This window comes from Oncorhynchus keta, chromosome 11 (assembly GCF_023373465.1).
Source record: "Oncorhynchus keta strain PuntledgeMale-10-30-2019 chromosome 11, Oket_V2, whole genome shotgun sequence".
NCBI lineage: Eukaryota > Metazoa > Chordata > Actinopteri > Salmoniformes > Salmonidae > Oncorhynchus > Oncorhynchus keta.
In genome coordinates this window covers 44537148-44609236 of record NC_068431.1, presented here as the reverse complement: position 1 = coordinate 44609236, position 72089 = coordinate 44537148, and the positions used below count along the sequence as shown (strand labels likewise).

The 72089-nt window shown below is 43.0% G+C and overlaps 3 protein-coding genes and 1 non-coding gene across 8 annotated transcripts; 1 reads left to right on the top strand and 3 right to left on the bottom strand.

The window, feature by feature from the left end:
• Window positions 1–2768: 2768 nt before the first annotated feature.
• On the top strand, window positions 2769–11569 carry LOC118390305 (T-cell leukemia homeobox protein 3-like). Its single transcript, XM_035780747.2, has 3 exons — window positions 2769–3471; window positions 5756–5993; window positions 10067–11569. The coding sequence occupies exons 1-3, from the start codon at window positions 3030–3032 to the stop codon at window positions 10278–10280; spliced, it is 894 nt and encodes a 297-aa protein (XP_035636640.1). The 5' UTR covers window positions 2769–3029; the 3' UTR covers window positions 10281–11569.
• A 1696-nt stretch (window positions 11570–13265) lies between these two features.
• LOC118390306 (nucleophosmin-like) lies at window positions 13266–17981 on the bottom strand. The gene is made up of 11 exons (XM_035780748.2): window positions 17811–17981; window positions 16290–16369; window positions 16050–16169; window positions 15841–15934; window positions 15529–15635; window positions 15206–15249; window positions 15072–15123; window positions 14904–14984; window positions 14568–14699; window positions 14320–14394; window positions 13266–14060 (listed from the first exon to the last, which is right to left on the bottom strand). Exons 1-11 carry the CDS (start codon window positions 17857–17859, stop codon window positions 14010–14012), a joined length of 885 nt encoding a protein of 294 aa, XP_035636641.1. The 5' UTR covers window positions 17860–17981; the 3' UTR covers window positions 13266–14009.
• On the bottom strand, window positions 14140–14210 carry LOC118390808 (small nucleolar RNA SNORD61). The gene has a single exon (XR_004827009.1). It is a non-coding gene; the product is annotated as a small nucleolar RNA SNORD61 (small nucleolar RNA).
• Window positions 17982–24143: 6162 nt separating the features above from the next.
• LOC118390304 (Kv channel-interacting protein 1-like) lies at window positions 24144–61186 on the bottom strand. Of its 5 annotated transcripts, none has more exons than XM_035780745.2 (9): window positions 60689–61186; window positions 60305–60401; window positions 60002–60163; window positions 27943–28067; window positions 26985–27245; window positions 26739–26846; window positions 26543–26647; window positions 26311–26373; window positions 24144–26081 (listed from the first exon to the last, which is right to left on the bottom strand). In XM_035780745.2, the coding sequence occupies exons 3-9, from the start codon at window positions 60087–60089 to the stop codon at window positions 26034–26036; spliced, it is 798 nt and encodes a 265-aa protein (XP_035636638.1). In that variant the 5' UTR covers window positions 60090–60163; window positions 60305–60401; window positions 60689–61186; the 3' UTR covers window positions 24144–26033. The 5 variants fall into 5 exon arrangements, with proteins under 5 accessions (XP_035636638.1, XP_035636637.1, XP_035636636.2 ...); XM_035780744.2 differs by having other exon boundaries at window positions 60796–61186; XM_035780743.2 differs by lacking the exons at window positions 60002–60163; window positions 60305–60401; window positions 60689–61186 and adding an exon at window positions 40167–40479 and having other exon boundaries at window positions 26985–27055; window positions 27176–27245.
• Between the last annotated feature and the right edge of the window lie 10903 nt (window positions 61187–72089).

Sequence of the window (72089 nt, the reverse complement as noted above, 5' to 3'; positions counted from 1 at the left end):
TGCTTTTTCCTAGTCCTTCAGTTTTCTTCATGTCTTCTGGTCGTTGTCAATGCCCCAATAGTAAGCATAGGTCTAATGGGGATGGTGATGAGGATGGCGAATGAGTGCAGTATTTTACGTTTTTTAATAAATACAATTAAAATAATTGGGGGTTATGCAATATGCATTGGACACAATAGATGAAAATGCTTTAAACATGCACATTAAGCAAGGGTCAGAGAGGGCTCTGGGCTGGCGGTGAAGGGTTATGCATGTTCACCACTAAACGCCATGGGATGACGTAAGTGTCCTCAGCCACTGGCTGAGCGCAGGTCTCAGTGGAATGGTGCTTCCTAGCATCAGCACTCACTAATGGTCTATTAAAATATCAACTACTTCAAAGTAAACGGATTTTTCCTCGGTCAGCTTGAATCCCCTGAAGCTAATCAAACGCGGTGGCCAGGCCCTAGGAGCATAATCGCTTTTACGCGGCAGATTACAAGGAACCACTTAGATCCCATGTCAGCAGATCCGGTGTCCTGGCGCTCCCCGTTCAGTTCGTGCGTTGAGAGGAAACTGTTTTCCTCCGGTATAAATACACGGTGTCCCCGTGCCACTCTTGACCGTTAGCACAAAGTAACCCCAGAAAATCTTTAAAAACTGAATTTCAGCCCTGTTTAACATGAATTCGTATAACGAACTAATAGGCCTAATAATGGCAATATTTTCAATTCATCAAATTGAACAAATACCAGGTCTAATTTTAGCTTATATCCTAACCTGAAACATTGGCATAATAAACCGTTGCGATGCGTGTGATTTTTAATAAGATAGTTGTTTTCACTGAATCTGAAAAACATGCCTTTTGAAAACAAAAATAAATCATGGCTTTTATGCACACAGAATAGTAAATAGGCCCGTGCCCTTCAGGCTAATATTTAGCATTGAAACGACCAGCTACTTCGTTGGAGTGCATGGAGTTTAAAATTTAGAAGCAGCTGATCTACTATTAGGCTATAGATCAAAGCTCAAATTCACGACTGATATGAATCGACAGTTTAAGTGAATTAAACATATACATACATATATATATATATTTTTTTACAAAATAGGCCTATGATATCCCATCTTCAGATCAACCGTATAAGGCACGTGAAAACCATCTCATCTCTTCATCGAATCAATATTCTACGCTATGTATATAATTAATAACAGCCTAATAGGATGCTAATAATAGTAATAATAATAGCAATAATACTAATAATAATAATAGAGCTTCATGTTTTATAGTAAATCAAATCAGTTCATTTTCGTTGTATGAAAACCATCGAACTTCCACTCTGAATAGAATCAAGTTGACCTCAGCCCCGGTGAAAAGTCGACGGTTGTGTCCAATCAACAAATGAGTGGCTGTTGATGAGGAGTTCTGCAAGTCTCATTTCCCTCATTTCCACTGCGCAAAAACGGGTTAAATCAACGTTGTTTCCACTTCAGTTTAACCAAAAAAATGCAATGTGATGACATGGAATCAACGTTGTTTCCAGGTCAGTTTAACAAAAAAATGCAATAATGACATTGAATCGGGGGCGGCAGGGTAGCCTAGTGGTTGGAGTGTTGGACTAGTAACCGGAAGGTTGCAAGTTCAAACCCCCGAGCTGACATGGTACAAATCTGTCGTTCTTCCCCTGAACAGGCAGTTAACCCACTGTTCCTAGGCCGTCATTGAAAATAAGAATTAGTTCTTAACTGACTTGCCTGGTTAAAGTAAAATAAATGTTTAAAAAATCAACATTGTTTCTACGTCAGTTCAGCAAAAAAAAATGCAATATGATGACATTAAATCAACGTGGAAAACTGATTGGATTTGAGAAAGTCATCCATTTAATGCTGCAATGTTTAACTTTTTGAATTAACCAACCTAATTCGCATAGACTGTGTGATCTGTCATTCTCGTCGAAAGCACGTCTAAAATGTGGTAGATATGTTCTATGTACACTTTTGGTGTTGTATACCAGCTTCAAACAGCTGAAAATACAATATTTTTGTTTATGGAAAATATATTTGTAAGTCGCTCTGGATAAGAGCGTCTGCTAAATGACTTAAATGTAAATGTAAATGTATATTTCACAGTGGTTTAGATGGTACAATTATTCTCTACACTACACTTGCTTGTTTTGTCACATAAACTGAAATTAAGCGAAGTATTAGAATTGTAGCAACAAGGAAATGGTGGAGCGATTTCTGCTTAGTCATCTTTAAAGACATTTAGTATATTTTTCACCCAACTTTTGTCCTGAATCCAATGACATGCTGACGTATTTTGTTGATTTCACTTTGAATTCATGTTTAGTTGACAACTCAACCAAATGTAAATCAAAACTAGAAGTTGAAATGTTGTCTGTGCCCATTGGGTTGCCACTGATGTAGAAATACGCTAAATTGGAATATGCATGCTAATCATTAAGCCTATCAAAGCATTGTCATTAAATCTCTGAAAGCATTCCCTTTTTTCATAAACCGTGGTTATGATGGACTATAACAACACACCATTGGTGGTAGACAATAGGCCTACAGCCAACAAAATAATGAATCCGCCGCAATGAGCGCTTTTTAAGAAATGATGTCACTTTGGAATGTTCCCTCAGCTCCCATTCAATTCAGCAAATTAAAGTTAAAACTTCAACCAATAAGGTGCAGGTAAGCTACTCTAACCAATCGGAAGAGGGACAGAGGAAACACTATTGCGTTCGGGGGGTGTAGTGGGCGAAATAGAATTGATCCGAACTGCGATTGCCCTGCGAAGACAGTGTGCCAAACATCAGCAAAATCGCAAATGGACGGATCCGTCAGAGCCGCGAAGGATGGTGGAAAACTCGCTGCCATAGAAAGCCATAGAACTCAAACTATCCAAAACGAGATTTAATCGGGAAAGAGCTGGATGCTTAACTCAAGATAACACATTTTTACTCGTAGGCTACATCACAACCTTATGCAACATCGGCTCTGTCCGAGGACTGCGTAAAGGTACTGGAAAGGTTTTGGGAGAGAGAATGGAGCGGGCGCCAAGCTCAAGCCCCAGCGGCGTAAATCAGCCCTCACAACCTCCCCATCATGAACCTATTAGTTTCGGCATTGACCAGATTCTCAGTGGTACCGAGCAGGACGGTTCACAGAACACCACCCGGAGTGGTTCGGATACTGGGAACTTCACAAGTGGAGGAAGTTACCACCTCGTTAGTCCAAGTGGAGCCAGTGCAGCGCCCTTCACTTCGCTTTCCGGTTCTTTCCATGGAATCGCATCATCATACGAGGAATCAAGTGCATACGGAGTGAACTTGACTTTCACCCCAGGAGGGGTGATACGAGTCCCGGCGCACAGGCCGCTGGCCGCCGCAGTGCCTCCTCCTATAGCCAGCGCGGTACCAGGGCTAGGCAGCATCAGCTTCCCCTGGATGGAGAGCAGCCAAAGATTCGCAAAGGAAAGATTCGCAGGTAAACTATCTCCATTCAATGTGTAGGGTATTTTAGTCCAGGGGCGGCTTAATCTGGGACTGGGGAACCGGCCCTACAATCACATAGTTGGGATGTACTGCAGCAGACCTGATCATCACCAGGCTGTGGTCATTTCCATTTCAACTCGGTAAATTCAGTGTTTTCATAAGTTTTAGCCTATTATTTTTCAAAGGGGAATTTTCGTTTCACTCGTGGAGTTTACATGGATTTACCCAGTTCCACAAATAAATTATACAGGACTAGTCGAATCAGGTCACCAGATTAACTTGAATTGTAGCCCAATTCTGAAAGCTTTCTATTGAGGGAAAACACGGATATAAATAAATTCAACAAGAACATAGCATGCAAAGAAAATGCAAACATATCCAAATAAGGGAACACTGAATTATTCATTATACTATATTATTTCATATTTCAAAGTACGGTTTAGCCTAACTCAAAGGCGAAAGACTAACATGAAAACAACTTTAAAACATGCGGTAGAAATACTACCCGAGTTAGGTTCGTTCTCTCAAAGCGATGCGTTGGGCACAACGATACTTTGCAAGTTGCAACATTAAAACTATGTCAATATAACAATAAGCACACTTTTCATGCAGGTTTTACCACACAATTGAACAAGAAAATATGAACTGATCACAAATATAAAAATGCAACCCGTGTTATTCTAATAAATAAACACAGGCCTATTTCACCGGAAGACCAAAAATGTATACTCGCATTAAACTATAACTCATTTACATTTTCATCAATTTAGAACCGTTTATGAAAATAAACACATTTTATCCAAATGTGAAATTGATATTTCGATTTAGATCAATAGGAGGGGTGTGCTGTTATCGAAAGTGCTCAGATACGTTGCACAAGTGTTTCGGACTTCTTCGTAGGGTATTAGCTACATCACTTGTCTTTAGCAACTCGACCTAATTTTGTTACTACTGAAGGAACAGTTTTTGTTTAGATTTTGAATCCTGTGTGTGTGTGTGTCTTGCTAAACGGGACATATTATAATGCTAAGTGTATTATGATGATGATTATTGTTATTATTACATAAATGTGGCCTTTAATTATTAATAATAATAATAATAATTATTATTTCCACAGAACATATACTGTTATTGCAGTATTTTAAAACATAATTTGGGGTACTAGAAGGGGTAAAGCCTTTCTGTTTCTATTTATTCAAACTAAATGTTTACATGGAACATCTAAATGAATTAACAGTAGAAAATACTTGAAAGTTACTAAGCTATTCCTACATTGACAGAAATGAGATAATTGGCCAATACTTATGGTAGGCCTACTGTTTGGCATTGTCACGTTGTAATAAAATAATTGTAAATCGGACACTTCAGGAAAAAAAAGTAAAATAGGAAACCTCTCCATCTGTAACGTAAATCATTTTTCTCAGTCTGTCTCAGTGGATGTCCTATAACATGTATCAGAACCTTTGTTTATCTTCCGGGGGGCACTATGTAAAGTGTCATTAATATTGCAGAAGGGTTATAGATGATTGCCTGTCAGTGTTTTGTGACAAAAGGAAGAAACTCTCCACATCAGAATTGAATGGGGAAAACCACTCAACCTCTTTTCATCGACATCATCAGCATTATTGACTGTCAACACATCTTATTTTCCTGACTATTACAGCAATGTCTGCTACTACTAGGCAATAACCCACTGTGTCAGAGGAAATATAATACAACGATCTTTTGAGCAGTACTTTTATCAACTAACCATGGTCTAACACTGAATTGATCATTTTGCCATGTTTCAAAATAAATAAGAATAATTTAAACATATGCTCAACTTGGATTTTGCGTTGATTATAATTAGATTAGAATTACTCAATGAAAAAAAATGGCCTCTAAAGACCCATAAAACAGCTATAAAACATATTCAGCTGTACTCCAACATTCCACCTCTATGAGAGAGAGGGAAGGGTGGTATATAGGTCAAACCAATGAGCTTGTACATTTCTTTTGATTATAGTATCAATTTAGAGATCCTCATGCGGACTACAATGTCCTTCAACAAATTGAACACAACATAAGATCTTGTGAACCTGTTCATGACCTGCTTTCTTTGATTGTCCAATGTCTCACACACACACACACACACACACACACACACACACACACACACACACACACACACACACACACACACACACACACACACGCACACACGCACACACACACACACACACACACACACACACACACACACACACACACACACACACACACACACACACACACAGCTGCACTGACGCCTTTCACAGTGACCCGGCGGATTGGTCACCCCTATCAGAACCGCACCCCTCCGAAGAGGAAGAAGCCGCGGACATCTTTCTCCCGGGTGCAGATCTGTGAGCTGGAGAAACGCTTTCATAGACAGAAGTACCTGGCCAGCGCTGAACGGGCCGCTCTCGCCAAGACCCTCAAGATGACCGACGCACAGGTCAAGACCTGGTTCCAGAATCGCAGGACCAAGTGGAGGTGAGACACTGGGCTGGAGAGGGGTAGGAGGGGAAAGATGAGTTGTTTTCTGAGTGCTTTCTCTGGAGAAAGATGAGGATCTAGTCTACATTTACTCTAGAGTGGTCAGCAGAGAAACATATAATCAGTTACTACTTTCTGATGTTAATTTTCAATTTTAGAAATGATATCTTGAATACAATATCCGCAGTAACTTTGACTTCTAATACATGTTATAGAGGTGGGTTAGGTCCCGAGCTAATTGTGCATCAATGCTAATGGGTACCCAATAACTCAGGTGCGCAAATCCTAACAGGCATATTCACTCCGCTTTATGTTACTGGACAGCTCACAAACACAACCATGACCCTCGACAGCAGGGCTGGGCAAACCTTTGGGCTCAAGGGCCACATTGAGATTTCGAAATTCAACAGAGGACCGCACTGTTTGTCAAAATCAAATTGCGTGCCAGAAAAAGGGCAGTCATTAGAATGTATAAAAGTCCGTTATAATTTCTCCATGCTTTCTATTTAGTTTTAGACGTTGAAGAATGGCCGGGAGTGTTTTTCTAACCCAACATGGCATATTTTCTTTACTCAAACCTCGAGCGGGCCGGATTGAATGAGCTTGTGGGCCGGATCTGGCCCACGGACCATAGTTTGCCCACTCCGCTCTGCAGTCAGGACACAAGTCTAGGGACAGTTCATGGATTATGGTTTTCCTAACACCGTTCACTCAGCTCTATAGAGTATCAGTAATATTGGACAGTGTTTGGATCAAAGATCTTGTGACATATGTAAAACATGGCTTGACAGTTTTGGAGATAAAACATTCAGATGTAATAGCTTAACCTATAAAGTATTAAGTGGATCACTTGCACACCCACACAATCAAATGTAATGTAGGGACACAAAAGAAATTGTGATGTTATATCACGAAGGAGCATTCTTGGAGCAATAAGCCTGAGTACAATAAACAGTGTTAAGAGAGTTAGTTTGAAAGAGCTAGCTTTATGAGTATTGCACAGGCATCGCTCTGGTGTCATATGTGTTGGATTGGGTCAGTATTAAGATGTGCCTACTGAAGTAGGCTTATCATTTGACTCATAACAAAAATGAATTAGCCTATTATTATGTAGGACTTGGCTAAATCTATGTGAGCTATGTTGACACAAATATCTGCATTTATTTGACGAAGAAAACCATAGGTTAAATAGCCAAAAAGTGTACAACTAGCCTACAACTTTGGTAATATCAGCTGTGTACTGGCAGTTACCGCAAGGTCTGAGAGAAGGGAGGGACAGCTAACTTTCCAATATTCTACACACTTTGCTAAGGGGCAAACAGAAATATTTGTTTTATAGCTGATCTCATGTTATTTTACACATTTTGCCATGACACTGAGAGAAAAGGCTGCAGTTTTTCAATAATTTCCTGCAATTCCACATGTTGCCATTTTTATATATTTCATCTTTATTTAACCTGGAAGGGCTCATTGAGATTTGAAATGTCTTTTTCAAGAGCGTCCTGGCCAATTGCTATGCTTTATCTTGGCCAGGTCGCAGTTGCAAATGAGAACTTGTTCTCAACTAGCTTACCTGGTTAAATTAAGGTGAAATAAATAAATACAAATAAAAAAAGATAGGCAGCACCAAGTCATTACACAATTACAAACAGACAACAACTACAGGAAATCAGGTAATCTAGTAGTACCTGTAGAAAAACTACAGGTAATATTGTAAAAAATAAATAAAAAATCACAAGAGTATAACAAAATCATAAAGCAGCTAATTAAAAACATTGACAGGTCAGGGAATCAGCCTCAAAATCCTTCATCAATGATTTAAAAACACTAATCGAGGCAAGTTCCTCCAGTTTGAAAGTATTTTTTAACTTTTCGAAGTCTATGGCGCAGAGTACATAAAAGCCCTTTTACCAAATTCAGTTCGGACATTTCGAACACTTAGCAGGATAAAGTCCTGCGAACAAAGAGAGTACCCACCACATTTCTGAACAATAAAAATGCCCAAATAAAATGGTAGTAAACCCAAAATGGCTTTGTAAAAGTATTCCAGTGACTGAGCCTATGATTGACTAAAGAAGGCCAGCCAATTGTTGTATATAAAGTGCAGTGGTGCGTAAGGGTTTTGCAGTTTAAAATAAATCTCAATGCTCCATGGTAAACGGTGTCAATTGATCTCAAACACTGAGTGGAAGCATTCATATATAAAATATCCCCATAGTCTAGTAAAGGCATAAATGTAGCTGACACTAACCTCTTTCTGGCTTCAAAAGAACAACAGGCCTCATTCCTAAAATAAAATCCCAACTTCAGCTTAAATTTTTTTGTAATTTGTTGAATATGCAATTTAAAAGAGAGGCAGTCATCAATTAAAATTCCAAGATATTTATATGAGGTTACAGTCTCAATCTCATTGCCCTGACAGGTAGTAATAGGTGAAAGGTTCAGAGGTTTATTCTTGCTTGAGAAAACACAGTTAGTTTAGTTTTGTCGGTATTGAGGATAAGCTTCAATTGAGGTATGTTGAACAGTATAAAAAGCAGTTTGCAAGTTCTGTAAAGCTTTTGTGAGAGACGAGGCACAACAATAAATAACAGTATCATCAGTATAAAAGTGAAGTTGCGCATTTTGCAAATTTTTGTCTAAATTATTTATATAAATAGTGAATAAGAGGGGACCAAGTACAGAGCCATGGGCACACCATTACAGACAGACAATTTAACAGACTTGAACCCATCAAATTGAGTGAACTGAGTTCTGTCAGACAGATAGTTAGCAAACCATGCAACTGACCTACGCTCGACAATCTCTGCCTCAGTATAGCATGATCAACTGTATCAAAAGCCTTCGAGAGATCAATAAAAAGTGAGACACAGTGCTGTTTTTTGTCAATGGCTTCAGTGATATCATTTAAAACCTTCATGGCTGCTGTAATTGTGCTATGCTTCTTCCTGAAGCTGAATTGGTACTTTGATAAAATAGAGTTAGTGTATAAAAATGATTTTAGCTGCTCACTAACAAGGGTTTCAGGTATTTTCGCCAGGGGTGGCAGATTTGACATTAGCCTATAATTATTTAAAGAGTTGGATCTCCCCCTTTTATAAGTGGTAGGACAAATGATGATTTCCAGATCTTTGGAATTTCATTACATTCAAGTATCATTCGGAGCAGAGAGATAAATGTGCAGTTTTATAGCTAATCTCATGCTATTCTACACATTTTTCAATGAGGCTGAGATAATTTTGTATTTTGAAAGGGGGGAGGCATATGCCAGTGGGTAATATCATTATGAAACGTAGCCTATCCTAACCTACCGTATAGGCTAAGAATTGATTTAGCCAGGTCATCAGCTGTGGACACACTGTTGCGCTCACAGTAGCTTTGGCCCACACACGGTCGAAAAAAGATGTCAGGCTCAGTGCAAATTTATCAAACGTAAATACATGCAACATTGTAGCCTGTTATGAAACAATTTGGTGCACGATTAATGCCACTGAAATACACTGAACTGTCTTATATTTCCAGAAAATGTGCTTACGTGATGATACTGTTGTCTAGTCTAGCTACTGCACAGGTTGCCACTGGAAAATGTCAAAGGTCAAATACGAACAATAAATTAACAATTTGACACATTTGCAAATATTCAACACGTTACTATTTTTAGAATGAATAATAATAATATTTCTTATAGTGGTGTCTGCAAAATATAAAATGTACACAGAAGATTCTGTTTTATCTATATTATCTGCAAGAGTTGCTCCATCTTGAGTGCAATAATGTGCAATCATGTTCTGTTTGGCAACATAGGTCAGTGTCCTCTCTGGTTTCTCCCATGGTTCATTATGGCTCATGCCAGTGTGGTGTCTCTCCTGCTCTACTGAATCAACCATGTGATAGCTGCTGACAGGTGGTCGTCATCAGTGTCCCTGTTCTGATGTTGGCCTCGATGTCTCTGGGTGCATCACATTTTCTGTCTGTGTAACCAATTCCTCTGACAGTGGATCTTAATAAGTGTCCTGCCTATGTCTGTTCTGTCCCTGTCCTCTCCCTACCCACCCTGTCTTCGTTGCCAGGCGACAGACAGCTGAGGAGAGGGAGGCGGAGCGGCAGCAGGCCAATCGGCTGATGATCCAGCTGCAGCATGATGCCTTCCAGAAGTCCTTGAGTGACTCGGTTCCGTCCGATCCACTCTGCATCCACAACTCCTCCCTGTTCGCCCTGCAGAACCTGCAGCCGTGGGCCTCTGAGGAAGCAGCAAAGATGGGCCGTGTCACCGCTCTAGTGTGACAGGGACAGGGTGGGGCCCTCTAGACATTACATACTCTGACTGATTTCTAAGAAACTGCCTACAAAGGTGATCCGTGAGCAAATTGAAATTAATGATTTATTATTGTCCATCCAGAACATAGCCAAATTGTGTCTGAGGGAGTCTGAAGATTAAGCAAAAACTCCAGTTCCTAAGTACCCTGATATGATCTGGACATGCAGAATGTTTGCTGGGTCCTTTGTGTCAGACGCATCCTGGGTGGTAGCCTATGAGCTGTGGCGATGTACGTGACACACGTCACTGAGCCAGCCCTATAATTCCAAACGGACATATTGACTGACTGACACAGCACAGACTGGCTCATCTGTTTCTCCCACGTCCCATCTGTTCCTTCACCACTACAGTTACACTATCAGCTCTGTGCCCCTGCATCTCAGAGCCGACCAGTCTGCAAAGGATGAGAAATGGATGGGAAACAGAGAGAGAATACACTAATGTTCTGAGAATATATAAAATGTCGTTGTTGCATGGAATCATTCTCATCATCCTCTCATTTTCCATCTTGAATTCCATCTAATGGTTTCCTCTTTAGACTGCTGGTTAGCAGGATGTTTTTTGTACTGGGTGGAGACGGACTTAAGGCAAACACTGATCCTAAAAAGCCACTGAATGTATTACACGCTTTGATTCCAATCTATTAACACTCTGAAGCTCAATTAGGGTGAATAATTACATTTGAATAAGAAGGCAAACTATAAAACCAGATAGCCACAAGTGAGATGTTGTAGAATCAACTGCTTGCTGTTCTATTGGGCAAGTGTTTAGTGATGTCTGGACAAACCAGATAACTGCTACCTCTTCAAACAGGAGACACCCAGAACACTAGCAAGACATCTACTTTTTTTTCTATATATATATATATATATATAACTCATGAAGGGTTAATACACAGCTCAAGGGCTATTTTAGAATAATAACATTTGCCAGTGGGACAAGAAGAAATCCAGTAAAAGAGGAAGCTAATTATTTATAGTGTTGTTTTATTCATGCCAGGCTGGACCCATTCACTGGGAAGTGTGGTGCATGAGGGTGGTATATCAGACCTGAGAGGTGGAGAGTCTGGTTGACTTCGTTCAACTGTGGTGTAAAGGACTTTGTTGTATGAGTCATCTGAGAATATTTGACGCGGTGAAATAGATGGATGATAACAGCATCTCTCACCGTGTATCATATTTGACAAATATGTAAATAACTAAACAAAACCTAATAATAATAAAAAAGCATTCTCTTGTTTTAGCTTTGAATCGCTCTTTATTTTTCAATGCCCTTCTGTTGGTCTCCATAGCTACTTTATTGTTTACATAGAAAGTGGAATGTCTGCAGTACATGCTCGTTACACTCAAATACAATGCAAACAAAAACAGCATCAGAAAGATCGATACCACTAACGTTCTCTCGCACACAAACACATTGACCTGGGAGGATTTAGCCTACGACAGATCTAAGGCACTTACAGGGGGAGATCCACAGAGACCATAAAAAGGCTCTCCCCATTAAAGCCCCCCCACTGAGTGCTGTTGACTCACATTCAGCTGACCTGGGGGGAGATTGATAGGTCTCAATGCTGTGTCCATTATGAATGTGGTGAAGAATGTGACATCACAAAAGATATCTCAGCATCGCCATATAAAGCTGCAGAATCACCAACAGCTATTTAGATAGGCCTATTCATACTCATACACACTAGAGCTGAGCAGACGTGATGGTGCAAGAGGACGAACCCTCTTCCTGATAGTCTGAGAGGCCATTAGGGAGAGCAGCCATTAATAAAGCCTCTCTGCTCAGAATAATTGATACAGGAAGTCTCCTGACCTCCTGGACCTGCTCCAGATCTGGGAGGATGAGATGAGATCACCCCTCAGGGATGCAACACAACCAAGGCTGTCAGGAAAGGGCCTACTTATACACCAGCCCCCTCTGCTGGCCAGAGTCTATAGTGACTCATAGGGGAATGAGATTGGGTGACATTCCAAAGCTACTGACTTGAGTCTGTCCACCTTATTTGGGACCAAAGCAATACAGAAGATGCAGTGGTAGTTGGTGTACTGGCTGGTGTCTTGTATTTGTCCGAGTGATGCAGTGGAGAATGGGTCTCCCTGTCAGATACTTTGAACAGGGATAAAACCATACTTAGGGTGTGAGTCCATGAAGTTATGTCCCTCAGTTTGTGTAAATGTTGAAACATTCAAGTTGGGTAGAATACATTGTGTTAAGCATTACACATCTACCCCGTTACCCATAGATCAATAGGTTAGAAATGCTCCAATAGGGTCATGCTCGTCTTCTTTACCCTCCCTTGTAGCACACAAGCTTCCATTACCTGTCTGTAGGGGGGAGGGGGTAATGGCTGATTAAAGATTAAATAGTCAACCCACAAAATTTTAGAGTAACTTTTAAGTGAACCTCGAGATGAGAAATCATGTATACAGCGAGATGGCAAGGTATGGTCACTGGCCTTTCCATGACACCTGGTAGGAGCGATATGACAGAGCGCAGCCCGAGATGCAAATGTAAAGATTGCATTTCTGTGAATCAAAGCAAACTTCAATTGTCACATGCACCGAATACAAGAGTAGACCTTACCGTGAAATGCTTACTTACAAGCCCTTTAACAGTGCAGTTCACATTGCAGCTGTAGTTCTCTCTGCATCGAGTTATCAACAATGGACAGGTCATGGAGCGTGCAGGTCTGCACAAGGAAGGAGTAACAGCGCTGTCTCAAGCAGATGTCTACCAGACATCTAGGTTTATTTCATGTTCGCGCCTGTTTATCAGAGTAGACCAAAAGTAGATCCACAAAATACCTTCATAATTTCATGTAACAATGTAGTTCATACTTCGGGGTCTATTATGTGATAAAATGTCCTGCAGAGGCTCATGTAAAGGATTTCATTAAAGGCTTCACACTGAAATTCTACCATCAATAATAAAGCTTAGAGACAATCTTCTCCAGAACTTTTAATTGTGGATCAGAATATTTCTGTGGATGGAGAACTGATCATATACTTCATGTATAACAATTAAAACAGATGAAATGCAGGTCTAATAAAAACAGGAATATTTTTACTTTCAAAATGACATTCATGTCACCAGGGAACTAGCTGCTTCACTCTACCCTTACTGCAAAAAAATATAAACGTGAGAATTTCTTAAAACCGTTCAATACAATGCTTGGCAAAAGTTAATGTCTCAGACCTTAGAGCCTACCTACCACCTGGAAGGGAAAGAAAAGCTTCAACAGCTTATGGATGACAACACTTGCCATTTCACTTTACCCATCATTTAAATAATTCAAAATTAAACAAACATGAACAGATATCTTCCAAAATGCCAGAGGGACAGTTCTGACAAACTTCAGAATGCTACGTACAACACAGTAGCAAGGATTTAATTTACACATTTACAAAATGCAAAGTTGAAAATGGCTTTCCCCAGGTCCGTCCACATGAAAGCTGGAATAGTACCACCCCTCCCGTCCTCTTGGAGAGGGTGATGCTGGTAGGGCCAGGGGCGATGGGGCTCAGTGCCATTAGCTCCACTCTAGCAGGGCATTGGACATGAAATGCTGCAGCAGTGTAGAATAACAGAGCATTGATTCAGACATGGGAAGGGCCAAGAGGGCAGAGTAGGCAGGCGAGGGAATTGATGATGGCTGAAGTAATCAAACTAAAAATAGTTTCAAACAAAAGTTATTTGCCGTCTTCAACAGTTTGTCTCCACTGCCACAGTTCCTCTACGGTCTGAAAAAGATCGGGGGGAAATATTTACTAAAGCATAATCATAACTGTGCAACTGTTAGAAAACATATGTCATTGATGAGAGCTCAGCACTTCTTAGAGGTATTGGTGTTTTTCCTCATTGCTGATCAAAACCAAAATAGTCTTCATTGCTCTTGTGTTTCGATTCCCTGACAGCACTACGGTCATTCATTTCCCAAACATTCCATTTAACCTGTGTTCTTGACAAACACCATGATGTCCCGGAGCAGCATTAACATACCTTGCTTTCTGTGACTTTGAAGCTGTTCCTCACAAAGCTCTCAAACTTGGACTGGAGTTTAGGCAACTTCCCTCCCTGAAATAGCAAGACTTGACATTAGTCTATATATTCAGAAGTGTCCCTAGTCTTTCGATGAACAGTTCTTTAACATATATCAGATAAAAATCAGCCAATCACTGTAAGAAGGCCTGTGTATTCCCAGATTATATCATACGCATCAAGTTTCTCATAATCCAACAGACACCAACCTTCTCCACAGTCGCCATCATCTTGACCTTGAGCTCAGAGACATGGAGACTTTGTTTGGGGGTCTTGGCAGTTGCTTTGGGGGTCTGTCCATTTTTAGGAGTCTGTCCACCCTTGCTGCCGGGGGTCTTTGCCTGTGAAAACCATACAAATTGTTAGACAAGACACGTAACATACATCACTACAATAATGCTCTCAGAAACACAAGTGGCCATCTTCAGTCTCAGTCTTTTGGTAAGCAGTGTTGAAAATGCATCAGTAGAGCATCAGCTCAACAAATATCATCTTCGACGAGATGCCAAGTTATAGTAGGGCAAAAGATGTGTAAGAGGACTAACCTGTTTTCCGGCTGGTGTGTTGGCTTTAGAGCCCTTACCACCGTGGGCAGGAGTCTGAGGTTTGGACGGAGTCTTCTTAGCCTGATAAAAACAGCAAGGTTTCTTGTGACATTTTCTATGCTTTCTCAAGGGCAGAATAAGTATAGGCTTAAATAAAATTGCACTCACCTTAACAGGAGATTCTTCAGCCTCACTCTCTTCATCCTCGTCATCCTCATCCCTAAAGAGGAGTCACATGTTACAACTCGGAACTCTTTATAAAACCTCAGCGAGGAGCAGGTGCTTTAGTCAAACAGACTTACTCTTCATCGTCATCCTCGTCACCAACATCCATCTTCATCTTTTTCTGTGAAGGGGAGAAAGGGAAGGACATGGTTAGGGGCATGGAGGTGAGGATGTGTGTAGCAAGAGCAAAGACTGGGAACAATCTAAAAAATGGGAGTGGCCGACTTTAGTCTCAGTCTTTTGGTAAGCAGTGTTGAAAATGCTTCAGTGGATCATCAGCTCAACAAATATCATCTTTGACTACAGAGGCCAACGCAACAGTAACGCAGCAGACATGTACACTGTGTCAAGTGATTATCCAGACAGTGTGTTGGCTTGAAGGCCAGTAGTCAGGACTAACCTGAGATTTAAGAGCCGGTGCTGATGCAGGCCTTTTTTTGGACGTTTGCACCTCTTCTTCCTCTTCATCATCTTCATCCTCGTCAAAAGACTGATCTCCCCCCATCACTGGTAGAATGATTTTGGTTAACTTTGAGTAGACAAGGTACATTCTTCATACAAGGGAATGGTCATCTTCAGTCTCAGTCTTTTGGTAAGCAGCGTTGAAAATGCATCAGTAAATCAGCACAACAAATATCATCTTAGACAACAGATGCCATTGCATCACTATAGAAACCATGGGAACACTGTCCTATAACAAAGTCATACTCACTGACAAGATGCTGGCCACTGATGTGGATTGGCCCGGATCCAGCCTTGAGACGGAAAACTGCTGGTGGTGTGATTGCGAACCCACCAAGACACACCTGCAAGACAATTAACTTGTTACTTAACATGAACCCTACACAGGCCATACACCCACAATCCCTCACTCAGGTATGGCACAGAAGTATTGATGATACTCTAAGTCTGACTACTCACACTTGGCAGGGTGGAAGGTTTGAGTGAAGCCAGCACAGCCTTAACCTTCTGACCCTCTGTGTCCTGTCCTTCCACCTCCACGATGTGCAGCTCATCCTTGGTGCTGAGGTCCACACACAGCTAAGAGCAATCAACAAGAGACACCAAGTTTAGAAATTGTTTCTCATTCCTATGAGGAAAAACAGATACCTGGAAAGTAATTTATATTTTTTTCTGCAGAAAGACAGCTGTAACACTTACCATCCTTAAGTCTAGCTGGTGCTCAAAGTCATCCTCTTCAGGGTTGAAGACTACATCCTTCCCAGATTTCAACTCGCACCCTGTTGAGAAAAATAGTAAATTACAAAAGGGGAAATTGCCTAAGAGAAAATTATGCATTGCTATCAGTAAAGGGGTCCAACGTTGGGGTGTGCAACGTGTGGTTTCAGGCCTTTTTTGAGACAGTTAAATAGCGACACAAAAAGACTCAATAGAACACTATATATATATATATATTTTTTTTTTTAATAAAATCTGTTTGATTTCTTATTTGGCTGGAGAAAAAGCCTGCACCCAAACTGGTCCTGAGGGAATAAGGTCGTCTGGACATCTCCTTAAAAGGTAGACTGAGGTGAGGCAAACGTGGGCCACCAACCCACGTGGTTGAATGCCCACGTGCACCCTCACCATGTCAATGAAACTAGCCAACCAGGTAGGTAGACAGGCCATTAAGCAACCATTTTTTAAGCAACAACTACACAATTGACAAAGACATGCCACGCTAACTTACAAAAAACGTGTCCAATCATTTACATTTAAGTCATTTAGCAGACGCTCTTATCCAGAGCGACTTACAAATTGGATCAATTTCAATCTGGAACGGTTTACCCCCAAAATTTATTTTACATTTATTTAACTAGGCAAGTCAGTTAAGAACAAATTCTTATTTTCAATGACGTCCTAGGAAGTGGGTTAACTTAACTGCCTGTTCAGGGGCAGAACGACAGATTTGTACCTTGTCAGCTCCGGGGTTTGAACCTTCTGGTTACGAGTCCAACGCTCTAACCACTAGGCTACCCTGCCGCCCCTGACAAAGCATGCCATGATCAATGCACTTCATATATACTACCTCCATTTAGTGGAATAATTATAGATAAACAACTTTAGCCAACACTAGAACTTTGGACAATGTTCACAAAGTCGTGTTACGCTGCATGGACATTATCGAGAGGGCCTTGTGCGCCATCTTTAACCTAAAGCACGTGTTGAGAAATTTGATAAGCATGGAGGGGTACCCAGTGAGAAGCTAATGTCCATCACAAATAAATCTGGCCCAGTTAACTCAACACATACAAATCAACTGGGACACCAAGACCTTCAAAATATAACGCAACAAATGTGGTTTCAAGATGCTTGATGGCTAGCCAACCAAAATTAGCTCACATGTGCTAACTATCGGCTAGCTGGCTAGCGTTAGCTAAGTTGATATCTCGTGGATAAACTACAGTTGACAACTGGGTAAGCAAGTTCCATTACCAAATAGTGTAATGCAATGGTATTTAGGCCATACGTTAATGAAACTCCGACATGTCCCCCATTAGAGCTACAACTAACGTTAGTGGTAAAGTTATCTAATTGTGCTAATATTAGCTTGCTGTACCTCGTGTTGCTTGTGTCTGATGAACAGCGTTTTTTCTCGATACAGTAGTTAGCTTACTGATATGTTCATTTAAATAAAAGTGATTCCGAAAAACTATTGACAGTTCAAATAGAGTATCTCACCATAGAGAAAGGTTTGTGGTCCCATTTGTTCCTCGTCCAGACCATTCATTTTCTTTGCTGAGACAGGGCACTTCGAAGATAATGGAAAAACTGACGAGCCCCCTCACTACGCAGACACACTACCCGGGCTCAATCGCCACGCCTTCTTTCTTCTTCTTCTATTGTATTTATGGCATTCCGCAAACACACAGAGGTGCATGCTGCCACCTACTATGTAGGGTGAAAAACTGGGGAACTTCAACACAAAAAAATAAACACGGGGAAATTAGGGATAAATCAAATCGTATTGCGTGTAAGTGCTAGAGGTGTCACTACAGACCCTGGTTCGATTCCAGACTATCACAACTGGCCGGGATTTGGAGGCGTTGTCCAGGTTAGAGTTTGGCAGTCATTGTAAATAAGAATTTGTTCTTAACTGACTTGCCTAGTTAAATAAAACTATTCACTATAAGTCAACTAAATCCATGCTCTGTAAATATATTCAACACAGCTCATGAATAAAACTACAATTTGAACTAATGCAGAACAATGTGAGCAAATGGCTTGCTTCTGAAGCTAAGCAGGTTTGGTCCTGGTTGGTCCCTGGATGGGAGACCAAATGCTCCTGGAAGTGTTGTTGGAGGGCCAGTAGGAGGCACCCTTTCCTCTGGTCTTAAAACATATCCCAATGCCCCAGGGCTATGATTGGGGACATTGCCCTGTGTAGGGTGCAGACTTTTGGATGGGATGTTAAACAGGTGTTCTGACTCTCTGTGGTCACGAAAGATACCACTGCATTAATTGTAAGAGTAGGGGTGTCAACCCCAGTGTCCTAGCTAAATTCCCAATCTGGCCCCATACCATCATGGTCACCTAATCATCCCCAGTTTACAATTGGCTCATTCATCCCCCCTCCTCTCCCCTGTAACTATTCCCCAGCTTGTTGCTGTAAATGAGAATGTCTTCTCAGTCAACGTACCTGGTAAAATAATGGTTAACTAAATAAAAACAATTCTGTGCTTACAGAATAAAACAATTCTCCAGTCCATTCATTGGGATATACTTTGTCACGTGATGCACAGCTGGAGCTAATTGGCCAAATAATTAGTCTAACTCTTTCCACCTGTGAACACCTACGACAAACTACACCCTGAAATGAATTCACTTTTGAATTCACTCATGGCCTCTAGTGTTTCTTAATGAACCAAATCTAAAACAAGGGCAAATCCGGAAGCTCAGCCGCCCTTTAAGATTCGGCATAATTTAAGGCAGACACAGGTCGCTCAAGTAGTAAAACAATAGTGTGGTCCAGAAAAAACCCTAGAGTACAATACAGCAATCTGCTCAAGGGTCTTTGCTTTGCAAGAGAACCTCTTTCATTTAACCAGGTAAGCTAGTTGAGAACAAGATCTCATTTGCAACTGCGACCATGCCAAGAAAAAGCATAGCAATTCGACACATACAACAACAGAGTTAAACATGGAATAAACAAAACATTGTCAATAATACAGTAGAACAAAAGAAAACAAAAATTATATATACAGTGAGGGCAAATGAGGTAAGATAAGAGAGTTAAGGCAATGTGATACAGTAACAACTGTATGTGCTCTCCTCTCAACTGTGATAACCCTTCCTGGTCACCTGTGCTACCTATATACACACATGAGACCAGTGACCCCAACATATGTTGTGATAACCCTTTCCTCTAGTGTGCAAAACAGGTAAAAATAACCTTTGAAAGAAAGTATTACAACTCATAAACAGGCCAAAATGGCCCCTACACACCAGCCCTTAATTGTTCTCTAACTTAGGAAGAAACAATTATACAAATGCAACAAAAAAAAAGTAGCCAACAATGTATGTGTCTTCATGGAGGGATGGGATGATCTTCAGGGCCAGAGGTTGCTAGCACTTAGCCCCAGCTCAGCTCATAACAAGGTAAGCTTGGTTGTAGGTTAACAGGGGGTGTGCATGCAATCAATAATGGCACACGAGCTATAGTATTTTGTTTTGTGTGTAATAATAGCTATAGTCTTTGTTCTCTGAAATAGCAGTCAATTTAACAATGATGGGTTGTCCAGCTATTTTAGACATAAGGAAGCAATTTGTGAGTGTGTTTACTTGACTGCAGTGCTGCTAAAGGCTTTGTTCTTAATAACTGACTTGCCTAGTTAAATAAAACAAATCTTTTAAAAAGGCACTTGAAGGCTGAGTGTGGCATTCCAGTTGTTGTTGGTTAGCTAGCTACTTCACCCCAAGTTGACAGTAGTGAGTTGTAGCGACAATAAAACGGTAAACCATTTCTCAGAAGTCAGAACACTCGAGAGACAAAGCACAGTCCCAAAGCATTGGGAGCGGCTAACAAGCTGTTGTATATGGTTTGAAAACCAGGCATTGCTTACAAGCAAGCCTAAATGGAACAGAAAATAGCTAGCTGAATTTCTAGCGCTTTTAATCAGATAACAGTACAATTTCTTTCCTCCACACCAGTCGGGAAAGAGTGCTTCGTCCTGCAAAACAAATCACATATTGAAAAATAGGATTTGAACATGTATCATTAGCTGGCTAGGCAGATCACCACTTCGGGATTTTAAAACTGAGCAGTTCTACATTAACAATGAACTAATTTGTTTTTCTTTGGTTGTTTGTCTAAACAGTTGACGGGATCACCTGCTATCTTTCGGGAGTGTCCAACGTTTGCCAGTTAGTTAGCTTGGCTAGTGGGTTGCCTAAACATCAAACTGTTACCATGTTACTTTATGATATCAGTCTGAAAGAAGTCGCTGTAAAAAAATATGCAATATTCTCTAAAATTCAGAATGTTTCATAGAATTGTATGAGGTTACTTCACCAGTTGTACATGATATTCGTCCTTTTTGGCGGTACTAGGTGGAGATAAGGTATCCACAAGTTCTGTCGCTTGTATTTTCAATCTCTTGACATTGCACGCGATGGACAATATGTAAACAATAGCCGAACGTAAGACGTTGACCGAAGCACGTTTTCCTCAATCAGCTGGAAGTGTTTGCCGTTCGGGCTGAGGTTCTGTTAGGCTCGGCCATATTGTGGAAGTGTTTTCCATTCGGGCTGTGGTTCTGTTAGGCTCGGCCATATTGTGGAAGTGTTTTCCATTCGGGCTGAGGTTCTGTTAGGCTCGGCCATATTGTGGAAGTGTTTTCCATTCGGGCTGTGGTTCTGTTAGGCTCGGCCATATTGTGGAAGTGTTTTCCATTCGGGCTGTGGTTCTGTTAGGCTCGGCCATATTGTGGAAGTGTTTTCCATTCGGGCTGTGGTTCTGTTAGGCTCGGCCATATTGTGGAAGTGTTTTCCATTCGGGCTGTGGTTCTCTTAGGCTCGGCCATATTGTGGAAGTGTTTGCCGTTCGGGCTGAGGTTCTGTTAGGCTCGGCCATATTGTGGAAGTGTTTGCCGTTCGGGCTGAGGTTCTGTTAGGCTCGGCCATATTGTGGAAGTGTTTGCCGTTCGGGCTGAGGTTCTGTTAGGCTCGGCCATATTGTGGAAGTGTTAGTCACATTCGATAAAAAAAGTACAAACCAATATACTGAACAGGCAGGTTAAACTTCTTGATGCACCCATCCCGTTAGCGGGATCATTTTCGTCAACCACCGCTGAGTTGCAGAGCTCCAAATTCAAATTAAATCACAAAAAATATTAAATATTCATGAAATCACAAGTGCAATATAGCAAAACACAGCTTAGCTTTTTGTTAATCCACCTGGCGTGTCAGATTTCAATTAAGCTTTTCGGCAAAAGCATACCAAGTGTTAATGTAAGCACATCTCTCTCAGTAGATAAAATATTACAAACAGCTAGCAGCCAAGTAGATTGGTCACGAAAGTCAGAAAAGCAAAAATTAAATCGCTTACCTTTGATCTTCGGATGTTTGCACTCACCAGACTCCTAGTTACACAATAAATGTTCCTTTTGTTCCATAAAGATTATTTTTATATCCAAAATACCTCCATTTGGTTGGCGCATTATGTTCAGAAATCAACAGGCTCGAGCGTTCACGACATCGCAGACGAAAATTCCAAATAGTATCCGTAATGTTCGTAGAAACATGTCAAACGTTTTTTTATCATCAATCCTTACGTTGTTTTTACAATATATTATCGATAATATATCAACCGGGAATGTAGCTTCTTCAGAGAGAGAGAAAATCAAAATCAAATGTATTTATATAGCCCTTCGTACATCAGCTGATATCTCGAAGTGCTGTACATAAACCCAGCCTAAAACCCCAAACAGCAAGCAATGCCGGTGTAGAAGCACGGTGACTAGGAAAAACTCCCTAGAAAGGCCAAAACCTAGGAAGAAACCTAGAGAGGAACCAGGCTATGAGAGGTGGCCAGTCCTCTTCTGTCTGTGCCGGGTGGAGATTATAACAGAACACGGCCAAGATGTTCAAATGTTCATAAATTACCAGCATGGTCAAATAATAATAATAACAGGCAGAACAGTTGAAACTGGAGCAGCAGCACGACCAGGTGGACTGGGGACAGCAAGGAGTCATCATGCCAGGTAGTCCTGAGGCATGGTCCTCGGGCTCAGGTCCTCCGAGAGAGAGAAAGAGAGAATTAGAGAGAGCATACTTAAATTCACACAGGACACGGGATAAGACAGGAGAAGTACTCCAGATATAGCAAACTGACCCTAGCCCCCCGACACATAAACTACTGCAGCATAAATACTGGAGGCTGAGACAGGAGGGGTCAGGAGACACTGTGGCCCCATCCGATTATACCCCCGGACAGGGCCAAACAGGAAGGATATAACCCCACCCACTTTGCCAAAGCACAGCCCCCACACCACTAGAGGGATATCTTCTACCACCAACTTACCATCCTGAGACAAGGCCGAGTATAGCCCACAAAGATCTCCGCCACGGCACAACCCAAGGATGCTCCAAGCTGTTGCGCATACAAAACGCTGCTGGCACCCAGCCATACAATGACGCGATGTGATCGTTCTCGCTCATTTTTCAAAATAAAAGCCTGAAACTATGTCTAAAGACGGTGGTTTGATTTTCCTCAGGTTTGCGCCTGCAATATCAGTTCTGTTATACTCACAGACAATATTTTGACAGTTTTGGAAACTTTAGAGTTTTCTATCCTAATCGGACAATTATATGCATATTCTAGATTCTGAACCTGAGAAATAGGCCGTTTATTTTGGGTACGTTTTTCATCCAAACATCAAAATACTGCCCCCTACACTCAAGAGGTTTAATAACCCTACTCTGTGGATATTTAGTCAAAAATTTTACGCAGCATTCTGGCTTTCAAGGAACATTTACACCACAAATGTCTCAGCCTGTATATACCAATTCATGATGTATTACAACCTGATGAATCAGACTAGGCTAGTGGGCTCATGTCGAAAGCACACACTCTGTGTTGCATGCCCCAATGATAGAATTTAACATTCATATGAAAGTAATTTATTGAACATTTTAACATCACTTTTTGAATAAATAAATGTTATACTCAAAATTCTTCTTCTTCTTCTTTGGTATCTTGGCTTTCTCACACTTTGTTTGTGCATGCCACCACCTAATGTGCTGGTAGTGTGTGGTCAATCACGTTACATTTTGTGATATACAAAAGGAAGGGGAAAAGTAAAAAAGTGCACCACCAATAATCATCCTTATACTCACATTTGATGAAGTTTATCTAGCGAGAAAGTGTTCTCCCAAGAAATTACTGAATGAGAATGACACAAAGATTATCTCAATGAATGGAGATAGCTGACTCTCATTTGAACACAGATTTGTAGATAGTAATACATCAACAGACGGAAAGTTTTTCAAACAATTATGTAAGCGTAAATTACAGCTCCACAAGTTTTGTTTGTGAGTTATGTTGAATATGCGCACGGATTGTGGTAGACACACTTACAGAATACAGAAACTATTCTAATAAATCTACTTCAGTATTTCTGATGAATAAGACGTTCTTGCAGGCTGCGGGGCATCCCATTGCCATTTCTTCCTAATTTCCACTCACTCCTTCAACTATCTGCACTGCCTCCACATTTCAAACCCCCTTAACCCCCACTGGGCACTTCCTGGAACTCAGAAAGGTTGTTCCAACCACATCTTCTTTCTAGAATGCGGGAAGATTTTTATTGGTCTAGTCCTTTCATCACAGCTTTTGATATACAATCATTATCTTAATGTTTTATTTGATTCAGAGATCCCCCTTTCTCTCCTCTCTCGCTCTCTACACACACACACACACACACACACACACACACACACACACACACACACACACACACACACACACACACACACACACACACACACACACACACACAGAGAGAGAACACAACATATTCTCTAAAACATTTTATTGATAGCATTTGCACTGTACAACATAACATGAAAGCTGAAACTCTCTCCAATCTAAATCTTTCCATCGGTCCCAGTCTGAGATAGAGTTTTGTATGAGGTGCACCTGTTGCTTACATTTTGTATTCATATTGTTTTGCCCTTTTGAAACCCGGAGCTAAACTAATTCAATATATTTACCATCTTACACACTGAGGGGGAACCGACAAAGTCGACACAAATGAGTAATTCCTTGAAGAAAAAAAATAATTGTTCGACATTAGAGTGGTGGCGTTGGTCTGTGATAATTTTGTATATTTTTTTATAGCTAACTACTGTGTCTCAGTGTCTTTCCATACCTTTGTTTTACTGACACATTCCCTCACTCCATAATAATACTTAGTTCACATTTCTGTTTTCCTCAATGGGTTTAGACACATATATACTGTAAATGCACACTTCAACAGATAAGTCACACCATTCACATTGCATTACGCAGATGGTCATTTCCCATCATTAGTTAGATTCAGCCAACATACAAGATTATGTATCATCATAGTCATAAACCAAGTCTATTGGGTGTATTTGTAAGCACACATTATAACAGGCATCTGTCAGGGACAGACAGACAACTACAGGAATAGACGGGAGAGCGACAGCAAAGCCAACACAGAGGTACGGAGGTCACCACGACAATAGTAAAACGGACACGACATCTGACACTTAAAACCAACAAATAATACATTCGGACAACCTCATATTTTACAGCATAAACACGTTAATAAACAAGTAGATAAGTAGATCATATTGGTACATAAATCATTCACTGGACGCATGAGTTAAATACAGAGGTCAAGAGGTTATTAAAGGTCCATGTCCCGGTCAAGCACACGGATGGTCGGGTGCATAGAGTAGAATCACGATTCTATTTCTATGGGAGGGATCCCTCTGGGTCAAGCATGCATCTATTTTGGCAAAAAGAACAAAGTCAAAAGAACCCAAAGTAGCCCAGTGTAGTTTCCGGAGGTAGGGTTTCCACATATTAAGCGGGGAGCAGCGTATAGGTTTGAGATTTCTCAGCTGTTTCACACTTCAGTCTGTGTTGTATGATCATCTGATTTACAAACCTTCATGTCACATAAAAAGGCAGGAAGCATTATCCAGATAATTCACCTGCATGCTCCCGGGCTCAGCAATATGACAATCAAGTCCAGGGGTCTCTCAGCAGCCAGGTCGTTCAAGATTGACGTGGAAATTTGACTTGAGGACGTTAGGAAATGCCTTCAAAACTGGCCGCTAGGGGCAACAGGGAGCGCTATTACCATCAAGTAGGCTTGGGTAAATCCCGTGACTCAGAAGGTTGCGTGTTTGATCACAGTCGTGGATATAGGTTTTTTCATTTTTAATTTGAACCCTATTCCAAACCTTAACCCTTACCTTAACCATTCAGAATGAGTGCCTAAACTTAACCCGTAACTTCTAAATTTGATGTTTGGAGAAATGGAACGATACAGAGCAGCATGAGCAACAAAAACACTTAGAAATTTGACGTTTTGAGAACGTGGATGAATGTCTAATTCTGCAGTGAGACTGTGAGAGCTTGTTGCTCTCATCTGGTCATTTGGGCGGTTCTGGCTTCATCTGATCCATAGAACAGCATGGAGCTAGGCAGAGACATTATTTGGCAAACACATGGACGCTGACAAGTTAGATGAGAGGATGAGAGAGATAGACATACATACACATTCATCCACTCTGACACACACACAGATAAACAAAACGCGTGCTCGGACGTACGCACAGGAGCGCACGGACTGAAGCACACACACGCAGAATTCTCTCTCGATTTGTTTTCAACACGCTCTCTCTCCTTCCTTCCGCCCGGCTCCCTTTTTACATCACATTTTCGAAGAGCTGCATGGATCTCATCATCATTTCATCCTGAGGGGAGAAGAGGAGAAAGACAGTAAAGACATAATGTTGCAAATCATTTGTTTTACCACAGGATGTCCCCATTTCACACTAAGCCAGACAGAGGGTTCTCTTATGTAAGCCATGGGGGGTGATGGAACTCAAAGCACATCATGAAATAGGGATAGCATCTTAGCATCTTACATAGACACCGACAGCAATATCGAAATGTATCAACATACGCCGGTACTATACTTACCTCCTGGCATGCGACAATGAATTCCTCTAAAGTCACAACTCCATTTTTGTTTTTATCCATTTTCTGTGGTGAGGGAAGAGGTGAGAGAATTGTACATGATTTCTTTTCAATACGTATGATATTGTTATTGTGTGGTCTAAACCGTTGCGCACACCTAAGAGTTTCATAACCCTCTGGAGTAAAGCATCTGTTTTGGTATTACATTGTACTGTATGACGTCGGGTAAAGTCACCTGGAAGAAAGCATCCACATGCTGCTTCGGGACATCTCCCTTGAGTGCAGGGTAGGTATATTTCCCCATCATGTCGTAAATGGCCCTCACTATCTCAGTCATCTCCTTTAACACAGAAATACAAAACGCTGTGTTAACAAGTGCGTCATATGTAACTTCGTTCAATGTAACTGACATGCAAAATAAACACACAGACCTCTCGGTTAATGTAACCATCGTTGTTGATGTCATACAGATGAAAAGTCCACTCCAGCTTGTCTCTCAGAGTGCCCCGCAGCAGTGTAGACAGTCCCATTACAAACTCCTGAGTGAGTCACCACATAGGGAGAGAGATGACCAAAATACTGAGTTCGGCCTGAGTGATAACACCAGTAGAAATAAGATAAAGACATGTTTTATTTAAAGCACTCTCTGTGTGATAGTGGTGGTGTCTGGTTTGTACTTCAAACTTGATGGATCCATTGCTTGTCGTGTCGAACGCATTGAAGAGGTAATGAGCGTAAGTGCTGGCATCTGCAACACAACCAGATACGTGCATGAGGTTTGCTTTTATCCCAGAGTGCTTGTAAATGAGTCGCAAACAAGAAAAGGCCATGTTATGTGTCGAAATGAGCGGTGTCTGGTTTACTGTACCTCCGTGGGGGAAGAACTGGGCGTAGATGTGTTTAAATGTTTCTTCATTCACCACTCCACTCGGGCACTCCTGTGGAAACCATGTGAGAACATTACTTCAAACAACGAAATACTGCAGCTTCTTCTGGTGAGCGCCCAGATCAACCAATCATTTACGCTCAAATGGCACCACCCTTGGTTACAGAGTTAACATGTCAGTCAAATCTAACAGCTAATTAACTAGCAATTTGTATATAACTTGTATGTGGGGGTGTGTCAATGTGTCGGTGGGTGTTTGAGCATGTTTGTGTGTAGAGAATATATGTTTACATATATTTTCCCATTGGGTGTATATGGGTAACGCAGCATTTAATTGTTGTTATGGTGTATGACAGACTTGGTTCCTCTAGCTGCAGGCCTGTACAAACTGATTAGCAGCATATGAAGTGATGAAGGCACGAGGCTGAATGCATTTACTTATCGGAGTAAGAGATAAGAGTGCTTTGACATTAACACTTGTAAAGAAGAGAGGCAACATAGGCAGGAATGTATACTTAAGAGTGGCAGGGAGAGAGATAGCAGAGGAAAGACGGGGAGAAAGGTAGCGGAAGAAAAACAGGTAGAGAGATAGCGGAAGAAAGACAGGTAGAGAGATAGCGGAGGAAAGACAGGGAGAGCGATAGTAGAGGAAAGACTGAGAGAGATATCAGAGGAAAGACAGGGAGAGAGAGAGAGGAAGATGAAGATAGACAGACAGTGGAAGGGAGGAGGGAGGATGAGGTGCGTACATTCTTGAAGCCTCGGTAGAGGATCTGTAGCTCTCTCTTGGTGAAGTTGGTCTGGGCCTCCAACTGCTCCAGACCCTCTGGCCTGTGACACACCATGGTCATCTCCAACTCATCATCAATCTTGTCTAGAGAGTAGAGAGGGCAGGAGGGAGGGAATGAGGGAATGAGGGAGTATGTGAGGGAGGGAGGGAGTCAGGGAGGGAGATAGATATTAATTGTGTGTTTATGTAAATAAACCAGTGTGAAATGTCACAGATGCATCATAATTTAAACATCACAGTTTATTTCACAGTACATTATATCATTGTTGCCAGAAAGAATAAGCTTTCAAGTTACCCCACCTCGAGTCTTTGTATAGGTGGTGAGAGAGTCAGACAGCAAAACATATGGAAAGTTAAGAGAAGCCTACAGAAGAATTCTAGAGAAGATTGTGAGAGCAGAGAGAGAGAGGGATGTAATGGAGGAGGATGAGGCATGGCAAGTTAAACAAACAGAAGAGGAGTTCAATATGAGAGAAGGAAAAGGGGAGTATGATGTTGGGAGAGGAAGAATACAGAAATGAGCCAGGGGAGAAGGTTTCAGAAGAGAGAATATTGTATGGAGGAAGAGGTGGGAGGGAGGGAGGATTAGAGGTCTCCCCATTATGGACTTGGGGAACTCTACGGATGGTAACTTTGTGCTTTGGGTGCCAGAGAGAGATGAATGTTGGTTAATGATGTGATGAGCTAGCGTCCTCTCAGGAGGGGGCGGGGGAGGGACAGCCTCTGGCCCACTGGAGGAGACTAGGAAACATGCACAGATGTGCTCCTCTCAGAACTAAAACACACAAATACACGTCGCTATTTCAAAACACAGACTCTTGCATATCATGAAAGGAGTCGATCATCACCCCATCATACATACACACACACACACACACACACACACACACACACACACACACACACACACACACACACACACACACACACACACACACACACACACACACACACACACACACACACACACACACACACACACAAGCTTTGTGCTGGATGTGTCATAGTGTAGTTCATACATGCATAATCCATGAGCAGAATTTATCGGGATTTACCACCCAAAACCACTCCCTTTAATCAGGATAAATACCTGTGAGAAACAGGTAAATTATAATAAATTATTTATATTAACAGCATGGCGTAAATTGGAACTGTTAAATGATATGCAATGTCTAAATGTGGCATCCCTACGGCCACTACATGATGAATCATCAACGCTCAGGGTGGGGACAGACAGCCCATCTCGGTATGGAACGCAGTTCACAATGCATGTAGACCTGTCATCTATCTCATCATAATAACTTTTTTTATTGTGACAGGTAGGCCTACATTTGCTGCAGCATAGTCTGTGCTACAGTAATATAAAGACTGAATGAGTGTCAAATTTATCCATCTCCATTTGGCTTTCAGGAGTCACCTTATTTTTTCATTGTAGAGATATATCTTTTTTAATTGTACCTGCAGAGTTAAAAACAGCCTATCAATCGAATATCATTGCTTTAAATCAGGGCACGCTCAAGCACTCTCTTGCAGTCTTTGTCTCTCTCCATGAACCCCAAAATAGATAATCCTGTTCTAGATTGATGTATAGCCCAATAGTCAGTGCCTTCGGAAAGTATTCACACCCGTTAACTTTTTCCACATTTAGTTTCGTTACAGCCTTAATTAAAAAAAAACATCAGCAATCTACAGACAATACCTCATAATGACAAAGCGAAAACTGTTTTTAAAAATATTTTAGCAAATGTAATAAACTCCCCCCACCTTATTTACATAAATATTCAGACCCTTTGCTATGAGATTCAAAATTAAGCTCAGTTGCATCCTGTTTCCATTGATCATCATTGAGATGTTTCTGCAACTTGATTGGAGTCCACCTGTGGTAAATTCAATTGATTGGACATGATTTGGAAAGGCACACCGGCCAGCCAAATTGAGCAATCGGAGGAGAAGGGCCTTGGTCAGGGAGGTGACCAAGAACCCGATGGTCACTCTGACAGAGCTCTAGAGTTCCTCTGTGGAGATGTGAGAACCTTCCAGAAGGGCAACCATCTCTGCAGCACTCCACCAAGCAGGCCTTTATGGTAGAGTGGCCAGACAGAAGCCACTCCTCAGTAAAAGGCACATGACAGCCCGCTTGATTGTTTGGCCTGAATGCCAAGCGTCAGGAAACTTGGCACCATCCCTATGGTCAAGCATGGTGGTTGCAGCATCATGCTGTGTGGATGTTTTTCCGCGGCAGGGACTTGGAGACAAGTCACGATTGAGGCAAAGATGAACGGAGAAAAGTACAGAGAAATACTTAATGAAAGCCTGCTCCAGAGCGCTCAGGACCTCAGTCTGGGGTGAAGTTTCACCATCCAACAGGACAACGACCCTAAGCACACAGCCAAAACAATGCAGGAGTTGCTTCGGGTCTCTGAATGTCCTTTTGTGGCCCAACCAGAGCCCAGACTTGAACCCAATCAAACATCTCTGGAGAGCTGAAAATAGCTGTGCATCAACGGTCCCTATACAACCTGACAAAGCTTGAGAGGATCTGCAGAAAATAATAAGAGAAACTCCCCAAATACAGGTGTGCCAAGCTTGTAGCTTCATACCCAAGAAGAGCTTCCAAAGGTGCTTCAACATTTACTTATGTAAATGTGATATTTTTAATAAATTAACCAACATTTCTAAAAACCCTGTTTTTGCTTTGTCATTATGGGGTATTGTGTTTAGATTGATGAGGAAAAAAACAATTGAATCCATGTTAGAATAAGGCGGTAAAATAACAAAATGTGGAAAAAGTCAAGGGGTCTGAATACAGGCACTGTATAGATGTCCTAGCCTACCTCTTTCGGGTAATACATTCAATGCATTATTAGCCTTACTGTATATTTATCTAATTAATTATGGATTTTGCATAATAAGCTTAACGTATGTCCTCTGTTTCTTGCGCAATACGCACACACCTGTGCGCCGCTGACCTCTTTAAAAAACACTCCTTAGATCTTGAAGTCCCGTGCAGGAAAAGCTAGACTAGAATATCTTGCTGGACGTCATAGCATTTCTAATATCAATAGACTATTCGAAGAGGGACGCTAACTCTTGTTTGCTGAAAGTTAAATACAGCAGCCAATAGAACTCACGGGGAGTTTGAAAGAAGAGCGAACGTGCGACGGTGGTAGGCTATAGCGGTTATTTATTCAGACCCGTAACCATTCAATCTTCGTGAAGAGAAGTGAAAGCCTTCTGCATATAATTCTAGTCCTCTATTATTCAACTATGTCATGAGAATGATTAAGACAAGGACAACTAAACGTATTTAATTTCACTGTTGAAAGCGAGGAAGGAATGAAGCAACAATAGAGAAAGAGGAGGTAGTCTAATAACATTAGGGGACATATTATGAAAGGTGTGTGTATATGCATCAGCCTACAATTAGAAGGTGATAAAGTCGATAGAGAGCATACGATTCTGGTGCAGCACATGCGGCCTACAAAGTTACAAGGATAAGCGAGCAAATTTGAATTTTGAAATATACTAGGGCCTTAGTAGGCTGATGCATATACACACACCTTTCATAATATGTAGTGTCACTCCCTGATCTGTTTCACCTGTCCTTCTGCTTGTCTCCACCCCCCTCCAGGTGTCGCCCATCTTCCCCATTATCCCCTGTGTATTACTACCTGTGTTCTCTGTTTGTCTTTTGCCAGTTTGACTCTTTGTTGTTGTTGTTGTTCAAGCCTACCAGCGGTTTGTCTCAGCTCCTGGTTTTCTCCTTTTTCTCGTCCTCCTGGTTTTTGACCTTTGCCTGTCCTGACCCTGTACCCGCCCGCCTGTCTCTGACCCTGAGCCTGCCTGCCGTCCTGTACCTTTGCTCCTACTCTGGATTATCGACCGCTGCCTGCCTTGACCTGTCGTTTGCCTGTCCCTATGGTTACAATAAACATTGCTACTTCACACAGTCTGCATTTGGATCTTACCTTGATTCCTGATAAGTAGCCTATATCACATATCAAAAGCCCCCAATCCTTTGGTCTTTTTTTGAGCTTGGGCTCATTAAATGTCTTTAATGTAGGGCTCATCAGGCTTGGATTTTTGATCAAATCGCCAAACACAACCAGACAGGCCTATTTATATGCTTTTACATTACATTTCCTGTTTGGCGGGAAACACTGGGTTACCTGGGAGAAAAGTGATTTATCCTTGGGATGGAACGTTTATAAAATACCTGGAAAATATTCCAACTTCACACACCCTACCCTACCCTGCAGGTCCAGCAGTAACTGTGTTAGCATCACTGAGGCTTTGAGAAAGGGTGCAAGGGAGGGAAATTCAAATGAAGAAGGGACTGTTGCAGAGGAAGTGGAAGCTGGCAATTACATTTGACATTTTTGACATTTTAATTCACAGAGGGAGACACTGAGCCCCCCCCCCCCAATCATTCAGATGGAAGAGACACGACTGACTGATGTACTGATCAAATCCCACCTGTAACTCCTAATGAGCCAGACAGATCTTACTACATCACATTGAGTGTTCTTGTCTGTCTGTACCTCATTGGTATAATACATCATTCCAACAGAATCTGCCCAAAGCTTCAATCCCCTTACAGCTGAATCAGCTGATCCTGAGTGCTTAGCTCCTGCTGGCATCTCCATGGTAATAGGTCTCTGAACACACTGTGTATTCGCCGCCATCCCGAACACCCGTGCTGGATAGGCTTTTCTTTATCATTTGAATCCCTTTGTGCAGTACAGCTTATATTGAATTGTGTTCTCTTTTTTTGATCCTCCACACAATCCTTACATTTGATCAACTTCACAAATTGTGTTTTGGTTATTAGAGGGTTAGGTCCTCTGCTCATTACTGTATCAGGTGAACATGGTTTCGTTTGATTCCATCCTTTAACTTATTTAAATGATTGTCAGTCAATTCAGATCACGTATCAGTACCAACACTGATCATGCAGATGAAGAGAACAGCCCTCCAGGTTTATGATCATCTGGATTATAGATGATGAGATGAAACATACAGGCTAGACGGCTCTTCTCCAGGAGACAGACTTCACACACTCACCCACAGACTCTCACAAAGACACTAATTCCTCACTAACTACAATATATATTTTTATCTTTTATCTTGACTGACCTTCATGCCTTAAAGTAATGATGGACTATCATTTCTCTTTACTTGTTTGAACTGTTGTTGACATAATATGGACTTGGTCTTTTTCCAAATAGGGCTATCTTCTTTATACCACCCCTACCTTGTCACAACACAACTGATTGGCTCAAATGCATTAAGAAGGAAAGAAATTCCACAAATTAACTTAAGGCACACCTGTTAATTGAAATGCATTACAGGTGACTAACTCATGAAGCTGGTTGAGAGAATGCCAAGAGTGTGAAAGCTGTCTTCAAGGCAAAGGGTGGCTACTTTGAAGAATCTCAAACATTAAATATATTTGGATGTTTTACACTTTTTTTGGTTACTACGTGATTCCATGTGTTATTTCATAGTTCTGATGTTGTCACTATTATTCTACAATGTAGAAAATAGTAAAAAATAAAGAAAAGCCCTTGAATGAGTAGGTGTGTCCAAACTTTGGACTGATACTGTACATTTAACGCACGCACGCACGCACACACACTATATCAGTAATTGTGAAGAAGAGCACAGAGAACCTGAATAACATAAGTTAATTACAGTTTTTCTCTTGTTATGTCAGTCACTGACAGTCACTCAATTAGCCCTTGTCAGCTAAACTTTTTTTTATTAGTAAGTTAGTCTAGCCAGCTATCTAAACGTGTAGTAATCATGGTCGATTTTACCGACTGATATATACAAAACTGGAAACATTTCTCTCTACACCATGGCAAAATGTGTAGAATTTCAGGAGATGAATTCCAAAACTTCATTTTTTTTTCTCACTTAGTTCCCCCAAAAGGCCAGAGCAGGCTATGATTGCATGTGGGGGTATGGATGTCCGTACACAAACCCCCCCAAGCCACTGCAGCCCCTCATGATGAGTTCAGGTTTTTTGTGGCCCACACACCCATCAAAATTGCCCCTCACTGCTATAAGAGTCCTCAACAAAGAGCTAGGGAAAGAGGGGGAGATAGATAAAGGTGGGAATGATCTAGAGGATGAATAGCGGGTAGGAGATAGTGGGTGGTAGGATAGAGTGAATGTGTGAAAAAGCAGCAGGCTGAAGTGATGAAGAAGAAAGAGTGAGAGAAAGTGAAAGAGAGTGAGAGAGAGGAGGACACAAACAAACACACATGGAGGCAGAGAAGAATAAAGGAATCCAGATGATGTCTGGAGGGCACAGGGAGGGATAAAGGAGAAGCGGGCGGAAGATTTAGACACATACCTCGTTTAAATTGGAGTAAAAAAAAGAGATACCCCATGAAACCAAACCCAGCACGATGTTGAGGGACATACTCTCATTCTGCTCAGCCTGGGTACAAAGAGAAACCAGGCCTCTCAATACTAACAGCTTCAATACTTTCATAATACACAGCCAGAATACTGCCACAACTACAGTCTGCTTACATATGCACAACAGCCTTCAGACAGAGCTTCAATACCACATATCACTGCAAAACCAACCCAATTATCTGAAAGACAACAATTCCTGTGACTCAGTCCCATGATGATCAGGACCAGATAAAATCTCTGTGGAAATAGGTCTTTAAGCAGTCAGTCACAATTAGGAGACATCTCCCATGAGTCACAGCCAGGTCCAGACAGGACGTAGGCCAGTGGGCAAATCAGACAGTCAGAGAGAGTGTCTGAGTTTAGTACTTAATTAGTTCATGGTTTCTCATCCAATGAATATTCATCAGCACCTGTTCTGACATGGCTGTTTAGAGAGTGGTGAAGGAAAAAACACATGCCATCTCTCCTCTCCAGTAGAAAAACACATGCCGTCTCTCCTCTCCAGTAGAAAAACACACGCCATCTCTCCTCTCCAGTAGAAAAACACATGCCGTCTCTCCTCTCCAGTAGAAAAACACACGCCATCTCTCCTCTCCAGTAGAAAAACACATGCCGTCTCTCCTCTCCAGTAGAAAAACACACGCCATCTCTCCTCTCCAGTAGAAAAACACACGCCGTCTCTCCTCTCCAGTAGAAAAACACACGCCGTCTCTCCTCTCCAGTAGAAAAACACACGCCATCTCTCCTCTCCAGTAGAAAAACACATGCCGTCTCTCCTCTCCAGTAGAAAAACACACGCCATCTCTCCTCTCCAGGAGAAAAACACACGCCATCTCTCCTCTCCAGTAGAAAAACACACGCCATCTCTCCTCTCCAGGAGAAAAACACACGCCATCTCTCCTCTCCAGTAGAAAAACACACGCCATCTCTCCTCTCCAGGAGAAAAACACATGCCATCTCTCCTCTCCAGTAGAAAAACACACGCCGTCTCTCCTCTCCAGTAGAAAAACACACGCCATCTCTCCTCTCCAGTAGAAAAACACACGCCATCTCTCCTCTCCAGTAGAAAAACACACGCCATCTCTCCTCTCCAGTAGAAAAACACACGCCATCTCTCCTCTGCAGTAGAAAAACACATGCCATCTCTCCTCTGCAGTAGAAAAACACATGCCATCTCTCCTCTCCAGTAGAAAAACACATGCCATCTCTCCTCTGCAGTAGAAAAACACACGCCATCTCTCCTCTCCAGTAGAAAAACACACGCCATCTCTCCTCTCCAGTAGAAAAACACACGCCATCTCTCCTCTCCAGTAGAAAAACACACGCCATCTCTCCTCTCCAGTAGAAAAACACACGCCGTCTCTCCTCTCCAGTAGAAAAACACACACCATCTCTCCTCTCCAGTAGAAAAACACACACCGTCTCTCCTCTCCAGTAGAAAAACACACACCATCTCTCCTCTCCAGTAGAAAAACACACGCCATCTCTCCTCTGCAGTAGAAAAACACATGCCATCTCTCCTCTGCAGTAGAAAAACACACGCCATCTCTCCTCTCCAGTAGAAAAACACACGCCATCTCTCCTCTCCAGTAGAAAAACACACGCCATCTCTCCTCTCCAGGAGAAAAACACACGCCATCTCTCCTCTCCAGGAGAAAAACACACGCCATCTCTCCTCTCCAGTAGAAAAACACACGCCATCTCTCCTCTCCAGTATAAAAACACACGCCGTCTCTCCTCTCCAGGAGAAAAACACACGCCGTCTGTCCTCTCCAGGAGAAAAACACACGCCATCTCTCCTCTCCAGTAGAAAAACACATGCCATCTCTCCTCTGCAGTAGAAAAACACACGCCATCTCTCCTCTCCAGTAGAAAAACACACGCCATCTCTCCTCTCCAGTAGAAAAACACACGCCATCTCTCCTCTCCAGTAGAAAAACACACGCCATCTCTCCTCTCCAGTATAAAAACACACGCCGTCTCTCCTCTCCAGGAGAAAAACACACGCCGTCTCTCCTCTCCAGGAGAAAAACACACGCCGTCTCTCCTCTCCAGGAGAAAAACACACGCCGTCTGTCCTCTCCAGGAGAAAAACACACGCCGTCTCTCCTCTGCAGAAAACACGCTGTTTGAAGGAGATTTTTCTCTCACAAATCGCTGAAGGGGATTGGATGTGTTAGTGATGGTCAAATTATTTTCCAAGAGTTGCTAAGTGATTTTGGAGATGAATCCAACAGCCGTCTGCTGCTGCGTGTATCAATACATTTAATCTGTGGGATTAAATGCATTGATATACGTCAGCCTTAATTAATGGCAGGATTTTAATCAAGGAGATCAATCCTCCTAATTGATTGTCAATGTGATGATGTATGAATACAGAATTCCCCCCCTCACCCCCAAGCCATAACTCATATTGCTATTAACATTTTTAAGATTGCCAAATGGTTTTTTAAATTTAAAAATAACATGCAGTATATTGGAATTCTGTTAACATCTACTATTAATATAAACTAATTTTAAACAACTACCCCATTTTAAAACAAGAAAGCAAACAATTTAGAGAATCACTGAGAATAAGTCTGGGCAAAAGATCCATATCCCTCCAGTATACAACCTCCCACTACATGTGAGGTATTTGTAGAAAGCCATGCCTAACATGATTCTGGTGGTGCCCCTCATGTAATACCACACAGTGTGACTCATTGCAGTATCCCATGGAGTCTCTACTTCATATCATAGTACCATCACTTCATAATCCATCCATCAGGCAACACAGGGGATTGTTCACATTCCCCTCTTATGCCCCCACAACCCTGCAGTCTCCATGACAACAGCCTTTCAAGCATACGGACAGGAAGAGGTATGAGATGTGAGCTGAGTGCCAATGCACATGCTCACATGCAAAACACATACGCACATTCTCACTCTGCTCCTCTTGAGAACACATGCATGTGCATCTGTGCACACGCAAGCAAGCGCACACGCACATGCTCACACGTGCGCACCAGAGAAGGCTGGTGGGAGGAGCTATAGGAGGACAGGATTATCGTAACGACTGGAATGGAATTAAAGGAATGGTACCAAACACGTGGACTCAGTTTCATTGATTCCATTCTATCCATTGGAATGAACCTTTCCTCCCGTAGCTCCACCCACCAGCCTCCTCTGACACACACCAACTGTAATAAAAGGCCTTTGAGTCAGGAGCAATGATTCTGAACCCTGTCTTTCTCAAGGGCATCCTTATATATGACAACAATCTTTCAACCGTGCCTGTGGGACAGCATGCAATGAGCACCTCAGGAAAGACGCCACATATTTCACACACATAGTCCTCCCCTGGTCACTGTTCCTCGCTCTCCTCTGCGTTCACTTATGTGTCAGTCACGCTATCCATCTCTATCTCCTTTTTCTGTTTTGTCACTCTCAGTCTTTCAGTTTCTCTATTGCTCTGTCCCTTGACTTCTCTTCCTGTCCACACGTGTTACTATACAACCATTAGGGCAGTATGAGTGGACATGGTTCCTCAACAGTAATGTCATCCATTTATGTAGCCCCCTAGCACTTAATTTGCCACCTTACTGAATTAACTGTTTATCTAGCTATCAGACATATTAGAGAGGGTAACCTTTGACCTGAAGCCCACAACTATAATGCACTATAATGCTGCAATAAAGCAGTCTAGGACTTGTTCTAAGCAATAATGTCTCCCTTGCATTGCCGTATTATCATCTTATTATGGTGAATTATGATCTGAATCGATCATCGTTGACCATCAGATTTAAAGTCACATAGAAAGATCCAGTATATTATTAGTTGATAATAAAACATCGCAAGGTCTCATGCCTTTAAAGGGATACTTTGGGATCATGGCAATGAGGCCCTTTATCTACTTCCCCAGAGTCAGATGAACTTGTGGATACCATTTATGTCTCTCTGTGCAGTTTGAAGTAAGTTGCTTACTACTACTACTACTACTACTAATAATAATAGCATTATCCTGTACATGCTATCTTAGAGTTCCCATAGAGACTGAGACATGTCACAGCCAAACTCATGATCATTAGCTGCTGGTTAAGGACCGTGGTTATTCAGTCATAACCATGAGAGTGTAGTTCAGGTTCTCTATCCAGTTAGGGTGTCCCTGCTTGTCAGCCATTGTCGTCTTCTATGTGTCTGTCTTTTGAGTTTGTCTCTCTCTCTGTCTCTCTGTGTTCTGTCTGATTGATGTACAGTGCATTCTGAAAGTATTCAGACACCTTGTCTTTTTCCACATTTTGTTACGTTACAGCCTTATTCTAAAATGGATTCAATTGTTTGTTTTCTCGTCACCAATCTACACACAATACCCCATAATGACAAAGCAAAAACAGGTTTCTACAAGTGTTTGGAAATATCACATTTACATAAGTACAAGACCCTTTCCTCAGTACTTTGTTGAAGCATATTAGGCAGCGATTACAGCCTTGAGTCTTCTTGGGAATGATGCAAGTTTCTCCCATTCTTTTCTCCCATTCTTTTCTGAGGATACTCTCAAGCTCTGTCAGGTTGGATGCGGTGTGTCGCTGCACAGCTATTTTCAAGTCTCTCCCGAGATCGTTTTCAAGTCCATGCTCTGGCTGGTCCACTCAAGGACATTGTTCCGAAGCCACTCCTGTGTTATCTTGGCTGTGTGCTTAGGGTTGTTGTCTTGTTGGAAGTAGAACCTTCGTCCCAGTCTGAGGTCCTGAGTTCTCTGGAACAGGTTTTCATCAAGGATCTCTCTGTAGTTTGCTCTGTTAATCTTTCCCTCAATCCTGTCTAGTCTCCCAGTCCTTGCCACTGAAACACATTCCCACAGCATGATGCTGCTTCCACTATGCTTCACCGTAGGGATGGTTTCCTACATTTCCTCCAGACGTGACACTTGGCATTTAAGCCAAAGAGTTCAATCTTGTTTTCATCAGAATAGAGAATCTTGTTTCTCATGGTCTTAGTTCTTTAGGTGCCTTTGGTAAACTCCAAGCGGAGGAGTGACTTGCGTCTGGCCACTCTACCATAATGGCTTGATTGATGGAGTGCTACAGAGATTCTGGAAGGTTCTCCCATCTCCACAGAGGAACTCTGGAGCTCTGTCAGTGACCATCAGGTTCTTGGTCACCATCCTGACCAAGGCCCTTCTCCCCCGATTGCTCAATTTGGCCGGGCGGCCAGCTCTAGGAAGAGCCTTGGTGGTACCAAACTTCTTCCATTTAAGAATGATGGAAGCCACTGTGTTCTTGAGGACCTTCAATGTTGCAGACATTTTTTGGTACCCTTCCCCAGGTCTGTTCATCAACATAATCCTGTCTCGGAGCGCTTCGGAAAATTCCTTTGACCTCATGGCTTGGTTTTTGCTGTGGGACCTTTATATAGACAGGTGTGTGCCTTTCCAAATCATGTCTCAATTGAATTGAATTTACCACAGGTGGACTCCAACCAAGTTGTAGAAACATCTCAAGGATGATCAATGGAAACAGGATGCACCTGAGCTCAATTTAGAGTCTCATAACAAAGGGTCTGAATACTTATGCAAATAAGGTATTTACATGTTTTATTTAATACATTTGTAAAAATCAAAAAAACAGTTTTCGCTTACTCATTATGGGGTATTGTATGTAAATTGATGAGGAAAAACATTTATTTAATCAATTTTAGAATAAGGCTGTAACGTAACAAAATGTGGATAAAGTCAAGGGGTCTGAATACATTCCGAATGCACTGTAGTTGACATACCTCTGGATGGTCGTCTCCTCTGCTTAGTCTGCATGGTCAACGTGCCGACCACTGCGCCCATGTTGTCGACGTGGAAACCCGCCTGTTCGAACAAACTGAGGACTGAGCAGTCCTTCTCTCTATGGCTTTCTCCCTCTCTATACCTCTGCCCTCCTCCTGTCTCTTCTCGGTCTGGTCCACGCCGGGCCTCACTATGGTGGTGCCCCTGTTCTTTTGCCGACGTTTCTGAGTGAACGAAAAAATGGCTCAAATTCTCCTTCCCCAAACGCACACAAGCTGCTCCTGCTTCTCCATGCCCCTCCCACCCTGCGCTCATTCACTCCTCGGTCACCCCACTCTCTTTTTCCCTGTCTTTCACTCTTCACCCCCACCTCCCTCTTCCATCCTTTCCTCCCTCTCTCTCCTCATACCTTGTTGTTATGCGGTGTCAGTAACTGTTGCTGTGCTCACACCTCCAGACTAGTGAATGGTATGGATGTAGATAGAGTATGTCAGGCTGAGAGTGATCCATACTACCCACATTCACTATGCTACTTCATCTTCTCTCCTTCGTACCTTCCCTCCATGTCTACTCTATGACAGGGTGGAATATCTAAAGCTATGTGGCCTCTCATCTTGCTGCATGAGAGCTCTCTAGATAGTACCATCAGAAAGTATTCACACCGCTAAAATGGTTTTCATTGACATCTGTTTTGTCAACGATCTACACAAAATACAGATGTTAACATTTGTAATGAAAATATGAAAAACAAGTATTCAACCCCCTGAGTGGCATGTCAGAATCACTTTTGGCAGCGATTACAGCTGTGAGTCTTTCTTCATACGTTTCTAAGAGCTTTGCACACCTGGATTGTATAATATTTGCACATGTTCTTTTGAAAATGACTTCAAGCTCTGTCAACTTGGTTGTTGATCATTGCTAGACAGTCATTTTCAAGTCTTGCCATAGATTTTCAAGCAGATTTGAGTCCAAACTGTAACTAGGCCACTCAGGAACATTCAATGTCATCTTAATAAGTAACTCCAGTATATATTTGGCCTTGTGTTTTAGGTTATTATCCTGTGAAAGGTGAATTTGTCTCCCAGTGTCTGTTGGAAAGCAGACTGAACCTGGTTTCACTCTAGGATTTAGCCTGTGCTTAGGTCTATTCCATTTCTTTTAATGATAACAAAACTCCCTATTCCTTGCCGATGTCAAGAATACCCATAACCTGGTGCAGCCACCACCATGCTTGAAAAATGAAAAGTGCTAAGGTACTATGGTGCAAGATGTCCCCCTAAAAAAATTATACAGTTCCTCTAGCTGCCACTAGTCTTGATCAATTACAAATTACCTCTGTTTGATCAACATTTTTGAAGTCATTCCATCTAAACGATTTTGAGGTACATTTATCAAATGTTTTGCCACTTAGAAAAAGGTCATTTAGGTTAGTATGATGAGGTCAAGAGAACCCCCACCCCCCCACAATGGGGTGAGATGCCCCCTTTTGGTTGATCATTTGTTTCTAGCAGTAATTTAGTCAATCTGAGGTGAAATAAATACTAGCCAGCTAGTTAGCATAAGGTAATGTCTGCTAGCATAGCCAGATAACCCCCAGTTAGCAGGGTTAGAATTAGGGTTAGGGGTCAGCGTTAAAATAGGGGCCAGGGTTAGGGTCAGAATAGGTGTTAGGGTTAGGGTTAGAATAGGGGTTAGGGTTATTGTCAGAATATGGGTTAGGGTTAGGGTCAAAATAGGTTAGGGCTATTGTAAGGAATAGGGGTTAGGTTTAGGGTCAGAAGGTTATGGTGGGGATAGGGTTAGAAGGTTAGGGTCAGAATAGCAGTTATTGTTAGGGGTCAGAATAGGGCAAGGCATTTACTGCACATGCTTTTAATGTGCAACTCAAAACCCTGAGTCCCTGCCGAGACAAGCAGGTCAAAACCCTGAGTCCCTGCCGAGACAAGCAGGTCAAAACCCCGAGTCCCTGCCGAGACAAGTAGGTCAAAACCCCGAGTCCCTGCCGAGACAAGCAGGTCAAAACCCCGAGTCCCTGCCGAGACAAGCAGGTCAAAACCCCGAGTCCCTGCCGAGACAAGCAGGTCAAAACCCCGAGGCCCTGCCGAGACAAGCAGGTCAAAACCCTGAGGCCCTGCCGAGACAAGCAGGTCAAAACCCCGAGGCCCTGCCGAGACAAGCAGGTCAAAACCCCGAGTCCCTGCCGAGACAAGCAGGTCAAAACCCCGAGGCCCTGCCGAGACAAGCAGGTCAAAATCCCGAGGCCCTGCCGAGACAAGCAGGTCAAAACCCCGAGTCCCTGCCGAGACAAGCAGGTCAAAACCCCGAGTCCCTGCCGAGACAAGCAGGTCAAAACCCCGAGGCCCTGCTGAGACAAGCAGGTCAAAACCCCGAGGCCCTGCCGAGACAAGCAGGTCAAAACCCCGAGGCCCTGCCGAGACAAGCAGGTCAAAACCCTGAGGCCCTGCCGAGACAAGCAGGTCAAAACCCTGAGGCCCTGCCGAGACAAGCAGGTCAAAACCCTGAGGCCCTGCCGAGACAAGCAGGTCAAAACCCTGAGGCCCTGCCGAGACAAGCAGGTCAAAACCCCAGGCCACAGCCATTTGGGTGGGTTACCAATCTCTTTCGAATGTGACCTGGTGAGTCATATCCCAGAAATGAAAAGAGCCCCCGGCTGTCCGGAAACTGGCCTTTGACCTGGCGGAGAGGACAGGAATCCGTAAGGCATTCAGTAAAGAAAGGTGGTTGGCAGGCATAGACTTGTTTTATCCATCCGTATCCCACAAAAAAACTGTCTGGTTTGAGCTGTTGGCTTCACCCCCATTATGACCTCTACCCCTACCACAACCTCTGCCACAACCTCTGCCACAACCTCTGCCACAACCTCTGCCACAACCTCCACCCCACAACCTCCACCCCACAGCCTAGCCAGCAGGTCTCCAGTGACCTTGCTCCGAACGTTGGCAAGAAAAAAAACCTCATCACAAATTCTCTGAAATATATAGTAACACATAGAGTGATTAGAAAGAAGTGTTTGTTGAACCAATGAGTTTTTGTTGTTGTTTATTTGTTTGTTTCTTTTTGTTTAAAGTACCAGTTCTACAACGACTAACAGCGGCAGAGGTAATAGGCCAAGGATACAGAAAGGCGAGGCCTAGGAAAAGAAAGGCTGAGTCGGCAACAGTCCTGAAAGCCTCACCCCACAAAATGTTCCTGGAAGACAAGGCAAAATAAATGACGGCGTGTTACCCTACTCAGTGATGTGTTGTGTTGGATTTGCCACAAACATAATGCTTTGTATTCATGACATGAAGTTAATTTCTTATTTTTTTTGCAGTATTTATTATTGCAAAGTTATTGCAAACAGGATGCATGTTATGGAATATGTGTTATACTGTAGCTTATTTTCACTCTCAACTAGGTTAGTATTGTGGAGAGACTACAATGTTGTTGATGCATCCTCAGTTTTCTCCTATCACAACTATTAAACTCTGTAACTCTTTTAAAGTCACCATTGTCCTCATAGTAAAATCCCTGAGCGGTTTCCTTCCTCTCTGGCAACTGAGTTAGGAAGGATGCCTGTATCCTTATAGTGAGTGACTGGGTGTATTGATACACCATGCAAAGTGTAATTAATAACTTCAGCCATGCTGAAAGGGATATTCAATGTCTGCTTTTTTTATTTTCAACCATCTACCAATAGGTGCCCTTCTTTGCAAACCATAGGAAAATCCCCTCCCCTTCTCTCTCACACACACACACACACACACACACACACACACACACACACACACACACACACACACACACACACACACACACACACACACACACACACACACACACACACACACACACACACACGATGACCTCTAAAATACCCCTCTGCTTCCCTTTATGCATGATTGCCTTGACATATGGCAGGGTCCTGCCTTGCTGTTGCATGTGTATTTTCCCGAAGAACAACATGTCAGTGCCAGCGAGGAGGAATGAGTAGAGGAGATGTGGATTCTCCATTTCAGGAGAAAAAAGATAATGATGGAAATTAGAATTATGTAGAAACACGTAGACACAATCCCATCACCCACACAGAGTTGTGAATGCATGTAAGCACGTATGCACATACGCACAAACACACACTCATGCACAAACTCACGCTGTGTTTGTGTTTCTCGGAGCCCAGTTCCTTTAGCTGGAGCTTCCTCTGTCTCTAATGGTCTGTATAAATAGCTGCTTGTTTTCGGTCCCTGCTTTGTCTGATGTTTGCTCTCATTAACTGAGAGGTTTGAGATGAGAGAGAGTTTCCTGAAGTTAAATCAAAACTTCACATCCTAATTAATTATAAGAAAAACAAACTATTTCAGGAACTGAGATTCCGATTCGTCCCAATTATGTTGGATTTCTGGCTACAGAGCACAGAACGGCCTATTAGAGACTAATACAGTCTTTCCTCTGCACACGGCGGGATTCTACTCAACCCTATCTCTGCTCTCTGTAGCATTTGAGTAGTGAATAGTGTTTTGCATAACTCTCAGTGTTCTACATGCTGTGAGAATATATATGTTACTGCCTTAGTATGATGATGGGACAATTTGTATTCAGAGAGGGGATTGATCGAGAAGAGAAATAGGGAGGGGGAATAGGGAGAGAAGAGAAGTAGAGGGGGTTTCGGGAGAGAAGAGAAGTAGAGGGGGGATAGGGAGAAAAGAGAAGTAGACTGGGGATAGGGAGAGAAGAGAAGTAGAGGGGCAATAAGTAGAGAAGAGAAGTAGAGGGGGGATAAGGAGAGAAGAGAAGTAGAGGGGGGATAGGGAGAGAAGAGAAGTAGAGGGGGTATAGGGAAAGAAGAGAAGTAGAGGGGGTATAGGGAGAGAAGAGAAGTAGAGGGGGGATAGGGAGAGAAGAGAAGTAGAGGGGGGATAAGGAGATAAGAGAAGTAGAGGGGGTATAGGGAAAGAAGAGAAGTAGAGGGGGTATAGGGAGAGAAGAGAAGTAGAGGGGGGATAGGGAGAGAAGAGAAGTAGAGGGGGGATAAGGAGATAAGAGAAGTAGAGGGGGGATAAGGAGAGAAGCGAAGTAGAGGGGGTATAGGGAAAGAAGAGAAGTAGAGGGGGTATAGGGAGAGAAGAGAAATAGAGGGGGGATAGGGAGAGCTTCAGTAGTTAGACAGACAGAATCCCCTCTGGGCTTTAATTAGGTGTAAGATAAATATATAAGCATTCAGAGCCTGCCACTACATAGTTAGCTGTGTCTGCTTCTTACTACTCAATTCATAGCCAGTCCTCTCACACCACACCAACCTGGTTTATTTAGTCCTGAAAGCAGGCCATCAGAGTCAGTCCCCACAGTATAAGAGTTCATCTGAACCAGGCATACACAGAAACAAAGCCAGCAACCATCACCAGTCTACACAGGATCCAGGACTCATTCAACAGCACCCCTATCTCCTTCCTGCCTATGCAAGAGACTGAGACACTGACAGACATACAGAGAGAGTTACAGTAGGACAGGACATTTTCCACCAGAAAGCTCTTGTGGTTTTGAAAAAAGGGCTTCAAACATTCTGAGCGATTTTGTGTTTTTGCCCAGAACTTCTAATCCCATTGGATCTGTACCAACACTGTACATCTCTCTACCTCTCTCTTTCTGCATGTGTCTGCGTGTCAGTGTTCTAAAAATGCTTCCCATAGTTTAAAAATGCATCCCCTCTCTTTTTTCTACACCCCTTTCAACTTTCTCTTCATACTTGAAAGGATCTCTCTCTCTCTCTCTCTCTCTCTCTCTCTCTCTCTCTCTCATATAGCAAAAGACTGGAAGGCTTGGAGAAGAGAGAGAGTAAGTGGGCAACAACAAAGTGCAGATTTACATCAAACGGTTATATGATGCATTCTATTCCTGTGGAAGGGATGTTGATAACTATGATAAGAAGCGGTCCAATAGCCAATATCTACTATATTAGGCATTCCCATGAAATCAGTTGGTGTTTTGGTTATCCTTGGGCTCTGTCAGAGGCCCTTTGTATGCATCTCAGTATTGACAATAGATCAGTGTTTCTCCACTAATTCCTAACACCGTTCTGTGTGTCACCATTGCTTGACCAGCAGAAATAGATGATCAGACAGTGTATCTGTAGCACCAGATACAGTAGAGTAGTATAGACAACCATCTGAACGTCAAAATGTTACACGCACACTTTCACTTGAGAGGTAGTGTCTTGGTTACCAAACCGAGCAAGTGATGTGAGGCTGTTTGTGTGTGTGTGCCTGCGTGTGTGTGCATGTGTGAGAGTGAGTGAGTGTGTATTCATACATACAGCAGCGATGAATTAAACATCAAGGCGTGAATAATCATGGATGTGTAACCATCCGACTCTCCCACCCTCTTCCTGTATCTCCCCTTCTCATCTCGTGATAACAGCCTCTTCACCTCTCTTTCTCTGCTTTCTACTGGCACTGTCTCACTCCCTCTCTTTCCATTCAAAACAGCTCGCAGCCAATTGTAACCACGAAGAGACTTTGTAGCACTTTGATAATGGCCCAAAACATAGGGAAAATATACAGAAATGCCACCACAACATACATCACACACACACACACACACGCACACACACACACACACAGTCAGATGAACTGCCCTAAAACATGCTTGGTTTGGTAACCAGCTCTGTACTCTTCAGCAGCCTCATACGGCATTAAACACACTAACACAAAGTAACTCCTCTAAATCAAATGCACACAGTGCTCTCACATCAAAGTTGTAATGTGTTTAAAGACAGATGTGCTGAATCCTCATAAACAACATCAATGAACAATCAATAGGTACACAGGTTATAATAAACCTCTGAAACGCATCTCTTGGAGAGTGCTGTGCTATTGACTTGGTCTAGAACTCCTCATGTGTCTACACACACACACACACACACACACACACACACACACACACACACACACACACACACACACACACACACACACACACACACACACACACACACACACACACACACACACACACACACACACACACACACACACACACACACACACACACACACACACACACACACATTTTCAGGTGTTCTCATACCTCGTCTTCTGTAGTCGACCTGTTTGGTGTGCACGGAGAAAGTCCCCAGCACAACCCCCATCTCAATGTCCAGGTCCTCTTCTCTTCTCAAGACTTTGGGTTTCTCGGCCTCTCTCCTTCACTGTCTTTCTGAGTTCCTCGCTGTTAGTCTGTTCTCTACCCCTCTACAGGCGGGTCTCAGCCCCTGCTGTTCTCTACCCCTCTACACGCGGGTCTCAGCCCCTGCTGTTCTCTACCCCTCTACAGGCGGGTCTCAGCCCCTGCTGTTCTCTTACACCAGTGTGTGCTTCTCTCTGCGGTAAACCGTGGTCTTTGTTTCAAAATGCTGTGATCTTCGCTCTTCCTCTCTCCCACCCTCTCTCTCCGAACTTGTTTTTTTGCTCCCTGAATCCTCCTCTCTAGTTCCTCCTCCTCTACTTTCTATGTTGTGGATAAAGAGGGCTGAGTGTGTTGCACACGGCGATAAGTGGGAGAGATGGGAGTGAGGAGAGGAGGTTATGGATAAAAGTGTCACAAGTCCACAGGGAGTTACACAGACACACACAAAGGCCAAGTCACACATTGTGATTTAAGTGGGACATTTGACATTTGACTACATATTTTCTTCTTCTCGCCTCAATTCTCCATTACCCTCAATCTCACACAATCCCTGAAGACTTGAAGGGGACATTTTGTTTTGCGTGATAAATCAATGGGTTTCTCTTCACAGTTTCCCTCTTGAGAACCCTTCATCCCTTCCTGTCGCCTGTCTGTCATTCATGAAAGTCAACGGCATTAATAAACACAACATACTTGGAAACAAATGGGCAACGTGCTCATTCAAATGCAGCAAACGAAAGTGTGACGCAACAACGAAGAGTTGTGAGCAGATGAATTAACAACACATCCTTGAACGCTCGCTCCTGTCCATGTCCTGCCCATGTCCTGCCCATGTCCTGCCCATGTCCTGCCCATGTCCTGCCCATGTCCTGCCCATGTCCTGTCCATGTCCTGCCCATGTCCTGCCCATGTCCTGCCCATGTCCTGTCCATGTCCTGTCCATGTCCTGCCCATGTCCTGCCCATGTCCTGCCCATGTCCTGCCCATGTCCTGCTCATGTCCTGCCCATGTCCTGCCCATGTCCTGCCCATGTCCTGTCCATGTCCTGCCCATGTCCTGCCCATGTCCTGTCCATGTCCTGCCCATGTCCTGCCCATGTCCTGCCCATGTCCTGTCCATGTCCTGCCCATGTCCTGCCCATGTCCTGCCCATGTCCTGCCCATGTCCTGCCCATGTCCTGTCCATGTCCTGCCCATGTCCTGCCCATGTCCTGCCCATGTCCTGTCCATGTCCTGTCCATGTCCTGCCCATGTCCTGCCCATGTCCTGTCCATGTCCTGTCCATGTCCTGCCCATGTCCTGCCCATGTCCTGCCCATGTCCTGCCCATGTCCTGTCCATGTCCTGCCCATGTCCTGCCCATGTCCTGCCCATGTCCTGCCCATGTCCTGTCGTTTGTCTCCACACATGCTCATTCGTAAGTCTTCACAGAAGTAGTTCCTCTACCCTTTGCCAATGAACATTGCCCCACACTCGCTATTTTATGGACCTCTCAGGGTCACACACACTCGGTGGCCCTCACACACCGAGGAGAGAGCGGAGCAGAGATGAAACGAGATAGTTCATTACAATCCCCTGGGGGGAGGGTCAAAGGAGGAGTGTTCATCTGTATCACTGACTCGATGTCCCCCTACGGCGAGAACAGAGGGATGACCACACAGAGGGATGACCACACACCAGGACAATACAGATTGGAGTGCACCTGAACCCACTGAACAATGGTTATTTGGAGGACAAACCAATAACATTTGAGACCATGTCTCTGGTTCACATTTGGTGGTGTAATGTTGTGAGGAAGAAAAGGTTATGAGTTGGTAGAGACTATTTAAATGAGGGCAAGAGATAAAGGGGGATAAAGAAACCGATGATTAGATGAGAAAATAGCCTCAAAGAGAGAAGGGAGTGTTAGAGATCAGGGAGGAAATATGAGCGTTTTCATTTCTTCCCTGTCTACGTGGATGGTACTGTCAGAGGCCTTAGTGCTTCTGGGCCTCCATTAAACCCCCTTTAATCTGTCCATACAATAACTCTCATCCTTTCATCTCTCCGTCACTCTCCTCTTGCTCTCACCTTAACCTTCACACCTCTCCCCCTCCTGCTCTGCCCACGTTGTCCCTGTCTTCACACTGGGTCCCGAGGACAGTGAGGACAGGGAAACCAACCAGCAGAGATGAGTCAGGAGGAGAGAGTCTGTAATTGGTTTATAATGACGGTGCTCTCTACTAGTCTCTACTATTGGATCATGGCTCTTTCTGACTGATTCTAGCTATTCAATAGTGATATCAGACATGAATACCTGAGTGGATGAACAAGAGAAAGGCATCCAGACGTACTACTGTTGAGACATGGACTAAGATCCCCTGAGTCTTTGCCCTCTCTCTACAAGGCATCCAGACGTACTACTGTTGAGACATGGACTAAGATCCCCTGAGTCTTTGCCCTCTCTCTACAAGGCATCCAGACGTACTACTGTTGAGACATGGACTAAGATCCCCTGAGTCTTTGCCCTCTCTCTACAAGGCATCCAGACGTACTACTGTTGAGACATGGACTAAGATCCCCTGAGTCTTTGCCCTCTACATATAATGTGACCTTTATTTTAAGGGAGTAAATCCATCAGGATTAATCAGACACTTTAATGGGAGGTTAATCGTTAAATACTACAGGAAGATTGGGACAGTACACTTAGGCTTCCGCTCTCCATTCATAAATATTCACCCGTAGCCCGACGCTCTCTCTATGTTCCCCCTTCCTGTCTTTTTCTTATCATTTATTTACATTCTCTCTCTCTCTCTCTCTCTCTCTCTCTCTCTTAGTTTTTCACACCTATCCAATTCAAACTCTCACTCACATACATACACTCACCCTATAGCATACACTCACCCTATAGCATACACTCACCCTATAGCATACACTAATCCTATAGCATACACTCATCCTATAGCATACACTCAAATGACCCGCTATTCCGTATTCTATTCTGTTTGGTTTCACTCTGTTTCAGATATTGTCTCTCACTCAATGCCATTCTCCATTCTCCATGGCCCCTGATAGAGCAGGAGCACATTTCCATCTGTGGTAAAATGAGATAGAAATGAGATGACCACCAAAGAATAGCAAAAGAGCCTTTTCTTCACATTTTGTCAACTCAGAGAGTTTATTTTTCTGCATTTGAGAGTTGCATCTCTAACAGATCAATGTATCTCTACCAAAGCTGTGTAGATTCTACGAGTTGTATTACAATCAAGCATACATACTTAGCACATCAAAAACACATACAAACACCCCAGCACACAGAAAACACGCACTGACTGTAGTAACACGTTGCTGTGGTGCAAATTCATGACCAACAGATGGCAGCATAGCACACAATTTCAGTAGCTTTACAGTCGTCTTCCTGTCAACACCACTTCAAGCCAGGGCTCATCTCATTTCCTTATAAGCGAATGGAAAACCAGACGTACATACAGTTTATTGAAATTGTAAAAAACAAAGAGTGGATTTTTTCTCTATTTCATTATATACTATATCATTTTGTAATGTTCCGTACCATACTACACTATACCAAACTGTACTGTAATGTACTGTACCATACTACACAATACCAAACTCTACTGTAATGTACCGTACCATACTACACTATACCAAACTGTACTGTAATGAACCGTACCATACTACACTATACCAAACTGTACTGTAATGTACCGTAACATACTACACTATACCAAACTGTACTGTAATGTACCGTAACATACTACACTATACCAAACTGTACTGTAATGAACCGTACCATACTACACTATACCAAACTGTACTGTAATGTACCGTAACATACTACACTATACCAAACTGTACTGTAATGTACCGTACCATACTACACTATACCAAACTGTACTGTAATGTACCGTAACATACTACACTATACCAAACTGTACTGTAATGTACCGTACCATACTACACTATACCAAACTGTACTGTAATGTACCGTACCATACTACACTATACCAAACTCTACTGTAATGTACCGTACCATACTACACTATACCAAACTGTACTGTAATGAACCGTACCATACTACACTATACCAAACTGTACTGTAATGTACCGTAACATACTACACTATACCAAACTGTACTGTAATGTACCGTAACATACTACACTATACCAAACTGTACTGTAATGAACCGTACCATACTACACTATACCAAACTGTACTGTAATGTACCGTAACATACTACACTATACCAAACTGTACTGTAATGTACCGTACCATACTACACTATACCAAACTGTACTGTAATGTACCGTAACATACTACACTATACCAAACTGTACTGTAATGTACCGTACCATACTACACTATACCAAACTGTACTGTAATGTACCGCACCGTACTACACTATTCCAAACTGTACTGTAATATACAGTACCATACTACACTATACCAAACTGTACTGTAATGAACCGTACCATACTACACTATACCAAACTGTACTGTAATATACAGTACCATACTACACTATACCAAACTGTACTGTAATGTACCGTACCATACTACACTATACCAAACTGTACTGTAATATACAGTACCATACTACACTATACCAAACTGTACTGTAATATACAGTACCATACTACACTATACCAAACTATACTGTAATATACAGTACCATACTACACTATACCAAACTGTACTGTAATATACAGTACCATACTACACTATACCAAACTGTGCTGTAATATACAGTACCATACTACACTATACCAAACTGTACTGTAATATACAGTACCATACTACACTATACCAAACTGTACTGTAATATACAGTACCATACTACACTATACCAAACTGTACTGTAATATACAGTACCATACTACACTATACCAAACTGTACTGTAATATACAGTACCATACTACACTATACCAAACTGTACTGTAATATACAGTACCATACTACACTATACCAAACTGTACTGTAATATACAGTACCATACTACACTATACCAAACTGTGCTGTAATATACAGTACCATACTACACTATACCAAACTGTACTGTAATATACAGTACCATACTACACTATACCAAACTGTACTGTAATATACAGTACCATACTACACTATACCAAACTGTACTGTAATATACAGTACCATACTACACTATACCAAACTGTACTGTAATATACAGTACCATACTACACTATACCAAACTGTACTGTAATATACAGTACCATACTGATGGCAAATGAGGATAGGCCAAGGAGACGGAGAGAAATAACAAGATGTAGAGAGAGAGAGAGAGAGAGAGAGAGAGAGAGAGAGAGAGAGAGAGAGAGAGAGAGAGAGAGAGAGAGAGAGAGAGAGAGAGAGAGAGAGAGAGAGAGAGAGAGAGAGAGAGAGAGAGAGAGAGAGAGAGAGAGAGAGAGAAATATATAAATAAACTGAGAGGGAATGAGATTACGTAAAAAGGGAGGAGAAAGGAATTAAAAAGTAAAAGTGGTGACGTGCACACTGTCAGCTTCAATCTACTACCATGAGAGAGAGAGAGAGAGAGAGAAGGGTGTAAGTGGAGGAGAAGGAAGGAAAGTTGCCTGTGTACATCTAAGTGAGTAGGGCGTTCAGGTGGATGTACTGTAGAGAAGGTTGAGTCACAGTGAGTATGAAGAATCAAAGAATGTCATTGTACCTGCGGTGGTAGATGGGGGAGAGCATGGTCATGATGGTTATGGGGAAGAGTGATGCTGCAGAGAGCAACTGGGGGTAAGAGAGAGGGGGATTAAATACCTAACACCTTGGTTCAACATGCCGTGTACATCATCGTGCACATGAGGATTTTGTCTCTCCCCACCAGACACCATCAAGTTAAAATACCAAAACCAACTGTGAATCAATTATATTCATTTTAGGGCAGGTCGAAGCACACATAAAACATCCATGTATATTTAGCTAGCTAGCTGTTGCTAGCTAGTTTGTCCTGGGAGATTAATATTGCTTTGTTATTAGATCTGACACGTATGGTCGACTTTTCAGCTGGTTCTTTGTAGAACACAATTGTGTGTTTCTCTATTAAAATGATTCCTCCACAGATTTGAGCTGTTATTTAGTTGTCTTTGATTAATCTCTCCTTGTTCATCTTTCAAGCAGCCACGTGGGTTTGTAATCTCTGTGAAAACCAATACGGAGGTGGGAGAGGCAGTACTCGCAGCGTGTCAAGCGTCTCAAATAGAAATTAGTTACATTTTAGCAACGTAGATGAAATGATTGAATAACATACACGCAAACATTTATGGTGTAATGCTCTTGCACGCAATGTGGCCAGTCTAGCCAGGGTGTAAGGGGCGGGGCTAGGATATAATGGAGGGGGACAAATGACCTTGCTGTGGCCCCACACCCCAACCAGTGGGGATCTGGGTCCAGATATTCTAACTAAACTCACCCGAGTGTATGCCAATGTGCGTGATCAGACTTTATAACCTTTATAGGAACGTAGATGTGCCCGTATCAAGGAATGTGGGCCCATTTGAAATGTGTCGTGTGGGTTTTTCTGTGAGTGTGTGTGTGTATCTGTGTGTATTAGAGCGTAAGACTCTTTGTTGTTTTTGCATGTTCGTGAGAGAATGTGTCTTTGTCTCTGTTTGCGTCCAAGTGTGTGAGTGTGTGTTCAGTTTGTGATCCTCTGGTCTCTCAAACGAAAAAGACGCCCAACTTTACCCATAATCCTCTGGGAGAGAGCTGAGTGACTGGGCAGAAGGTGCAGTCAGCAGCACCTCTCTTGTTGCTCTCACTCTCACTTCAATGTCTCGCTTCACTCCCTCAAGTTTCCCCTCAAGACCCCTGAAAGGTCTTTCAAAAAATAACTGTTAACCATAACCATGGTAACTGCTACAGCTCACTCACATGTCTATGGTAATTAGTTTGGCATTTATTTATTTATTAATTCAGCAGTTTAGATATGCCTGAACAAATCAGATCTGCCACAGTCCAATGGACACATTTGCTCATACAAACACCTTGAGACTGGGATGTTATGTGCCAAACACAAGGTACAGAACACCAGCAATCACTGGATAATGTTCCAGGAAATATTTACACCTTGTCTTCACAATGTACATGGAGAGAATTAAGTGATCAAATAAGTAAAACAATAAAATATATATTGCACATCATACAGCCATTTAAACGGAGACAAAAAACATGCCCTTAATTAATGGTCCATACAACCCTCAAAGGGTTGATTAGAAAGAGCTCTCTCTCACACACACACACACACACACACACACACACACACACACACACACACACACACACACACACACACACACACACACACACACACACACACACACACACACACACACACACACACACACACACAAATACTCGTCATATATAGCAATCCAAATACAGTCCATGAGAGGCCAGGAAGGCAGGGCACTCTCCTTTTTTCACTCCATCTCTCCCATGCTCTCTCTGAGTGTATCTGAGCGGATGACTGGATGAGTGGTGTAGCAGAGCAGCAGTCCCATGGCACGCCAGCCAGGCCCATGCAGCCTGCAGATAGGACCTGACCTGAGATACCTCCTATCAGCATTGCTTGTGCTTATGCCTGAGGTTACGATGCATCCCAGGCATACACCTACAGACACTCTTGCAGAAATACACAAAAACCTACAGAAATATACACACACATAATCATCATGCAGTCATTATTTGCTCATTATGGGGGGAAAGATAAGAGGTAGAAGGGGGAGGGGGGTTGTGTGCCAGTTTGGTGGGCCTGAATAAAGGCTTGCTGGATCTAATGTTACATCTGCATAAGACTCTGCCGGAGACGGTTTGGCACCAGAATATTCCAGTGGTGCTATATGAGAGAAGAAGGAATCATCTTGGCTGGAATTGGAATATTTGTAATGAGAGGATGAAAGGACAGAGGATACAGTAAACAAGGTAATGGTACTTAGTGGGAAGGAGAGAGGGAGAGAAAGAGAACCTTGAAATGGAAGCAGTGAGGCACATTTTGTAAACGGACACTTCAATTGCGGCTTCAGCCTCAAGGAGAGGGCAGGGAGAGGAAGGTCTTAGTCCTGCATGAATTCAGGTTTAGAATCCACAACACACACACTGACTCAAACACAAGGAAACACACCCACACATACACACACGCAATGCTTTATCCAACGCGTGAGGGAAGTGGTTTTACACCTGTACCCTTCCCAAAACAGCCAGATTGATTGCACTGTCATTCTCTGAAAATGTCAAGCACTTTTTCATTATCTTCCAGAGCTTACTGTCACACAGAGCTGTAAACCAGGGTGATAAATAAGAGCATCCAACACAGACACACCACCATGGTAACCGACTGTGGCACCTAGAGAGAGAGGGAAGGAATGCTCATCCCTGACACACTACCAGTGAGTTTTATCAGGCTCTGCCAGAAATCCCTCCTGGGGACCCCTCACACCTATTTGCTTATCTGAATTCAGGAGTTTTACACACCAACCGAACTTCTGGGAGAGCGCGATGGCCCCCATTTGATTAGACATCCCTCCAGTGAAAGGTTCACAATTGGGTTTTAATTGAACTGCCATCTCATAATGCCTGGTTCATTTGGCACTGATGGATTGTCTGTAGTGTAGATGTTCCAGCCCAGAGTAAGAGAGAAAGTGGACAGGTTGTTTCTTCCTTATTCAGCAGGTGAGATCATTGAGAACACAGACCAGTTGCCAGAGGCTGAATGACTTCATTAGTCTTCGTTGAAGAAACTGAAGCTGAGGACCCTGAGCCCGTGCCTACAGCCAGTCTCCTAGTCCTCTGAGGATACTGAGCCCATGCCTACAGCCAGTCTCCTAGTCCTCTGAGGATCCTGAGCCCGTGCCTACAGCCAGTCTCCTAGTCCTCTGAGGATCCTGAGCCCGTGCCTACAGCCAGTCTCCTAGTCCTCTGAGGATCCTGAGCCCGTGCTTACAGCCAGTCTCCTAGTCCTCTGAGAATCCTGAGCCCGTGCCTACAGCCAGTCTCCTAGTCCTCTGAGGATCCCGAGCCTGTGCCTACAGCCAGTCTCCTAGTCCTCTGACGATCCTGAGGCCATGCCTACAGCCAGTCTCCTAGTCCTCTGAGGATCCTGAGGCCGTGCTTACAGCCAGTCTCCTAGTCCTCTGAGGATCCTGAGGCCGTGCTTACAGCCAGTCTCCTAGTCCTCTGAGGATCCTGAGCCTGTGCTTACAGCCAGTCTCTTAGTCCTCTGAGGATCTTGAGCCTGTGCTTACAACCAGTCACCTAGTCCACTGAGGATCCTAAGGCCGTGCCTACAGCCAGTCTTCTGGTCCTCTGAGGATCCTGAGCCCGTGCTTACAGCCAGTCTCCTAGTCCTCTGAGGATCCTGAGCCCGTGCTTACAGCCAGTCTCCTAGTCCTCTGAGGATCCTGAGGCCGTGCCTACAGCCAGTCTCCTAGTCCTCTGAGGATCCTGAGCCCCATGCCTACAGCCAGTCTCTTAGCCCTCTGAGGACACCGGGTAGATTGGACAGTGTGAGAAAGACGAAGATGAAATGGACAATAGACTGTATGTGATAAGAGGAGCTGTATTAGTCAGAGTGGTCATATAGTGGCATCAATGGTTTGATGTGATACTGCTGTTCTCCACTGTCAGCCTCAGGCTTGACCCAGCCCCTAGCTAATGTCAAAGTTTCATTGACGAGAATGTCTCAGATGACAACCGAACTGACATCATATTCATTAAGTACCACCGCATATGTTCCATTGGTCGGATTACCAGAATATAGTTCATTTCCCCCCACCTTCTGATGTTCCCAGAATCTCTATGTTAACCAAAGGTTTTGCAAATCTAACCTCAGTAGAGTAGAGAGAGGAAAAAGGGGGGAAGAGGTATTTATGACTGTCATAAACCTACCCCCCAGGCCAACGTCATGACAGTACTTTATAGTGTATTCAACTCTAGTTTGCTCTGCTGTGTACTGAACTCTACTCCACTATATTATACTCTAATTAACAGCACAGTACAGTATAGGACTGTACTCTACTGAACTATACTCTACTTTTCTGTACTGTACTGAACTGTCATCAAATCAATGTACTGCACAGTACTGTACTGTGCTGTCCAAACTTGTGAAATACAGACATCTATAATTGGTTCAGATTTGGTTTGGGCCAAATGAAGGACCAAAAAGCGACGTCTGTGGACGTTGAAATCAAGGCCAGGGCAGACTGCCCAAATTTCAACTACTTTTCAACGTCCATGAACATCCCGTGTTGGCCGGTGCTCAGGGGGTGAGGGTGCTGGTTAAAGTAAATGGAAAGAGAGGGGGCTCATGGGTAGGTGTCAGTAGGAGCTGGGAGAGGTGACATTAACTGAAGGGAGAGAGAAGAGAAAGAGAGCGAGGTAGGGGTTGTCCAGACTTTTCATACTCTTACTTTGACCACCAGACAACCAGAAGAGAAAGAAAACAGTTATCAACAGTATGCCGGTGGACGGTAGGACAGTAGCAGGTGACCCAATCATGTTTTGCGATTTTACTATTTTCTACATCATATCTATGAAATAACACATATGGAATCACGCAGTAACCAAAAGAGTGTTAAACAAATCAAAATATTTTGTTACATTTGAGATTCTTCAAAGTAGCCACCCTTTGCTTGATGACAGCTTTGCACACTCTTGGCATTCTATCAAAAAGCTTCATGAGGTAGTCATCTGGAATGAGGTAGTCACCATGAGGTAGTCACCATGAGGTAGTCACCATGAGGTAATCACCATGAGGTAGTCACCATGAGGTAGTCATCTGGAATGAGGTAGTCATCTGGAATGAGGTAGTCATCTGGAATGTGGTAGTCATCTGGAATGAGGTAGTCATCTGGAATGAGGTAGTCATCTGGAATGTGGTAGTCATCTGGAATGAGGTAGTCACCATGAGGTAGTCACCATGAGGTAGTCACCATGAGGTAGTCACCATGAGGTAGTCATCTGGAATGAGGTAGTCACCATGAGGTAGTCATCTGGAATGAGGTAGTCACCATGAGGTAGTCATCTGGAATGAGGTAGTCACCATGAGGTAATCACCATGAGGTAGTCACCATGAGGTAGTCACCATGAGGTAGTCATCTGGAATGAGGTAGTCACCATGAGGTAGTCACATTTCAATTAACAGATTTCAATTGACACATTTGAATTGCCTTGTTAAAAGTTAATTTGTGGAATTTCTTTCCTTCTTAATACATTTGAGCCAATCAGTTGTGTTGTGACAAGGTAGGGGTGGTATACAGAAGATAACCCTATTTGGTAAAATACCAAGTCCATATTATCACAAGAACAGCTCAAATAAGCAAAAAGATACAACAGTCCATCATTACTTTAAGACAGGAAGGTCAGTCAATCTGGAAAATGTCAAGATCTTTGAACGTTTCTTCAAGTGCAGTCGCAAAAACCATCAAGTGCTATGATGAAACTGGCTCTCATGAGGACTGCCACAGGAAAGGAAGACCCAGAGTTACCTCTGCTGCAGAGGATAAGTTCATTAGAGTTACCAGCCTCAGAAATTGCAGCCCAAATAAATGCTTCACAGAGTTCAAGTAACAGACATCTCCAAATCAACTGTTCAGAGGAGACTGCATGAATCAGGCCTTCATGGTTGAATTGCTGACATTAAACCACTACTAAAGGACAACAATAAGAAGAAGAGACTTGCTTGGGTCAAGACACACGAGCAATGGATATTAGACCGGTGGAAATCTGTCCTTTGGTCTGATGAGTCCAAATTTGAGATTTTTGGTTCCAACCGCCATGTCTTTGTGAGACGCAGAGTAGGTGAAAGGATGATCTCTCTGCATCAGATGACCTGGCCTCCACAATCACCCAACCTCAACCCAATTGAGATGGTTTGGGATGAGTTGGACTGCAGAGTGAAGTAAAAGTAGCCAACAAGTGCTCAGCATGTGTGGGAACTCCTTCAAGGCTGTTGGAAAAGCATTCCAGCTGAAGCTGGTTGAGATAATGTGTGTGCAAAGCTGGCATAAAGGAAATGGGTGGCTACTTTGAAGAATCTAAAATCTAAAATATATTTTGATTTGCTTAACACCTTTTTGGTTACTACATGATTCCATATGATTCCATATGTGTTGTTAAATGTAAATGTAAATGTTTCTTAGTTTTGATGTCATCACTATTATTCTACAATGTAGAACATAGTAAAATATAGAAAAACCCTTGAATGAGTAGGTGTGTCCAAAACCTTTGACTGGTACTGTATTTGTAATACATTTTTAGTCTTTTTCCCGTTTTCTAAACCTCCTTTTCAATGTCTTTGACAATAAATCAAAGCCTTTGCTTATTCTACATTTTTACAATTTCAAGTGGTTGAAAATGTTATATATTCCTTAATTAAAATATTTATACATATAGTCCCTTAGCTGTCATTTGACACTCAATTTGATATGCTCCGATAAACTTCACATGTTGGTGCTCATGGGTCCTTCTACATGGAAATGACCAGACGCAGTTACTTCCTTTCGCGCATAATATTTACATTATCATATCTACAGTATATGGCTGGTGTGAGAGTAAAAGAGGATGCCAAGGAAAATAAGAGAACTGAAAGAAAACAGAGGATGTAAAGGCGTGTTAGATGAGGCGGGTGCAGTACCTTTGGTAAGCGTCCCAGAGACAAGTCTGCGTAGAGACTGAATGAACTTCAGCACCCCCTGTCTGCAGCGGCAGGTACAGCCAGCCATCCTGACAGAGACTGGCCGACGTGACCACTGGAGCCTCACTGGAGCTGATCTGCCACTGTCCTCCTCACCCACTCCTGATGGGGTAGAGAAGAGTAGAACAAAGTGTCTCTCAAAGGTTCATTATATGTGACAGGAATGCCTCCTTCAAAGAGTTGACAGGAGCCTAAGGTGGAGAAATGTCTCCTTCACTGGCTCCTTACACGCAAAAGACGTACCCTTTAAAATTATCCAGTGTGAAAACACATATCTTCTTGATGAGGCCCTTAGAGTAGAGATTTCAAAGTCCCATTTAGAGAATTCTCATGGGGAAAACTGTGAGGAAAGATGAAGCCGCTTTTAAGTTAGAGGTACAGTACCTGTCTTCTGGCCTTTCTTACATTGAATCCAAAACTCAATCCTTCACTCACTCAGACTAACACTCACTCAATCACTTATACACTCAAACGCTCAGTTACACACTTTCTCACTAACACACACCGACTCACACACTCACACACACACTCAGGCACACTGGTAAGACCCAAAGCCTGTTCTGTTGCACAGACAGAAAAACAGCCAGCAGTATCAGGAACAAATATATGTTGGTAGGTAAGAAATACCCAGACGTCGGTCTCTCAGACTTTTAAAAGGAAAAGTTATGTTTCAACATCAGATGAGAAGGGAAAGATTAATAATTGAGTGGCTCAGGAAGGCGTAGAATGCAGACCATCGTAGAGAGATTCGTGCGCTGCAGAAAGTTCCCTGTGTCCGTGGAGATGCCGTGTCCACTCCTCTCTCCTGTGTCCTCTCCTCTCTCCTGTGTCCTCTCCTCTCTCCTGTGTCCTCTCCTCTCTCCTCCCCTCTGTGTTTCTGTCTTTTTGATCACCCCTCTCTCTCCCTCAGTCTCTGGGGTGTTCCTCTTGAGGGCTCTGTGGACAGCGGGTTCTCTATCTTTATATACCTCTCTCTCAATCTCTCTCTCTCTCTGTTGCCTGGTCCTCTCTGGGCTGCTTATAGCTGGAGCCCTGCGTCTGTGCGGTTCTGTTCTGTTCGGTTCTGTACTACTGTGTATTGCCGCTGTCTAGCTCTGCTCCTGGACAGATCCCTGCAGCAGAGAACGCCACCCACTTCCACCGCTGTTTGCTCCCTCGCTCTCCCTCCTCCCCTTTCGCACATGTGCTCTGTCTCTCTCTCTCTATCTCTCTGTTGGTCTCTCTCTCATTTTCTGTCTCATCACACTCTTCCTACTTCACACTCTTCCTACCTCTCCCCCCCCATAGCCACATGAGGACAAGACAACAATTGACATCCCTCGGTTCCTTCTTCCTCTTCCTTGAATCTATCTTTTCTTTATTTTAATGTATATTATTATTTTAAGTGAGCCTTAAGCCACTGATTATTGCTTTGCCGTCATTGGGTTAATACACCAGCCAGCTCCAGGGATGGTGACTGCTAGAGGAGGAAGCCACTGAGATGGCAGTAGTAGGGCAAATTACTGGGATTAGTGTGCGAAGAGGCTGTGGGAGGAAGGGATGGAGGATGGATGGAAGGGGGAGTGGTGAGAAATAGGTATGCAAAGAGGAGAGAATATGCTTCTAAAAAGCCTTTTATAGTTCTAATTAAAGTGCAGATTAGTGTTGGGCCTTGCTCGGTCCATAGAGATATTCTTATCTGGAATGGTGTGAGTTTGAAAAGTGGATTATCCCCACGAGAAGGCATATCTCATTTTGTCATTACTAAAGCTGTTCAAATATGAACACTAGCTACTCTGAGTGTACAAAACATTAAGAAAACCCTTCCTAATATTGCCTTCTTAATATTGAATTGTATGGACACTACAAGGTATCGAAAGCAGGGATGCTGGCCCATGTTGATTCCAATGCCTCCCACAGTTGTGTCCAGTTGGCTGGATGTCCTTTCAGTGGTGGACTATTCGTGATACACATTGAAAAACTGTTGCATGTGAAAAACCCAGAAGCATTGCAGTTCTTGACACAAAACGGTGCGCCTGGCACCTACTACCGTACCCTGTTCAAGAAATATAATATTATACAATTCATCAGAGAAATAGATTTGATTTAAGAAGTAATATGGGTCTAAATGATTGGATCCCCTGTTTTCCATACTGCGCCACTCTACCCTTGCGAGGATTGCGACACTGAGCCTTTGAACACAAAATCAACTTTTTGCAATGGCCATCTCCGTCTCCGGACTTGAACCCCATTGAAAACCTGTGGTTTGAACTGAAGAGGACAGTCCATAAGAGTTGACAAAGCATATTAAGGATCTGGGCAGATTGTGTATGTAGGAATGGTCTAAGATCCCTCCCAATGTGTTCTCCAATCTCATAAAACATTTTCAAAAAAGTCTCAGTGTCATTATCCTCGCGGGGGGAGGGGTGCTGGATTATTGAAAACAGGGGATCACTTTATATATTTTTTACTTCTTAAATAAAATAATTATCTGAGGAATTGTATTAGTATAATATATAATATAATACTAATCTTTCCATGTTTTGGAGCATACAATATAGCTCAGTATTTGTATTGTTCATTTTATACAATATTTTTTGATCAGCTTTATCAATCGACCCAATAATTCCGGACCCCACTGTATAGAGCCACCTACCACTGAATGGAAACAACACACAGAAAGGTACTGGCAGGAAAAGAGAGGAGAGCTTGTAGGCAATGCACAGTGTCTTGCCTGTACAGTTACAGGCACACAGCTGCATACCAGGATAGCAATAATAATAAACAATTCATCTGCAGAGAGAGAGAGAGAGAGAGAGAGAGAGAGAGAGAGAGAGAGAGAGAGAGAGAGAGAGAGAGAGAGAGAGAGAGAGAGAGAGAGAGAGAGAGAGAGAGAGAGAGAGAGAGAGAGAGAGAGAGAGAGAGAGAGAGAGAGAGAGAGAGAGAGAGAGAGAGAGAGAGAGAGAGAGAGAGAGAGAGAGAGAGAGAGAGAGAGAGAGAGAGAGAGAGAGAGAGAACGAGAGAGAGAGAGAGAGAGAAAACGAGAGAGAGAGAGAGAGAGAGAGAGAACGAGGGAGAGAACGAGGGAGAGGGAGAGAGAGAGAACGAGGGAGAGGGGGAGAGAGAGGGAACGAGGGAGAGGGGGAGAGAGAGAGAACGAGGGAGAGGGAACAAGAACGAGGGAGAGAGAGAGGGAGAGGGAGAGAGAGAACGAGGGAGAGAATGAGAGAGAGGGAGATAGAGGGGGAGAGAGAGAGAGCTTGGCCCCGGTGGTGTACTGGGCCGTACGCACTCTCTAGTGCCTTGCGGTCGGAGGCCGAGCAGTTGCCATACCAGGCAGTGATGCAACCCGTCAGGATTCTCTCGATGGTACAGCTGTAAAACCTTTGAAGATCTGAGGACACATGCCAAATCTTTTGTGGATCTGTTGGTATGGTATGCAAATTGGAGTGGGTCTAGTGTTTCTGGGATAATGGTGTTGATGTGAGCCATGACCAGCCTTTCAAAGCATTTCATGGCTACAGACATGATTGCTACGGGTCTGTAGTCATTTAGGCAGGTTACCTTCGTGTTCTAGGGTACAGGGACCATGGTGGTCTGCTTGAAACATGTTGGTATTACAGACTCGGTCAGGGAGAGGTTGAAAATGTCAGTGAAGACACTTGCCAGTTGGTCAGTGCATGCTCGGAGTACACGTCCTGGTAATCTGTCTGGCCCTGCAGCCTTGTGAATGTTGACATGTTTAAAGGTCTTACTCACATTGGCTGCAGTGAGCGTAATCACACAGTCTTTCGGAACAACTGATGCTCTCATGCATGTTTCAGTGTTACTTGCATCGAAGCGAACATAGAAGTTATTTAGCTCATCTGGTAGGCTCGTGTCACTGGGCATCTCTCGGCTGTGCTTCACTTTGTAGTCTATAATAGTTTGCAAGCCCTGCCACACCTGACGAGCGTCGGAGAGTACGATTCGATCTTAGCCCTGTATTGACGCTTTGCTGGTTTGACGGTTCGTCGGAGGGCATAACAGGATTTCTTATAAGGTCCGGGTTAGAGTCTTGCTCCTTGAGGGGACTCTAACATGTCTGTGGGAGGAGGGCTTGATTGATGAGAAGTGAATGATGCACTCTTTTAGCTGGTTTAAATATAGATTGGCATTAAAAGCAGAGAGGGATTGAGAGACATAGGCTGTGTTTACACAGGCAGCACAATTCTGATATTTATTTTCTTTCACTAATTGGTCTTTAGTCAAAATACTAATTTGAATTAGGCTGTCTGTCCAGCCATGAACTGACAGTGTAGCGAGTTAGTAATACACACTAGTGGTGCTTGGATCAGCTGTTTTTTCACCAGCACCCTGACACAATTGCTGATAACCCATCCACAACCACCCGACCATGTGTGTTAAAGTAATATAGAAAATGCGCTATAGGCTACAGTCTAAGACTGCAGAGCAATTTTTTGACTGGGGGTGCAGTATTTTTTGTTTTTCCCATATGTTTCTGCTTATCATTTCCGACATTTTGGAATTCATTCGATATAGTTCATTCTTAAATCTAGTTGACATCGGTAAAGTTCTCTGTCATTTTCCGCAGAGCAAATAAGTTTAGGGAGAGAGGAATAAATACAATAACGCAAAATAAAAAACGGGAAAGATTTGTGAAAAATGTCCAATTGACATCAGTTTGACCAGTTCTGAGGAAAAAGAAAGCTGTGAAAAAAAACCAATGTGTTTCTGATAAGATTTCAGTTCCGCTTTGATGCATATTTGATGTGGTTGAAATACCATCAGCTTTAATGATGCTTTTGTGATTAAGACAGCACCTCAACAGATGGTATCTAACTGAGCATTACATTCCTTAAAGATGCAGAAATAAATAAAACATATTTCTCTGTTGTCAAGTCAAATCAAATCAAATGTTATTTGTCACATGCACCGAATACAACCTTACCATGAAAAGCTTACTTACAAACCCTTAATAACCAACAATGCTGTTTTAAGAAAAATATTTACTAAATAATCTAAAGTAAAAAATAAAATAGAAACAATAAAATAACAATAAGGAAGCTATGTACAGGGGGTATCGGTACCGATGTCCGGAGGTACAGGTTAGTCGAGGTAATATGGCCCCACATGTAGGTAGGGGTAAAGTGACTATTCATATAGTCTGGGTAGCCATTTGATTAGCTGTTCAGCAGTCTTATGGTTAGGGATAGAAGCTGTCCATATTTTGCCTACATTTGGTGTATAATTTTACTGTAATAAATGCTTAATTCTGCAGGAGTTCAAATTTAGGCTATTCACACGAGACTGGTACTCCACAAATGTTTCTATGATTTGACAGCTATGACGTAAGCCTGGATGTTATTTTCTAGGCGTGAAGACAAGTCCAGATGTTAAAACCTCTTGTGACTATAAAAATAACGTTCCCAAAGTAAACGGGACATTTTGTCAGGACAAGATGCTAGAATATGCATATAATTGACAGCTTAGGATAGAAAACACTCTAAAGTTTCCAAAACTGTAAAAATATTGTCTGTGAGTATAACAGAACTGATATTGCAAGCGAAAGCCTGAGAACAATCCAATCCGGAAGTGCCTCATGTTTTGAAAGCTCTGCGTTCCAATGCGTCCCTATTGAGCAGTGAATGGGCTATCAACCAGATTACTCTTTCTACGTATTCCCCAAGGTGTCTACAGCATTGTGATGTATTTTTACGCCTTTATGTTGAAGAATACCCGTAAGCGGCTACATTGTGTAAGTGGTCACCTGATGGCTCGCATAAAATACAGAGGTAGCCATTTTTTCAATCGGACCTACTGAAAAACCAATTGTCGTGGCCGCAATTTCCGGTCGATTTCTCAGCCAAATGTGAAGAACAAACGGAGCTATTTCGCCTACAAAAATAATATTTTTGGAAAAAAGGAACATTGGCTATCTAACTGGGAGTCTTGTGAGTGAAAACATCCGAAGCTCATCAAAGGTAAACGATTTAATTTGATTGATTTTCTGATTTTCGTGACCAAGTTACCTGCTGCTAGCTGGATATAATGCGTTATAATAATTAGTGTCAGTTGATGATTACGCTCCCGGATCCGGGATAGAGCAGGCTACACTGATGTCTCGAGCTTTTGTGGGATTCTGTATTTTACATTATAGCCATTACTATATATGATTAAATATTATCTGATGTTGGCTGTGTGAGGTATCTGCATTTGTGCACTTGAGCATCATCATGAGATTAAACAACTGCTTGCTACATCTACTTGCCTGTTTGTGTGTGTGACAAGAACTGAGTAACATGGTGTGACCTGCATGTTGCAAAACTGTAGATAACAGCCCAGCAGATGCTTTGTCCTTGTGTTTGTATGTGACAATATTGAGCACATGGTGTGACTGTATCTTACAAAGTTGTGGTTAGTCAGGTATAGGGAGGGGTGGTCATCACAAGGTTTAACTGAGATGGAAAAATACTGAACAACACAATAGCAGGAACTGAGCAACTGTTATAACTAGGCTGCCATACCCCATTCATGTCAAGGTACGACAAGTTGTGCATTTTCTTTATGGGTCTTTGTGCACCAATGTTGTACTGGACTGTCAGTTGACTAACTGTAGCCCGTCTGTTGCTCCGCACAATTCGTGTCAGCCTCCTTTGTCCTCTTTCATCAATGACTTGCTTTCGACCACTGGCCTGCCATTGGCTGGATGTCGTTTGGGTGGTGGACCATTCTTGATACACACAGGAAACTGTCGAGAGTGAAAAACTCAGCAGCGTTGCAGTTCTTGATGCACCCAACCCGGTGCACCTGGCACCTACTACCATACCCTGTTCAACGGCACTTACATATGTTGTCCTACCCATTCACCCTCTGGCACACATACACAATCCATCTCAACTGTCTCAATGCTTAAAAAAATACTTCTTTAACCTGTCGCATTTATCTACACTGACTGGAGTGGACATCAAAAAGGGATCATAGCTTTCACCTGAATTCACCTGGTCTGGAAAGAGCAGGTGTTCCTAATGTTTTGTACACTCAGTGTACATCAGATGTGTCACAGTGGTACGCTATTTGCATGCAATCTAAATTAAGAATATCTACTGGATAATTGATGAGTCATGTGATTTGGAATCTGTGTATTCAAACTCTCCTGTTTTTGTGTTCTCGGCGGCCGCCGACAAGAAGCGAATGCCGTCCGAAGGCATGGTGGATCCTAGGTTTTGTGAATGCAGTCCGAAGGCATGGTGGATCCTAGGTTTTGTGAATGCAGTCCGAAGGCATGGTGGATCCTAGGTTTTGTGAATGCAGTCCGAAGGCATGGTGGATCCTAGGTTTTGTGAATGCCGTCCGAAGGCATGGTGGATCCTAGGTTTTGTGAATGCAGTCCGAAGGCATGGTGGATCCTAGGTTTTGTGAATGCAGTCCGAAGGCATGGTGGATCCTAGGTTTTGTGAATGCAGTCCGAAGGCATGGTGGATCCTAGGTTTTGTGAATGCAGTCCGAAGGCATGGTGGATCCTAGGTTTTGTGAATGCAGTCCGAAGGAATGGTGGATCCTAGGTTTTGTGAATGCAGTCCGAAGGCATGGTGGATCCTAGGTTTTGTGAATGCAGTCCGAAGGCATGGTGGATCCTAGGTTTTGTGAATGCAGTCCGAAGGCATGGTGGATCCTAGGTTTTGTTCGTGAATGTAGGGCTTTGTTTGAGAAGGGGGTAGCTGCATCCCAATATGACGACCGGAGTAATGGGCGAGTGGGTGAGCGAAAGGAAGGTAGTGGGCATGTGGAAAGGAGTGGGTGTGTCGAAAGTGCTTTGCTATAGGTTAGACAGTTTTGATTCAGCTGTGTTTTTTTTCTTTCCTTTCATACCATGATGCAACTACCGTACATTGAGCTACCGTACCGAAAGAGTTTGGACCTCTGTTTTTAAGCCAGACGATTAGTCGGAGTCTAATTTCACTGTTAGTTTTACACAAATAACTGTACGCTTTGAGTTATAACATTGAAGATGATTTATTTTGTATTAAAAGTGTTGATGAAGGGTGTACTGTTGCTTCATACATTGTATGCGTGTGCTTACTGTGACTGTGAACCTAATATTGGCTAGGTAGCGACTTTCCACGCCGTTGTCGGACAGTAGTGCTTGTCAAGAGGGAGTGAAGGGCACTCTGTCCATGTGTTGTTGCTGTGTTGTTGACATTTCTGCCATCCCCGTTGAGTAGTAGACTTTATGTATGTATCAAGCTGACAACTAGATGGTTATCAATGTTAGTTATTTTTTTGTTGTATAAGCTGCTATCATACATGAAATAAAATCATATGAGGAAGAATGACCACGTAGCTGCCAGCGGCGACACGACCATGATACCCAATAGGAAGCAGGCACAACACCGGTGCAGTGGATGCCGGCTTACTAGCGACTCGTAGTGCAGCCCAATCAGTCAAGCAAAACGGTCTTAAGTGGCAAACACTCTGCCCAATTAGCTGATTCACTTTCCATACACCTACTCCTTTCGACCCGCCCCACTCGCCCATTCTGTGGTCACCACATTGGGATGCAGCTACACATACTTGCTTTTCTTGGTGAGCTCATGGCTAATGGAGGTTCTGTAAGAGAAAATGGAAGTGTTGCGAAGATGGATGCCTGCCTTCCGTGCTGCGCCACTTCCTGTGCCCCTTTGTTTTGTTTGTTTTGTTTTGATGATTTTAACTAGCAACTAACTAGGTTTCAGAGTAAAAAGTCAAATAAATGATATTCATGGAAACAAAGCAATTGAATGGAAATTAGAAACTGGAATGTGTCGAAATGGAAATATGGAAAACCATGTCTTAATACATGTTGTCACCTTTCCACCTCGTGACACATGACACATGACACGGTTTTTGTAGGCATTGGGATTGTGGTTGATTAGGGGTGTGTCTAGTATAGGCTTGGCTGCCTGAGGCGGTTCTCAATCAGAGTCAGGTGATTCTTGTTGTCTCTGATGGGGAACCGTATTTAGGTAGCCTGGGTTTCACTTTGTATTTCGTGGGTGATTGTTCCTGTCTCTGTGTAGTGTTCACCAGATAGGCTGTAATAGGTTTCACGTTCCGTTTGTTGTTTTTGTATTTATTAGTTATTTCATGTATCGTTCCGTTTTTTCTTCATTAAAGACATGAGTAACCACCATGCTGCATTTCGGTCCGACTCTCTTTCAACAAACGAAGAACACCGTTACAGCAGGGAGTCAGGGAGCAGGTGCAGATGGTGAGTTTAATAATATAGAACATGGAGAGTTACCAAACAATACAAGCGTCTGGACATATGGAGAAAGAGTAATCAGGGTGGTGAGGAAGTCCAGGTGTGCTTATAGATGGAAGCAGGTGTGCGCAATGATGGTTGCCAGGTGTGCGCAATGATGGTTGCCAGGTGTGCGCAATGTGGGTTGCCAGGACCGGTAGTTAGTAGCGGGAGGAAGCAGAAGTAGGCATGTCCGCCACCGGGACCCTGCTGGAGGTGGAGGTGTGTCGCGGGGGACGGCATCAGCCAGGGGACCAGGAACCACCGGCCCGAGGAGGGAAACATGAGAGGAGGGTGAGATCCGGTAGTTGGTGGGAAGTTCTAAACTATAGGTTACCTGCTGGAGCATGCCGGGAGATATGGATTGAGTACATACCCACCATGAGTTGACATAGTGAGCGACGTCCTGCACCAAGGTGGGCCACCAGTATTTATCGGAGAGGATTTTGTGGGTGATACCTGGGTGTCCAGCGGCGAGGGATGTGTGTTCCCAGGTCAACAGCTGAAGTCTCACCCCCATGGAGACGTAGATGCGCTCTGGAGGGCAGGTGGCAGGTGCGTGTTCCCTCTCCTGGCGGCAATAGGGACAGAGCCCTAGTTGTCTCCAGCAACGCCAAAGGAGGGAGGTGAGTGGCGAGGTGGACACCGACACTTCCGAAAAAGGTTATGGCCATCGAGATGAGGATATGTTGTTATCCCGACATGCCAACTCCATCTGGACCTCCTCGCACAGTCCACTGCAGAATAGAGTGTGTAACGCTGGCTCATTCCATCCGCTGGAGGCTGCCACAGTCCGAAAGGTGAGGGCGTACTCTGCAGTGGTCTGGGCACCCTGCTGGACTGCTCTGAACAGAGCCATGAACCTCTCATAGGAACCCAGCTCCTCTTCTCCTCTCTCCCAGACGTCTGGGAGACGGCTACACCCAACACCCGTCCGGTCAGCAGGGAAATGACCGTGGGAACCTTGGACCTCTCGGTGGTGGGGGCTCCTGTCCGATAGGCGAAATAGAGGGAGCACTGAAGTGCCGTTATACTTCTACGGAAGTATCTCCGGTCATTGCTCACAGATCAGCCAAAGGCTCATTATAGATTTGTATAACAGAGAAAGGTAAAAACATTAACAGGCCCGTGGGCTGCTGGCCATATATATATATATATATATATATATATATATATATTTCTATAAAAAAATGGATGTGTGTGTTATTTTCAACCAACAAAAAAATGGTCCAGCCAATCTGGAATTTGCCAGAGTTGCCAGATGGCCAATCCGCCCCTATTTCCCAGGTCCCACTGTACCACTTCAAAGGTACTGCATAATTAGTTAGTGGTGTTAACACTGCACAATTAAATACAGTATCCTGTTTATTGTCCCATTCGTACATCGTCATCATGCAAAGCTAGCCTAACTCAAAACCCATGATACTGCTCTACCTTTAATGCAGTGTTGCCACTTTGCTACCTGTGCAATAAAAACATCCTAAAGACAAACAAATGGTAATGCACTTCTGTCAAAAAGGTATGAAATCAGGAGAAGCTCCACTAGCATTAGCATATATTATAAACTGTGTGGTTCGAGGCCTGAAAGCTGATGGTATGTCACTGGTATGACAAAATATTTATTTTTACTGCTCTAATTACATGGTTAACCAGTTTATAATAGCAATAAGGCACCTCGGAGGTTTGTGGTATGTTGCCAATATATCACGTCCAAGGGAAAGGAAAGGGAGATACCTAGTCAGTTGTACAACTGAGTACATTCTTCCGAGTTCGTCCAACTTAAATGTGTCTTCCGCATTTCGCTGTTTTGCGTTGCGTCGTGCATAAGAACAGCCCTTAGCCATGGTATATTGGCCATATACCACACCCTCTCGGACCTTATTGCTTAAATATACAGTATATCAACCACTGTAGCAATTCTTCCTTATAGAATACAAACAATAATACTACACAAACAGCATACAAGAGTACCCTAAAACCCCATCTCATTAGGCTAAAACAAAGCTGCTGCTACTGCAGTATTTCCACCCCATAATAACCGCATAAAAATGGCTATTACCACCTCATTAAGTAAGTCATGACATAAACAGTGGTACATGTAGGTTAATAGGGGGTGGCAGCGTTTCCTCCCGTGGCCAGGTCACCCCAGGTGTATCCACACACTCTGTCAGAACCATTAGCTCTTACTACCATTCTTATGGGGTCAGCACACGCCCCATAGAATGGTGGCTAATGTTAATCATTGTCTATTTTTAAAGCCAGATATTAAATAAGAGATAAAATGTCTATTAGTCTAGAGCTGAGAGAGCTCAGGGTTTAGAGGCCAACAACGGAGGATGAAACTACAATTACTCTATTTCTGTTGAACAGGAAGGAAATTGCTCTAGCCTGGAAGAATACATTGGGTTATTTGCGCTTACTACTGAATTGCGATTTGGTCCCTGTTATACAGAATAGACACATCTGTCCTCAGTATCCCTGGCAGTAGACAGCAGTGTAAAGCTACAGATCCAGTGGGAATGGAGTGACATGTAGGTCAGAGGAAGGCAGGTTAATGGAAGATGTAATGAGACACACTGTCTTCCTCTGTTCCAAGCTTAGAGTGCTCCCTCTGCACAGTCAGAACTCTCAGACACTGAGTGTGCATGATCTCATTTGAGCTGCGTTAGTGTGGAAAATGCAAGTTGAAGGTTGGCTTTGTGGGTGTGTGTGCTGTAGGCCTGTGGACGCAAGGTGTGGCTGAGTCTTCCTCTCTTGGGGTTGGGG

Bases quoted from the DNA above. Each gene is read 5' to 3' on its own strand.
- LOC118390305 (XM_035780747.2), top strand. From the start codon at position 3,030: ATGGAGCGGGCGCCAAGCTCAAGCCCCAGCGGCGTAAATCAGCCCTCA. The intron at 3,472-5,755 runs GTAAACTATCTC...ACACACACACAG, and splicing joins CGCAAAGGAAAGATTCGCAG to CTGCACTGACGCCTTTCACA. The intron at 5,994-10,066 runs GTGAGACACTGG...CTTCGTTGCCAG, and splicing joins AATCGCAGGACCAAGTGGAG to GCGACAGACAGCTGAGGAGA.
- LOC118390306 (XM_035780748.2), bottom strand. From the start codon at position 17,859: ATGAATGGTCTGGACGAGGAACAAATGGGACCACAAACCTTTCTCTAT. The intron at 15,636-15,840 runs GTGAGTATGACT...TCATTCTACCAG, and splicing joins CAGTGGCCAGCATCTTGTCA to TGATGGGGGGAGATCAGTCT. The intron at 14,985-15,071 runs GTGAGTGCAATT...TGTTTTTATCAG, and splicing joins CTGAAGAATCTCCTGTTAAG to GCTAAGAAGACTCCGTCCAA.
- LOC118390304 (XM_035780742.2), bottom strand. From the start codon at position 40,482: ATGAGCGCAGGGTGGGAGGGGCATGGAGAAGCAGGAGCAGCTTGTGTG. The intron at 27,246-27,942 runs GTACGCACCTCA...TGGTTTCCACAG, and splicing joins TCTACCGAGGCTTCAAGAAT to GAGTGCCCGAGTGGAGTGGT. The intron at 26,082-26,310 runs GTAAGTATAGTA...TTCTCCCCTCAG, and splicing joins TCATTGTCGCATGCCAGGAG to GATGAAATGATGATGAGATC.